The 72,089-nt window shown below is 37.9% G+C and overlaps 1 protein-coding gene across 2 annotated transcripts; it reads left to right on the forward strand.

The window, feature by feature from the left end:
* The first annotated feature begins 12,661 nt into the window (after positions 1-12,661).
* Positions 12,662-41,213, forward strand: gata6.S (GATA binding protein 6 S homeolog). Of its 2 annotated transcripts, none has more exon segments than NM_001087983.1 (7): positions 12,662-12,735; positions 13,664-14,552; positions 21,138-21,304; positions 33,510-33,635; positions 34,532-34,625; positions 36,512-36,618; positions 38,514-41,213. In NM_001087983.1, coding segments are annotated over 6 exon segments (1,509 nt in total). In that variant the 5' UTR covers positions 12,662-12,735; positions 13,664-13,708; the 3' UTR covers positions 38,685-41,213.
* Positions 41,214-72,089: the final 30,876 nt, after the last annotated feature.

Here is a 72,089-nt window from a genome sequence, read left to right on the forward strand (position 1 = left end):
AAGGTTGCGAAGTTGCGCTAGCGTTGATTCGCTAAGCAAAGCGAAGTTACGCTAGCGATGGTTAATTTGCATACGGCGCCAAATTAAAATTTCAATGGAGGAATACGTAGAATCACTACAAATGCCTGGGAAACTTTCAAAACATCAAATAAATTTTTTTTTTTGCCCTACACATGTGCCCACTGTATAGTTAAGTTGCCATGAGTTAGGAAATGTAGGGGGGAAGCCCAAAAAATTTTTTCAATCTTTTTCAGCCTTTCATCCATAATATAGAAAAAACGCCAGCGTTTTTTGGGACTTAGAAAAAATGTGAACTTTTTTTGAAGCAATCCCTATCTACTCTATTGCGTTTCGCCTGGTCTGAGGTGGCGAAGGAAGTCTAGCGTAAAAGGTAGCGTTCAGTACACTGCGCGCGTTAGTGAATTTGCATAGTTACGTCCGTAGCAAAAATTCGTCACGCGTAAGGGTGCAAAGTAACACTAGCGAATTTACACCAGCGTTCGTTAGTGAATTTGCAAAGTAACGAAAATGCCCAACGCTAGCGAATTGACGCTAGCGTTAGGCGCTTCAGCGCTTAGTGAATTTGCCCCATAAGGTGTCCTGACTCCCTACTATAAACTTTTAAAATTAGTTTAATACAGCTAATAGGCACTGGATTTACTGTATGAAACTAAGCAAACTACAAATTAATGTTTAGTAAATTCTGCACTATATATACAGTATATAAAAATATCTATCAAACAGAGCTACATATTTTAGCCCCTCCCTGCTATTCATCACATCTATTTTCCTGTCTCAGTACAGGATTTGTGTTGCTTTGCCTGGTGACAAATGTTTACAAATCAGTTAACCAAATTCCAGAGCAATAATGCGCACACACACACATATCAAAGGGCACTAAATGCAAATAAAGGATTCTTGCAATAGCTATAAATGCTACCATAGTTTGTTAATAAAAACAACTCATATAATAACTCATAATTCATATTATTTAACCACTCTATAGTTTTTTCAACTATTCCCCAGCAGCATATTATTGATGTGGTGACACTGGTAACACAAAAGAGTTAAACTGGCATAAATGTTTGAGCAGAGAGGAGTGGAATGTTTGTGCTGCTAGAAGGTTCCTCTAAAGATTTTCACTTCAAAGGATTTGTCCATCCAACTCTAGCACCACATCCTAAATAATCCTGCCAGTGTACAATGCATAAACGGACAAATATTTCTCTATTATTTGCTATGTTTGTTTGCTATGTTTGTTTGCCAGCTTTGTGCAATAGTTGACATATATCTCCACTGTACAAAAATGTATTTGTATATGTTTTAGGCACATCTCAACAATCATTGTCATAGCACAGACTTTATAAAATGTTATGTATGCAAGCAAAACTGTTAATCATATAAGGAGGCATTAAAGGATCAGTAAGCTTTACTATTCTGCTATAGTGTACTTAGTATGCTGCTATTGTTTGTAATATTTCTCTATATAGATTAGAGCACATTGGTAGCTATAAAGTTGTTAGACCTTGTTGTGACTGTAGGAAGTACCCAGGAGGTTCAGGGTCCTAGTGGGTTATTGAAGCAGTTTCAGCGTATTATACATAATGTATTATTCCTGGTATTTGAGCTCAATTGGAGCTAAAGAAAACTTTTACTGGTAATTAAAACCCAAACCCTCCTGTAGCAACAGCACATTATATGAGGAGACATTAAAAGATCAGTATGCTTTACTTTTCTGCTAGATTGTACTTTGTACAGTATATGTGCTTTTATTTAGACTTATTAAACCCTGATGCTGTTAAAAGTCCAAATAAAAAAGTACTCCATCTCAAACCTGCCAAGGTCATGTAGAAGTCAATGGCAGAGGTCCCTTTTACAATTGGAAGATATCATTATCTGCTCTGGGTTTCATACAATAATCCGATTAAAGAGTTTTTGGGCATCAAAAACGGAAAAAATCGCGCAATACAGTTTTATACACGATTTGCGTCTTTGAGGTCTAAGCGGATATTAAAAATTACCTCTAAGGAAAAAATTTGGCTCTCTGGTCGGAGGACATGTCAGGCAAATAAGACGTAAAAATATATTTTTTTCAAGTGACGCAAGCATGAAAAGGTTGTGAGCAGAGAGGACTCTTACTAGCCATTCTGATTGTGTATTGCCAATTAATTGCACCTCTACTCATCATTCCCATGAGGCAGTATGTGTTGCGTTACTTTACTTATGCGTAGTCTCGCGTGATTAGATTTGTGGCGTCGGGATTCTTTTTCAAAATATTAAGAGGGAGCTTGCAGTTCATAGATTTTTGTTGACAGGTGAAAGGTTGTTTTTGGCTTGCTGACATTGCCCAGACCCAAACTTAGAAAAATCAATTCTAGTGTCTTAAATGGAGGTTATGTATGTGGCATTGCCACACAGTTGCCCAAAAGGATCCTTGGCGACATAAGCACACAATGTGGCACCAATCAGACACCCTCTTTGTCACTTTTAGCTGATGCCTCCATGACTAGCAGTGTACAATGATCATACAAAAGCACCATAAAAATTGTGTTTCACCTCATTATTATTTTCTTGTTCATTAAAGCAAGGTTCTTTCCATGCCGGTGTCATATTGTATTGTATGTCAGCTTAGTAAAGTCAGTTAGTAAAGGTAGTTAGTAAAGTATAAACCCATTTATTTTACAACGCTGCAGAAAATGTTGGCGCTTATTTTATACATACATGTTAACAATATTTCCACACGCAAAACTTTTTATCAGTCAGACCCCCCACATGAACTCTTGATACTCCCACTACCGTAAGAGCATCTCAGGTGTCTCTGCACATACTTAATAGTTTAATTACTATGAAAATCTGAGCAAACATCCAGTAATTTTTTCTTAATATTTTAAATCTTGTTGATAGCTTGAGAGAGCAGGTAGTGGAGTGGCTTCAACTCATATTAATAAACAGGAATAATTATTCAAGTACAGAGTTCTGACTAACTATTCTATGCTTTATGGAACGTTACTAGGAAAATAAATTAAACCTTATTTAGATTATATACTGTGCTGCATTTTGTTATATAGCACATGGCAGTACAATGCTTGATAGAAGCATTATTAACATGGATTTAAAATTGTGGGTACCTGACCTGTTCTTGCAATACATTCAGATTTGAAAAAGTAGTCACACAACCCTTACTGATGATACCAAGCTGCTGAACTAGGACACCCCCCAGAATTAGAGTATACCAGCACCATCCCTTTACAACTATTACACAATTTTCAATATTTTAATAAATATTTCACCCATTGACTAAGGAATTGAAAGCGTAACAAGTTCTTAAAGCTGGCCGTATATGTAAAGATCCACTGGTTTGGCCTGCAGATGTGGTTCTCAATCTGACCTGTCCGATGAATATCTGGTCTGGAGGTGTCCTGTCAGCAGCTTTTATCGGCCCATATTAAACTTGTGATATGTGTTATTAGCACTGAAGATAAATTTTGCTATAAAAATTCCTACTGTTTATTAATGTAGAAGTTGACATTTCCACAATATTACATTTAAAGAAACAATAATATCAAATACGAGTGTGTATGAATCAAGTGTGTATAAAAGTAATTCAAATATAAATTGCTAATACTCTGCACTCGTAAAACTGGTGTGTTTGCTTCAGAAAAGCTACTATTGTTTATATATATTATATATATAACTGCTGTGTAGCCATGGAGGTGACCATTCAAGCTGAAACAGGGCTAAATGGCACAGGTTAAATAGCAGATAAATAAGCTCTATAGAATATAAAGGGTTTTGTTCTTACACAAGAATTATGGGGCACTGCTGCAATAAGGCAATTTGAGAAACTCATTGGTGGTCAGGGCCCCCCTACAAGTTAAAAAAAAATCATTGGTGGTCATGCCCCCCCTACAAGAAAATCATAGGTGGCCAGGGCCCCCCTATAAATTAAAAAAACACTGGTGCCAGGGTTTTTAAGAAAACATTGTTGGCCATGCCCCACCCCCTTTACATAGTTACATAGTTAAATTGGGTTGAAAAAAGACAAAGTCGATCAAGTTCAACCCCTCCAAATGAAAACCCAGCATCCACACACACACCCCTCTCTACTTTTAATTAAATTCTATATACCCCTTTAGAAGTTAAAAAGAAACATTGGTGGCCAGGGGCCCCATAGAGTATTTTTTTAAAAAAAACATTGGTGGCCAGGGGCCTACAGTATATAGTATTAACATAATACATAGGTTGCCAGGGGTTTAATAAAATAAAAAAACCCATTGGTGTTCAGTGGAACTTACTGTAGGCTCCTTTCTTGGCTTTGGGTCTTTTCGCGGCGGCGGGGTTTCAGTTTTGGCTCCTTTTGTGGCTTCAGGTCTTTTCGCGACTTCAGGTTTTTAACTTCAAGTCTTTTAACGACAGGTTTGCCGTTGTTGCCAAACGAGCGGATCTCTCCCCGATATGCACACATTGAGGTGGACAATAACAGGCTGATCCGATTGCGGCACCATATCTACGAACAGATGAGGCCGCTATCCGACGATTTGTAACCCTGCCAGATTGACATCTGCCAAACTTTCGGCCAGCAATCGATCTGGGAAGCCCGTCGTAGGGCCCCTTGCACGGGCCAATAAGCTGCTGTCTCGATCTATGGGCAGCTTTTATCGGCCCGTGCATGGCCATCTTTAGCGTGAAAACAATACACAGACTGAAAGCAGTGGGACCAACACTTGTCTGCCCTTGGCTTTAGTGACATGACTCATGGGCTGTTCTAACTGCCACTGCTAAGTTTGCCAGCCATATTATACTATTATAGTATTGAAAAGTAACAGATACATAGATACATATATATATACAGTATATGTAGAGATTATCGGCACTCACCATTCACATTATCATTTGCTGGTGCTAACCAAAAATAATTGTAGCAGTCCACGAAATCAGTCGCCATCAAGCGTGTATCAAAAAGTAATTTATTGGTGCATGGTATATCTTGATTGATTTATTTTTGGCGCCAATTTTTGGGGAAGTGGGGGTATAAATGCACCAAAATACTGTAAACACTTTAAACACTTATTCTTGAAAAAGGCCCTAATGTGGGGTGAAACTTCGAATATATATGATGTGTAAAATAAAAACAATGTGATTCACTACAAAGCTGGTCCATGAGAAAATGTTTGTATATTATTTGACCCTGCACCCGCATTTACAAAAATTTGATCCGGATCTGAGTGCAGCTGCTTACCACTGAATATATATATATATTTATTTATATATATCAATAATCCTTTATTATCCGCACTCTTCTCGGGCGATATCTATTATATATATACTTAAAGTCAAATAGAGAAATGAACGCTCCAGAGTCTCACCCCACCACAATATGCCCCTCCAGTCAGCTCCACACTGCTCCTGTGCTCAGCCACCAGCGTCCCCACTGTGCTATAGATCCAATAGGTAATAGATTCTATTTCTCTTGACTTTTATCTGGAGTGCTGCCTGAATCTATTACCTATTGGATATATATATATATATATATATATATATATATATATATACAGTCCAGGTGTGTATCCGCACTCTGACTTGTCCAAGTGGGTGCTATATCAAAATATGATAAATAGCGATAAGGAAGATAAGCACTCCAATGTTACTGGTCAATATTCTTTTATTCCACTGTGCATACCAACGTTTCGGTCCTCGATAATGGTCCAAACTTGGACCGAAACGTTGGTATGCACCGTGGAATGAAAGATTATTGACCAGTAACATTGGAGTGCTTATCTTCCTTATCGCTATATATATATATATATATATTTTTATATATATATATATATATATATATATATATATATATATCAGCGCTTAGTCGGTGCACCCAGATCACAAAATGGATGCCTAGGTGCTGGAACTGCAAAAACAATGGTAATAAAGTAACAAAAGAGTCCGCACACACAGGACTTATGTGAGAGAAAAAAATGGTAGTTTATTCAACGTTTCGGCTCAGCTTCCTGAGGACGGCTCATGTAGCTGAGCCGAAACGTTGAATAAACTACCATTTTTTTCTCTCACATAAGTCCAGTCCTGCAACCACACACTTCATAAAGCTTAAATTGCCAATGATACCAAATCAATTATGGAAGTTACATCACCTAAATAAAGTGACTAGCGCATTATATGTTATAACCAAATACATTCAAATATACTAAAATTCATATACATCATCACCAAATTTTGGCAATTAAGATACAGTGTAATTTTGTACTAAAATCTTTGTGAAGCACAGACCTACATACATAGCACAGTGGAATATGTTAGTGTATTATAATTGCTAATAATAACTATTGCATGTCTCACAGACACACACAAAGGACTTATATTAAGTGGTAATGAAAGCCTGATCTATTGTGTAATAGACTCTACACATACCATGGAAGGAGAGTATTAGATTAACTGAAGGCAGCAGATTAGATGATTGATCCTGGCGCATGTGACCTACTGTATATAGAAGTGAGAGGGGAGGGGGCAGCATGTAGGCGCTACCCTTATCAGCCTGACAGCAATAGATAAAGTACATTAAGTTACATCAACACAGCATGAAAAAGAATCCATTACCCCTGTGTCCTGCATAGGACTGGCAGGGTGACCTTATGGCTGGAAGATTCATTAGGCTTTCAGACACATGTCTGGCCACCTCTACAAAGTGCAGTTCTGACCTTATATACCCCTCCTGATAAAAGAAAAACTAACTATACAGTGGGTGACTTTGTAATATACACCAGTCTCAAAAATAAAGTCCCTGTACTGTAAAGCTTACAATCTGGAGTGTATTTTTATAATACACAAGAGCCATGATTAACCTACATATTCTTCTAAACTTTTCTAGTGATGTAATTGATGTTATAACTTATTGAAAGTAATATATTGCAAAAAAAAAAAAAAAAATGCAGCTCCTGTAAAGTATGAGGATTGAGTGTCTTCTCGGAGTTCCAAAACATATATAAAAACACTTTGTTTGCAATTGTGTGTATTGCTATGGTCATGGAGCTCCTTAGTGACTAATCCTTATATTTTATATTAGTACATTTGAAGCCTTATAGAGCGTTGTTTTTTTTTTAGATTGAGTCAGCGACCCCATTTGAAAACTGGAAAGAGTCAGAAGAAAAACGCAAATAATTAAAAAAACTATGATGAATTGAAAAAGTTGTTTAGAAATAGTCATTCCATTATATACTAAAAATTAACTTAAAGGTAAACCGGCCCTTGTGTCTCCGCCATTGGCACATAGAATAAGTTTGTCATCATAGATAGGCTGAAATTACCAGCTGACTTGGCTGGATGCTTGACCAATTTATGGGGATAAAATGTTCTCCATAACCAATATCTGCTCAAGCTTAGGCAGATATTGATTGGACTGGGTGGAAAACCCCCATTGGGCGAGTGCCATATTGGACTGTAGATATGGTCCTATCACACAAGTTTGCACATGTCTCTAGTGTAGTAATCCCATGGTTGGCCCTGAAGCCACACAATCAAATCACTCTGATTTGGCCCACTGTCTAGGTGTCCAAATTGGGAGCAGACCTAAGTGTAGGGTGGGTTTATTTTATGCCTTTGAAGGAAAAACAAAGACAGCTTCACATTTTTTTGATCTTCCTGCCAGTTAGAATCAATGTTGAATTAATATGAGCAAAAGTTTAAAAATTTCAAAATTTTAGGAATGTAAGGGATTCAAAAATGTTAAATGCATATGCTGTACCATGAGGACTACAGTAATGATGGAACCATGGACGTTTTATTGTTTGTATATTTGTTTATTGTTATAAAATGCTAAATAAAAACCATTAAAAAAAATAGTTTAAAAATAACAGATACAAATATTTCCAACTTATCTCCTATGTAACTTTGATGCACAGCAAAATGTAATGAATTACCCCAAGTGACATAAACTAAAGCTGGGCATAGACGCAAAGATCCGATCGTACGAATCAACATATGATCGGACTTTCCCATCTCCCGACCCTCCACTAACCATTCAGATCAAAGTCTTACCATTCCGATCAAATAAAGTAGTAAAAGAACAGATCAGCCAATGTTCTACCTCTGACAGCAATCGTCAGAGACGTATCTAGAGGGGGGCGGGCCCTGCCGCGGGACGTGCAGCCGGGCCCGCCCCCCTCCGTACAGCCGGAAACGGCCGAATTTCCCTTAGAACAGAGTGGCGCGCGAGCTGCCGGGGGGCCCTGAGGGGGTGCGGGCCCTGGCCCAATCGCACCCCCTGCTCCCCCGGTAGTTACGTCACTGGCAATCGTACGATTGTTATGTCTGACAAAGCTAGTGACAGTCTCCCACTGAAAATCATACGATCGGCAATACATGCAGAGATATTATCGGCAGGCGACAGAAATTTTCTAACCTGTCCGATTGACCAAACGACTAATCTCCGCCGGAAGAAAAATGTCAGGAATCTCCACACACGGCCCGAAAATCGTACGAATCCACGATTCGTACGATCGGATCGTTGCGTCTATGGCCAGCTTTAAGGCTACTGTGTTAACCCTGTATCTTGCATGTAATACAGTTTATTAATGCTTATAATAAGGAGATTATTGGTGTTCTTATTGTTATCATATAAAGGACTATGCACACTGGAGATGAATGTAAACCGATAAGCACACAGATAAAATAGGCAAATAGAGCGGCACATGCTGGTTCATTGGACAGTACTCAGATATGGGGATGGGAAAGTTGGCAGATGAATGAGGCAGCATTACGGGTGAGATCCATATGGCTGTCGCTGGAATTACACACACAGGGTTATTTTTTTTGTGCATTCACACAACGCATTGCAGAAACAACCTGCATGTACTTACAGTAAGTAAAGCAGCTAATAGGTATCAGGAAGCTCACAATCTATCTCGGTTATCATCCTGGTTGGTTCCTTCAAAAAAAATCCTTTAAAATCCTGAAAATATGCAGAAACCAACACATTTGTATGTACAGTAATTATTTTTTCCATGTTCTATTTATATTGTTCTATTTATGTAGTCACATCTTTATATAAGTCGGGAATGCCTGCCTATCATTACACATTATATCTGAGGGCACAAACTATAGGAAATAATCTTGTTTTATTCCAGTTATGTGAGTCACTCTTTGTACAGCTCCTGTGCTTGTCCTGTATGTTATTGGGGGGCTCCATACAGTGCAGGTAAGTGTATCTAGAGCCAGCCAGTCACACTCTCCTGATATACTGATTGTGTGTGTGTCAGACAAGCAGACATACAACTGAGATAAATGTGACAATGTCCCCACAGTCTGAAACAACAAAGTGCCAATCCAATTAGCGACGGCTCCTGCTGGGGTCGGATCTTCTTTATGGAAGGATTCCTAGCTTCCAGTCAGCTCTGCTCTGGAATGGAGAATGTAAGATGTCGAGATGGCATGTGTCTCTGCCCTTGCACTAAATAAGATCATCAGTGCCTTAATGTGGGAGCGAGGAGATAAAGTGCGGGTCATAAAATCACTTTGTACAGGGCAGTATGACTTTATCTGTTGCGCGGAGGGAGACAGAAAGGTACACGTCGCTATCACCTCAAGTTTTTCTACTCACCGACTGAAGCACTTTGTAGTTGCCTGTCACTGTAGGACGCAGAAGCGACTACCCACTGGCGCAAAACAACCGCACACAACCTTATCATCCATATTTTATTTGGCGTTCGTTTTACTTACAAGAAAGTCGTTCAAATAGGATCTGAAAATAATCCCGGGCGACACTTTTAGTTACAAATCCTTTTATGGGAAATTCGGGGGTTTGACCTTTATAAACGAATTTTAAATTTGTTGCGTCTCGGCTGTAATAAAGATTCAAATAATCCATTGAGGTGTTTCTTTGCAACCCGTCAATAACGAAAACCCTTGACTTCATTTGTATTTTTTGTGTTTTGAAAATAAAATCTTCGAAAGTGGCGTAATGATTTACTGTCAAAATTTCTATGAAACAATGTATTAAGCGGCGGTTGTGTTTATTACAAAGCAGACAATGAGGTGACAGCGATGTCGCGGCTTCTTTCTCGTTCGTATTCTTCCCCCTCCCCCCTTACACACACATACACAAACAAAGGTGGAAAGGCAACAATTAGGCACAATCGGTCCGACTTGTTCTTATTCCATTAAAGTTAAATAATTCGTTTTGTGTCTTTAATCAGTTCGGTGACAAGGTGTAAATGACTGCGAGGCTCCTGATAGAGATCTGCTCACGAGTCTGGCTTTTTAAACGGATTCATTTCTGAGGAGAAACTCACAAAGTATCTGACGCAACAGGCAGCACCGTGGGGCGCACAAGTGTCTATCAGGCGCAACTAGCGTTATCACTGGGGCCCTGTGTCCATTATGAGGAGAAAAAAAAAACAAATGTCCCACTGTGGGACGAGACAGCATCTATCGACTTGATTTACACAGGATTCAGGCTTAAAAAAAATACACAAAAATACATTATATAATGTCGTATCCCCACTTCCTACATAGAACTAGTTTACCCATCGCTTTAAGAAAAGTTTTCCATTTTTTCTCACAGAATTACCTGCATTAAGTCATCTTTGTATTGTTTATTCGATTCACAATAAGCAGAATAGACTGTCTTCCAAATTTACAAATGACACAGGTATATGTGACTGTGCCACTTACTCTGTATAACGACTGACTGTGTGTCTGCGACCCCTGCACCTTTGTCATGATCTTCCCTCACTCCCTCACTGCCTGATTCATAAATGCTTGTCATATCTTTATTTTATTTGTATATATATATATATATATATATATATATATATATATATATATATATATATATATATATATATATATATATATATATATAAAAAATACACAGAAGCCATGAATATCTTCGAAATTATACTCTGATGTTCTGATGTCATCAGTTATAAACGGTGAGTTCTGATGTCATTTCTGTCACATGACTCACTGAAACTTCTGTATTATAATGAATAAAGTACCCCCAGTTGCAAAATATGAGGATATTAGAAGTTACCTCGGAGTTCCATGACCTGTATAAAAACACTTGGCCTTTGGCCTGTTTTTATATGGTCATGAAACTCCTCTGTAATTTATAATATCCTTATATTTTACAAGAGGGCGTACTTTATTCACTATATATATATATATATATATATATATATATATATATATATATATATATATATATATATAATAACCAACTATATCTAACAAAATATACATATAAACAAATTAAATATATTTATTATAGGTTATAGAGAGACGGAGAGAAATGTCAGATATAACTGACTATGAAGAGTCTCCTTAGAATTAGAAATTCAGATTAGATCCAGAAATAATTCTAATTTGTATTCCTTCAGGCGAGAGTGCAGTAGTAGGAACCGACGGTGATTATATCGGAGTAGAGAACAGATAGTGCTGAGCAAACGAAAGCTCCTCTTAGGGCAGAGACACACGTAGAGATTCAGGGAGATTAGTCACCCGGCGAAAAAACGCCTCTTCTTCCCGAATCTCCCCGAACTGCCTACCTGCCGGCTAGAATCGAAATTACAGACGGGATGGCACTTCGTATAGTCGTGAGGCAATTTCAGGTGACTTCAGAAAACAAAGCAATCTGAGTGCCATCCAGCTGGATATTCTAGCCGGCGGGAAGGCAGTTTGCGGAGATTAGTCGCCTGAAGAAGAGGCGATTTGTCACCGGGAGACCAAATCTTCACGTGTCTCTGCCTAAGGGGGTTGTTCACCTTTGCATTAACTGTTAGTATGACTTAGAGAGGGATATTCTGAGACAATTTGCAGTTGGTTTCCATTTTTTATTATTGGTGGTTTTTGAGCTATTTCGTTTTTTTATTCAGCAGCTCTCCAGTTTGCAATTTCAGCAATCTGGTTACTAGGGTCCAATTTACCCTAGTAACCATTCATTGATTTGAATAAAAAAAACTGAAATATGAATAGGAGAGGCCTGAATAGAAAGATGAGTAATAAAAAGTAGCAATAACAATCAATGCGTAGCCTTACACAGCATTTGTTTTTTAGATGGGGTCAGTGACCCCCGTTTGAAAGCTGGAAAGAGAAGAATAACTCAAAAAGTATAAGATATAAATAAAGAAAACCAATTGCAAAGTTGCTAGGAACTGAACATTGTATAGCATACTAAAAGTTAGCTCAAAGTGAACTAGTATTGAGGCGCAGGCAGACTTTGCTCCTTCGGGTTCGCAGACATCAGCCCTTTACTATATGACAGATATCATTGTGCAGCTAAAATCGCTCCCATAAACTAGTGTTCCAGCAAGAGATTGTGTAGGCGCTACAGAGGGAAGAAGTGGCTGCTGATAGCGCGGCTGACCAAGTTGAGAGCCTGGATGGTATGTCCCTTATAGACAGGCATGGGGATACAGATGATGTATTGCGGAACATATTCCGGTACGTAGCTGTACTCCAGCATATACTAATGGCAGTGGGTGTGTAGCACAATCCCAGTCCCGCACCCACCCAGTCACAAAGGCCATATGTTTATTTAGCGCTGCTGGAGACCAATCAGGAGCTGCTGCAGTTTTCATGCAGAGCAGTGGGAGGCGCTTCCCCTGTACTTCTCCGTTTTACACTTTAGGAGAGAGGAGGCAGCAACACTAAAGTGCCCAACCCTGTAGCGTCTGGCCGGATCCGTGCATGGGCAGCCTGACACCCATGGGCAGGAGCAGGCAATAGGTAAGTCCCCTCTTCTTTGCGCCCGGACAGTCGCGCTGTGGATGGGATGGAGGCAATTCGGGCGCAGTGTTTGTCATTGTGTTATGGCTTGCGAGAGATACCCGCAGCAGGTAGGACGCTCGGGGCTGTCACAGTTCATTTAGTCGAGATCTGTAGACTGGCAGGGGGTGCCGAGTAGTGAAATATAACTCCGGGGGGACAGGTTGGACGATTTACATCAGATCATTTCATACAATTGTCAAGGAACATATTTATCAAGTTTTAGAATAGGACAGTGCTGTTTGTGTAGCCTTTTAACTACAGTTTGTCTGTTTGGGGCTCCCCTTTATCAATGTCTGCTAGCCAGTTTCTTGTTGCTGTGGACTACTTGGATCACTGTGTCTGGCAATAGATTATTTGGGGCTCTCCCTTTCCAGTGTCTCCTTGCTATAGACTAGTTGGGGTTTCCCTTTTCAATATTTGGCTATATGGATTCCTTGGAAGTGCTCTAGGGTAGTTACTTATCCCTGACAGACTGGATAGGTGCCATTTCCAATGGCTGTTTGGTTCAGACAGCTGAAGGCCCAGATTACCTGGTGCAGAAGAGCACTGGCCTTCACAGGCTCCCACTCCTCAGTAGCAGTGAGACCCAACTGTAAGGAAGAGGGGCACTTATAAAATATGGTAAAGCTACAGTACACTGGGCATGTTCGGGGGGGGGGGGCAGCAGGTAACGTATTGTAATGATGCTGTCCGAGGACAGACAGACAGCCTTTGGCTTTCTAGAGCTTGTTGTAGTACAGCTCCCAGTACCCCCAATGTCCAGTGAAGCTGGGAGTTGTAGATCAGCAGTACCAGGTGAGCCACTGGCAGTCTCTCTTTTTATGAATACTTAGCTCAATGTGGTTAAGAGACTAATGTTTTTATTCTTATATCTTCCATGGGGAAGGACTCCCGGCTCCGGACTCCCATCTCCCAGCGCCCCCACACCTGGATGGACCTGAATGAGGACTGCTGGTCCGGCGGCACAAGGCTGAGTCCCGCAAATTCTTTCTTCCCCTGTCCGATCAAACAGAGCCCGGGTGCTTCTCCGCCACCCTCCCCCTGCTCCCAGCTTGGTTCCTCTGAGTGCCTGCAGACTGAGCCCGACAGAAACCAGCAGAGCATTTCTTCGGAGGGGAGGCCACCTGCCTCCTATCACCCGCTCAGCCTCTCCCACCCGGAGGATCTCATCCTGTTCAGAGACTTGGATCACATTAACAAGCTTGTCATACCCAACCGGGAGCCCCGATACAGCAGCACCCTGCCTGAATCGGCAGCTGGGGACATGTACCAGACACTTACAATCACATCAGCGCAAGGACCGCTTAGCTATGACCCCTCTCCAGGCACTTTCATGCACTCCGCTGCCAGCTCTCCAGTCTATGTGCCCACGAGCAGGGTTGGCTCCATGCTGACAAGCATCTCCTACTTGCAGGGCACTGGGGCATCCCAAGGCGCCCATTCAGTGAACAGTCACTGGTCCCAGGCAACTTCAGAGAGCTCGTCATTCAACAACAGCAGCCCGCACACCTCCAGCCGCTACCACTACCCCCCCAGCCCTCCCATGCACAATGGATCTACCCGGGATACAGGCTACAGCAGCAGTCTCACTGTCAGCAGCAGAGACCAGTACACCCCTCTGGCCAGATCACTTAATGGATCCTATGGAAGCCATTATACACCTTACATGGCCCCCCAGCTCACCTCCGCCTGGCCTGCTGGACCCTTCGACAACACTATGCTTCACAGCCTGCAAAGCAGAGGAGCGCCAATCAGTGTCAGAGGGGCCCCTGGAGGTAAGGACCACTTTGTAATTAGCATGTCTCTCACCAGAAGGCTTATTTAAAAACCCCAAGTACATATGATATTTTAGGAATTCATCCTGTCACCCTTCAGCTGTTGAAGAACTACAACTCCCAACTTCTCAATCCTTTGGGCTTTCAGATGTATTTCAGAAACAGTTGGAGCTGAGCAGCTTGTAGATCCCTTGTTGTTAGTGTTATAATCTGTATATCATATATCTGCTATAATTCTCTATAAAGACAATGTGCTACTTCTTCATATTAGGGATCCCATTGCCATAATGTAGCAGCAACAGCAGGTGTAAAGCACACACTAATACTAATACATGAATAGGAACCGTGTATCAATATAAATAGCACATATGGGAGCTGTATATATATATATAAAATATATGTATCAGTCCAAGTACCCCTATCCTCCCATGTGATTTTATTTTTAATATGGTATTGCAATTGAATAAAGATTTAAAAAATGAAAACCTGAATAAATGACCACTCCTTGGTTTGTGTTTGGGGCCCTCTGCCAACCTCCAGCTGTATGGTCCCGTGCCTTTACATGTTGACACAATCTGTGTATGTGGCCAAATTGTGCAATTACCAACAAACCGGCCAGATAACTTGCTCAGGTATTGTGCCCCAGCAGCACCACTCTGCTCTCTTTGCCCATACTTTCAACTCTTACATAAATACCTGTTAGGGTGTGTAACCTAAATTATCCACATAATCCACTATTGATGCCTTAAAGGCTTATTTCTGAACGTAAATTGAAGTTAAATGTACTAAAATGGATTCAGAAATGCACACCTTTAAATGCTGTAAACAAAGGTGCTTGTACTTGTACATGTTCTGTAACACATTGAGTCATGTGCCAGTGGTCTCAGTTCTGCTGGTTTTGATAAATTGGGCACACAGCACAAAGTACAGCGTGTACAGACCCAAAGGGAACCTTCAAGCAGGTATTACTTCCAGGGTTCCTTTAGACTTTCACCCAGTGAATCCCACACTAATGGCATTATTAACTCTGTGAGCCTCAGTATTTTGATAAATAAGCCCCTTTAAGGCCATCATCTGCTACATATTCACTGCTGCAAGCATGGCTGCTTCATTGTAGCTAATGTAGCAGATTGCATTTACATGGATTTCACAGATGAGGAACCCACCCGTCAATAATTTAATATTCTAGTACATTCTGGGGCGTTGAAAGGTTACACAATATTCTGGTAAACCTTTCCAGTAATACATTATGCTTATTCATACTTATAAATTTTATTCCTACTCTATCCCATGATTGTTTCTTCCTGCCTGACCACCTACTTAATAATGGACCACAAAACGTATACATCCAGCTATGCAGGATAGAGGGTAAGGGGTGAAATATGAATGAGTAAAATTTGTGGAATGTTGTGTTTAGTTTTTTAGAATGTGTATAATAGCCCACTGGGTCATAGCTGCTCAATGTTGCTACAAGAATGACTATTTGTTATCCCAAGAGCCATGACCTAATTGAATAAGTAGCATTAACTGTATGTTTATGTTATACCTCAGATAAATGGTCTAAATCTTAATTATAACATAGGGTTAATGGCAGGTAGTCCCACAAAAAGGCTTCTGCCATGCTGGTATGCCCCAGGTCAAAAAGTGCAGATAGTTGGATTTCGAATGAGCTGTGTAATCACAGATGTATATCCATGTATTCTTATAGCTCTGACTTCTTAGCAATCTCATTCTGTACTAAACTGAATGTGTCTGGGTTCTTCCTATAAATCTAACCTGTATTTAGCAGTATGTGTCTAATTACTCATCCTGAATGAAGCTGTATTTATGCAAGGTATCTTACCCCATATTCAGCTATATGTATTCTGTTACTTTCCATAGATCTTACTCTGTATTTAAACGGGTTGTAAATGCAAAAATATAATTTTCCCTAATGAGACAATAGTAATTCTAAGCTACATACCAACATACATTTATTTAAAAAATGCAATGGTTTTAAATTTATTTTTAAATGTAATTGCTATTAAAAGCACAATTTGTCCCTTTTTATTTCTGTTGAATTGAAACAATGTAGCAGAAGCCAGCAGATTAAAAGACCTGTGTGCACCATCAGTGCAGAAAGTAACAAATGGTCTTTTTCTAAGGCTATTAATATTATAAATAAATAGAAACACTGACATTTTTTTTTAAATAACTGTATATTGAAATGTTTATTAGAATTCCATTTTTTTCTTTTATTAGACCGGTTATGTTTTTTGGATTTACATCCCCTTAAAATGTATGCATCCAAGTACATCCTGCAAATCGGACCCTGTAGTTAGCTGTATGTATTCGGGTACATCCCCTAAATCTGACCCTTTCCTGTATGTATCCAGATATCTCCACTAGATCTTACCCTATATTTAGTAATTTGAATCAGGCAGCTTCCTATAGATCTCATCCTGTATATTATACATTTTTCTAGATTTCATCTAATATTTTTCAGTACATAAACATATATAGAACATAAATCTCTTGCTTACTTAAAGGTGTATGTGTTTAGGTCCTGTAGCTAACCCTATATAAAATTCAAGTCCTGTAGATATCGCATATTATTTAACTATATATATCCTTGTATTATAGTTTCAACTTTTTTTCCAGCAGTATGTATCCAGCTCCTTTACATTTTATCATTTAGTGACAGCATGCACCCATATACTAAACTCTCCATCTGTTTAGCAGTATCCAGGTCATTTCTATAGCTTGCACCCAATATTTATCTGTCTATATCATGGACTTCTATTTGTAGATCTCTATCTGTTAGCAGTACATGTTCTGCATTGTAATTACTCTCCTTAGAATGAATATATTGCATTTACCAAGGAGCCATTGTGTATTGTGAGCTCCCAGGTGCTATATTGTGCAGCCTCAGATTATACTGATACGGCAGGCCAGAGTAAAGCCAATGTACTCGCCTTCCTACTGGGACATGTCAATAACACCATATGGCCTGCCTTCTCCTTGCTGTTCAGAAGTCTCCTTAACAGGGCAGGGTATATTATGCATTACTTTACTAGTCCCAAAAACCTAGAAGAGGGAATTATCTTGTGGCAATATATGTAGCTATGAATTCAATGGCAGAGGAGAAATATGGGAATTCAGAACTTGGGCATACAAAAGCTACCGTCATTATGTAAAACAGTAACCATTATGAAGGTATGCACACAGAGGTTCACAGCCCTCAATTCTTATTTTCTCCTTCTTCCTCTCAGGTGCTTGAAAGCTTAGACTGGAAAATAGGGAAGAAAATAAAAAGATTTTCTACTGGGGATTTCAATGTCACTTTTAGAGCAAGTGTTGTTCCCTTTTACTCTGCCCTTTGCCGCTTACCCAAAAACATGATCCCATTTCATTGTACTGTACTAAATTAAACATTTTGCCTTCTTAATTCACAGCCTTTACTAGAAAGTAATATTTAGTCATAAATATAATTTTGGGGATATATAAATGGACATTTACGGAAAAATTCCATAAATGTTCCGAAAATGTAATTACAATGTAATATTGTTTGTTAGATAATTAGCGATTATTAAAGGGGGGGGGGCATTTTGAAGGGGTTTTTATTGTTGCAAAATAATGGCTTTTGTTTTAAAAACTATTATATCTGCTGTGCACTGGAGCAAAGCTATAAATGCTCAATCGTTTTTGTGCTTGTAGTTCAGTGGCTAATATTTATCAAACGTCACATATATTAATTCACAATTGTACCCCCCAAGTGATCAACACAGTGGGACCTTTGTGCCACCCGTGCCAACATATTGCTTAGCCCACCCAGGAATGGGCTGGTCTTATATTCTGTATTAAAAAAAAAGAGGAAAGGGGAAAATATGTTTTGCTTCCTGGCTTCTTCCAGCTGAAAATATGGCAAGCGTCTTATATCAATCTATATAAACATTCTTATATCTGCTTGATTTCCATATATTTATGATATTTATTAAATCTATAGGATGTCATTCAGTGTAAAGATTTTAATAGCTAAACAAAACAAAAACATAATCTTGTACTAAAAAGAAAAAAAAAATACGTCCCGACCACATTAGTATTAGAGATGGGCCAGTCACTTTATTTAATATAAAAGTTTTATTTAATTTTACAGGTTATATTTGTCCAGAATCACAAATAAAATATATTTTGATAGCAATTGTCTTAATATGAAAAAGGGTTTTAATGCAATGGGTGTGAAAACAATGATATCTGACTCCTGTTGATCTCCTATTAGGCTAATGTTTTCTACTTATGGTACAGGTGGGTTTAGGGCAGAAAATGTACCTCATTAAACTATATGACAGATAGCATTTATGCATAAATGCGTTCTTTTATCAGCCTTCAAAATGTGGGTCTGCCCTATTTAGAGTGACTGCCCCGTGGCAGTGATTCCGAAGCAAACAGTTTAACTAGCGTTGTAAGGCTAATGTCTCATGCTGTATCTTTGCGTCAGTACAGCCAAATACCGTTCCCGGTAGAGCCCTAAATTTCTCCTGTGTGTATTTCCAGGACTATATTCATACTGTTTGCAGTGACAGAAATGGCATAGCCTATTTAAATGCCTGCCTACCAAAGTATCATATAATATTTACCAAATAATTTACCTTGGTTCCTTTTTTGTTTTTGCGAAATGAAAATAAAATTACCAATGAATCAGATGATATTTCCTATTTGTTAATCAGTTATTTATTACTGTGAATAGAGTGAACCAGGTCAGTAATGCTTATTAGCACAGAGTAACTTTTTAAATATAAAAGCCCTTGATGTAACTGGCCCTTTAAATGTTCCAGTGACTGATAATGTTCTATGTAGTCAAAGTCTATTAAGGGACACAAAATATCAGTTATTTAAAAGCATTAAATCATATTCAGTTCCTAAACAACAATCCTTTCAAGCAGAGAACGCTCGCTGTTTAATATGCCTTTTGCTAATTAACGATTAAATAGTGGTAAAAAGCGTTGCATTATGCTTAGATTTATCTGTTATCTCTGATATAAATATTCCCAAGCCCCATAACTTGTTGGTGCTTTATGATTTGAGGAAGACAAATCAGAGAAAATTATATTACCACGCTATTCATTAAACGAAAAGGGGTTGTTCACTTTCCAAACACTTTTTTTCAGTTCAATTGTTTTCAGATTGTTCACTAGAAATATATATTCTTTGCTTTGGAATTTCTTTCCATTTTTTAATTTCTACCATTTTTCCATGATTTAATTTTAAAGTCTAGTGTTCCTGTCTCTGGTGTTTCAGTCTGGCAGCTCAGTAATCCAGGAGTAGATTCTACACTGTTACAATTTGCTACATTTAGTTGATATATATTTCACACATAATTAGTATTGCTGTTATTATTATTATTAGCCAAAGTTTAATTAAACTATTTTAACTGTAGTTAGTACCAAAGTTGCTTATGATTCTTTAGTGAATCAATCGATCGGCAATAGCAACTTTTCCTGCATCTACTCAAACTATTTTTTAATTTTAACCTGGTTAATTTTTCTACGACAATGCCGTATTGGTCTTGTGAAATGTTAAACACAGTTATCTGTCCCATTAGTCACTGTGCTGTTCTGGTTACTAGGGATAGGGGGACCCTTATAATCCAATGTCCTTGAAGTGTTGCTGTGAGCGTTGTTAGTGATAAAATAAACTCAAGAAAAGCCAACAGGTGTTGGTTATTTTGCAAAAGCCTCCCCCTCCAGCTATGGTATAACTAGCTTTAATTCATGGTGAATTGCATAAACTCCTGGAGCTCTACACCTATCGCCAGGCACCCGCTCACCAATTAGAGGTTAAAGAGCTGCACTTTCTATTACAGTTAAAAACAAGTTATATATATCATACATATGTGCAAACACATTTTCTGACTCCAAATCAATATTTAAATTATAAGAAAAGATTCCCTTTAGCTTAAACTCAATTCTAACACATATACAGCCACATACAAACCTGGTTATGATAAATATATAAAAATACCCATGCAAAATGTCTATTTAAAAGAAGCAAAGTATATCTGAAAGAAAGAGCAATACATGTAATACAGAGCCTGGTACAATGCTGTACATGGTACATTCCTTCTATCTAGTCACGTGTCCTTTCCATGCAGTTTACTGATTCCTGTTCCAAATGAATGTATTTATACATCTCCTGATGAAGTAACAAAATAGTCTAATTATAGTATATTGTACTGGCATTCATCAGATTTATTGTATTTGTTCACATTGACAGACAGAATAAATCAGTATTGGTCCTGCATTTTACGTTTAAAAATTAAAATTTCCTTTATCAATCAAAATAAAAAAAGATGCGTATTGCGGTTCCATGTATAATGCTTGTCATCCAGTTGCTGTATGACAGGACAGGCACCTATTTCATATGAATGTACGTACATGGGACCAAATTAATATTTGTATGTAGAGGTGTAGGACAAGGGTCACGTTCATATCTTTGGAGTGAGGCTACACAGGTTTGAAACAGAGCTGAGGTAGTAACTCTGAATGTTGATATAGGTAGGTGTGGGTGATGTGTCACTAACGGTAACAGCCTCTCTTTTTCCCTCAGATGTGTTGGACGAGCTGCCAGAAAGCCGAGAGTGTGTTAACTGTGGCTCAGTGCAGACCCCCCTGTGGAGAAGAGATGGCACCGGTCATTTTTTGTGCAACGCCTGCGGACTGTACAGCAAGATGAATGGACTGAGCCGGCCGCTCATCAAACCACAGAAACGAGTGGTGAGTAAGCACAGGTCCTGTTTGAACTGGCCAATTAGCTAGGGGGGAGGTATATATAAGGTTTGGATACCTATAGTTACTTGTTTTTAGCAAATCAATTATACTCTCAACCACATGAATTTTCACAGAGAACTAGCACAAGAACATATGAGAATTTCATTGTGAGTGAAAGTAATATGCCAGAATTCTTTTGTAGCCTCAATTATTTGATATAGAAACTGGTTTGTGTATGTTGAGGAATTTGATACAGTATATATCCTAAGGTTATGTACTATACATGCTTGAGATCCATTACCTGTTATCCAGACATCTCTGAATTAGAGAAAAGCTGTCTCCTATAGACTTTTTTAAAACATTTTAAACAAGGATTTCCTTTTTCTCTGTAATAATAAAACAGTACCTTGTACTTGATTCCAAATGAATCCTATTAGGTTTATTTAAAGTTTAAATGATTTTTAACAGATTTAAGGGGGCAAATTTACCTAGGGTCGAATATCGAGGGTTAATTAACCCTCGATATTCGACTGCTGAATTAAAATCCTTCGACTTCGAATATCGAAGTCGAAGGATTTAGTGCAATTCGAATGATCGCAGGAATAATCGTTCGATCGAATGTTTAAATCCTTCGAATCGAACGATTTGAAGGATTTTAATCCATCGATCGAAGGATTATACTTCGATCAGAAAATTGATAGGAAGCCTATGGGGACCTTCCCCATAGACTAACATTGGTTTTAGTTGGCGAACTAGGGGGTCGAAGTTTTTTTTAAAGAGACAGTACTTTCGAATGGTCGAATAGTCGAACTATTTTCAGTTCGAAACGTTCGTTTCGAATTCGAAGGTCGAAGTCAAAGTGCGAAGTAGACCATTTGATGGTTGAAGTAGCCAAAAAAACACTTCGAAATTCAAAGTATTTTTCCTCTATTCCTAGTGAATGGGCCCCAAGGTGTTCAAATTACCGAAATATCCCTTCTCCAGAAAACCACAGTCCCGAACATTCTCTCTCTCTCTCTCTCTCTCTCTCTCTCTCTCTCTCTCTCTATAATTACAATTATTATTATATTCCCCAGTAGTACTGACCCACAAGAAGCAGCACAAAACATAACTACATTATACTGTGTATATATATAGATATGGGATGACTTTGACATAGTTGGCCACCTTAAATATATTTAAAAACAATCCCTCTTTTGTTTAAAGGCATTTTTTAGTAGCAGTATGCATAAAATGTCTCTGTCTTATATATATATATTGATAATGGGTTGAGTGCAGAGGACCTCTTGTGTGTGTATATATATATATATATATATATATATATATATATATATATATATATATATATATATATATATATATATATAATGTAGTAAGGTTTTGTGCTGCTTCTTGGGGGTCAGTACTACTGGGGAATATAATAATAATTGTAAAGGAAAAAAAAATATGCACTGCATATTGCTTCTTCCACTAATGAAGAATAGATTTTGTCCCAGTGCGTAGTGTATGTAATAAAAAGAAAATGTCCTTATGGACGTGTTAAGTTTGCAATCTATTAAACATTCTCATAAACTGCACTGCATAAACTCTGCCCTATATCTGCCAAGAACTGTAATTTCTAACTTTTCACACTGGGTTGCATGCTGGGATTTACGAGGTTATATACTACACTTCCTGTGGTCATATGTTGTAATTTCTGAGGTTTTATACCATACTGTACTTCCTTTGGTTATATACATAATCCTTAACTTTCTGAGGTTATGTAACATACTACTCAGGGTTATATACCCTTGATTACTATTTGAGGTTATATATTCTATATTTTCAGAGGTTGTATATTAAATTATAGTCTGTCTAGGTATGTTCCTTCTTCCATATTAGATAACAATATACATATACAGAGTATGAGAAATGTGTTTGACTTTGTTGATTAACTAAAGCCCATTTGACCTGAAGCACAATCACACTAACAGCCACAAATATTCTTTATCAAGTCAAATTGCTACTAAATAAAAGGATTCACTACATAAAATCTCAGAAATGGTGTTTTGTCAAGTTGCACTCAAAGACTTGAAGGTTTTTGGAGTGAGCATAACTAGAGATACTAGGTAGGTAAATGCTTGGGATATTTCTGTAAATCTTTTTTTTTTTTTTGTAAATCAGATTGAACTATTCCCATTGTTGCTGAATGTTAAGTTAAAATAGCTTATTTTTAATATGAAAGAGAAAACATTTTGGTAATTGTGCAGTTAGTGAAATATTTCTAGCCTGATAATCCCTGACAACATGCACTGAACTTTTTTAATGTAATTTTGTCCTAACCATGCTAGGTATGCTTTCACTTTTCTACTGCTGATATCAGTATATTGTCTGCATGGTAGTGCTAATGAGCCATTGATTAGAATGCTAGAGTTAGTCAGTTGCGATTAAAGGAACAGTAACGTCAAAAAATTAAAGTGTTTTTATAGAATAGATAATGTACTTTTGCCCTGCACTGGTCAAACTGGTGTATTTGCTTCAGAAACACTACTATAGTTTATATAAACAAGCTGCTGTGTAGCCACGGGGGCAGCCTATCAAGCACAGGATGTACAGTAGATAACACATACGTTCTGAAGAATCCCATTGTATACTACAGAGTTTATATGTTATCTGCTGTGTATCCTGCGCCTTTTCGCCTTTTTCAGTTTTGAATGGCTGCCCCTATGGCTACACAGCAGCTTGATTATACACCATATGGAGTTTCTGAATCAAAAACACCAGTTTTGTCAGTGCAGGGTAGCAGTACATTATATTTTAATTTCTTTTAAAAACTTTCATTTTTTGATGTTACTGTTACTTTAAAGAGAGGTCACTGTGCCGTTCTGGGTAACATACATTTTTAGGAAAACGACATACATCTCTGATTTTAAAAATCCACTCAGGTTGTATGGTGAGGGGCAAATTTTTTTTTTTTTTAAAAAAAATCCCAATTAATATACATGATTTAATTATTAAAGGGGCTGTTCACCTTTAGTTAACTTTTAGTACGGTGTAGAGAGTGATATTCTGAGGCAATTAGTAATTGTTTTTCATTTTCTATTATTTGTGGTTTTTGAGTTATTTAGTATTTTATTCAGCCGCTCTGCAGTTTGCAGTTTTTCAGCAAATTATCCTAGCAACCATTCACTGATTTGAATAAGAGATATATGAATAGGAGAGGGACTGGCTAGAACGATGAGTAATAAAAAGTAGCAATAACAATAAATGTGTAGCCTTGCAGAGCATTTGTTTTTTAGATGGTCAGTGACCCCTGTTTGAAAGCTGGAAAGTGTAAGAAGAAGAAGGCAAATAATTCAAAAACTATAAAAAAAAATGATAAAGCTTTAAAGTGTTTCTGTTAGGGTAAGGTCACACCGGGAGATTCGGGGAGATTTAGTCGCCCAAACTACTTCCCCAGTCTTCCGCCTGCTAGAATAAAATAATGGCTTGCGGCATGGCACTCACGGCGCTTCTTTTTCAGAAGTCGCCCGAAGTTGCCTCACAAGGAAAGTTGGGGCGACCTCAGAAAATGAAGCGCCGCGAGTGCCATATCGTAGGCAATTTTTCATTGTTGCAGGCGGAAGACAGGGGGAAGCAGTTTGGGGAGATTATTCGCCCCAAAGATGTAGCAAATTTTATATTAAAAAAATTACTCAAATACATTATTTAAATAGCATTTCAATGACAACATTGATGGCTAACAAAAACCCTTTAATTAGAAACTGTGGGATTTTCCATGTCTACTATTGTATTCCTGTTAAAGTAAATGGTACATTTCTTTACATTTAAATATGGTGTAGTTAGAAAAAATGTTTAAAGTTGAAGACATGACAATGAATCGTTTTCAACAAAGATTTATAATTAGGTAAGCTTGAAAAAATTGAAATCTGCAAACTTCAAGTGAAAGATTTTATCTACTTCAAAATTCTCTGGGCACTATGAATTTAAATGCATATTTTTGTGCTGGTTGCTGAAAATGTAATGCAGTACATGTCGGGGGTTATTTATTAAAGTCCGAATTTATTTCAATATTTTCTGCTACAAACTTCGATCAAATCCGCTCATGTTTTTTATGCTTATTTATTATTACAGTTTCCCAAAAATTAGCTTTGCGGGTAAAAAAAATCTGATTTTCAAGATTTTTTCTGATATTTCCATCCGATTTTCAAGATTTTTTCGGAATTTTCACTCGAAAACTTTGGGGTATTGCACGAAACCCAAAGCACATCAAAAAAATCATTGGGACTTCTGCCATTGACTTATATGCAACCCTGACAGGTCTAAGATGCTGGATTTTCAGATTCTGACTTTTCCTTGGGGTTTAATAAATTCCAAAAAAGTCAGATTTTATAAAAAAAAAATATCACAAATTTTTTGTGATTTTTGCATTCAGAGTACAGTATATATATGTGCTCCCCACACATATATGCATATATGCATATATGTACAGTTACAGCATACATTAATTGAAAAATGTTTGCATTTTGTAATTGCATGAAAACTTAGTAGTTCTCTATCCCTTTCTGAAGTGCTGGCTCGTCTATTAAAACTTCTGCTACATAGTCGCAAAAGCCAGAACTACCAGGGCAAAGAATAGGCAGGGTCAGACAAACAAACTACTCAAAATGTGCAGTTAATGTCAACTAGAAATTTATTATTTTATATAATATAATTTATTATATTATTTTCATTAGAGTGTACATCATAATGGTATAAAAATGTACATATTGTCCCTTTGCCTCTAATAAAGCTATCCTATAATATAAATAGAGAAAAAAAACGTCATTGTTATAATGTACTTTTTTTTATTATTATTATTTTTTTTATCAAAAAACTTGACTCGGTATACACAAATGGAAACCTAAAAAGCCAAGCAAAATGGTATAAATAAAAATGGCCCGAGAACAAAAAAAATAATGTGCTATTTCACTGTTTTTTTTTCTACTGCCATTTTTATACAAATGAATGTGTCTTAAGGAAATAGGTTTGATTTTTATATTTGATTTGTATTCTATATCCAGATAATTGATATAGCAAGAAATAAAAAATATAGCAAGAAATAAAAGCAAAAAAACAAATCTATTTAAAGGGTTTAAAACGGTGTTAACACATGACAAACAATAGGTGAATTATCTATTTTAAATCTTTATCCTTTCAGTTTTGTTTTAAGCATCAGCAGTGTGTAGCAAATATCAATACAGATATTTCTTGCCTATATTTTCAACAGAAGCATAGTTGTAGCTGCTACTGTACTGTCACAGGGAGAGTCAAATGAAATGAACAGGTATTTAATTGTAGGAGGGAATATGTGCTGGGAATCTTTTAAACCAGACCTCAAAAACGTATTTTGTGTGTGCAATGAGGTTGCATAAAATGCAGCCCCGGACACCTTACGGCTGCTGCTAGCCTACAACCTTTCCCCTGCACTATTCACTTGTCTCTGGCAAAACAATACTCTACCTTTGTACACTGCAGGCCAACCCTCTGCGTACCTGTTACTGAAAAACTAGCCTCTTGCGGGTGTTTTCCTCATCAAACAGGGCCACACCTGGAAACTTAGTTCCCCATTCTCCATGTGTTCAGGCAAATACACTAAAGGGACATTTGCTTTTTTTCCCTTTGATTTCAATTTAAAGTAAAACATCCATAGCCCCAAATTTGTACAATAAATGACTCCAAGGGGCAGATTTATCAAGTGTCGAATTGAAAATTCGAAATTCAAATTTTTTTTTTGTGTTATGGTTAAAACAGTCAAATTCGACTAGGGAGTTATTAAAATTAGATTCGAGTTTTTTTTTTTAAAAACTTTGCATTTGATTTTCGAGATTTATCGTACTCTGGCCCTTTAAGAACTCGAATGCCACTATTTGCCACCCAATTTTTTTAAAATCCTAATCGATTCTATTCATCCAAGTTTGGAAAAATTTATTTTATTAATAAATTTCGATTGGTAAAATTTCGAGTTTATGGGAGTTTTTAAAAACTCACATGAACTCAAAATTTTACCCTTGATAAATCTGCCCCTAAGTGAATAATTTGCAACCTTAAGCTTGGCAACTGATTCTGAACTACAACGACGTCCCCTAACAATGCATTATAATTATGAAATAATTGTTTTACTGTTATATAATAACTATAACAACGTATTTCTTCATTAGGAAGAGAGAAAACATTATTATTTTTTCTGGTTTGTAACATTAATAGCCTCATAATTGTATTATCTTCTGGGCTTTTTCCCCCCCTATCCCCTCCTTCTTGGTAAGATAGTAACTCTCAAAAGATTATTTTGGCCTTGATTCACTAAACTACAGAAAGGATTTTTCGCTCTCTGTTTTCTGAAATGTTGTTTATTATCACTGAGATAAAAACTCAAAATTCACTGCAACATTTTACCAGTGTTTGGTGTTTCTGTTTTTAACAGAAAACATTTAGTATTCATGTTATTACGTTCAAGGCAATTTTATTTTTAAATTTTATTGAAATATTATTATGTTATACATTAACATTTGTTGAGCCAGAAGGGCACCATGGTAATAAAGGTATGTGACCTATTATCCAGAATGCTTGGGACTTTCTAGATAACAGATCTTTCCATAATTTGGATCTTCATACCTAAAGTTTACTAAAAATTAAATAAACCCAATAGGCTGGTTTTTGCTTCCAATAAGGATTAATTATATATTAGTTAGGATTGTGTACAAGGCACTGTTTTATTATTACAGTTTAAAAGGAAATGCTTTTTAAAAATTTTGATTATTTGGATAAAATAGAGCCTATGGGAGATCGCCTTTCTGTAATTCTGACCTTTCTGGATAATGGATTTCAGGATAACAGATCCCATACCTGTACCTCCTGGCATGCTTTACCCACACTGTCCTGGAGATGTCATTTATTAGCTGTATGTGAATACTTAGCACTTGCTTTATCAACCCTTAACATTGTTCTAGTCAGTAAACTGATATTTAGTTATCTAAAGAACTAGTAAAATATGAAAATATAACATACTGTCCTTTATCAAATCAGGTTTATGATTTTTTTATAAAGACAGATAAGGCATTAAAAGTACCAGCGGTGCAATTTCACTAGGGTTATTTCATTATATACATACAATTTTATTTTTTTTCCATGCAGCTGGTAAAAATGTTACTTATAATGTACTGCCCCAGCAATATTTTACCACTGGCAATGACTGTATGTTTAGTGATGGCGGTATTTACTAATATTTAAAAAGCCTGTAAAACATTATCCCTTATATCAATAAATAACATAATTTAGAGAATTATGCCACACAATAATTCTTTAGCTTTCGTTCTTATCAGTACTGTTAGTCCTACTTAGAATAAAAGGACAGCTGTTTACTTGCAGAATACACTGTGTAACACAAGAATTGCATAGATTACTTCTGATTCCTATTCTGCAATGATTTACACTGATTAGAATAAAATATGGGAAAGCAGTGGCAGTTGTTACGGATAAGAATGTTTAGTGAATAGCAAGAAATTGCACATGTGCAGGATAACAGGAATCCAACAGTGTGGATAAAATCATTTGTAGCATAGCAAAGATAGATGCTGGATTCAGTTGTTTGATCTTAGCCTATGTTTTTTATTTAGTTTTATTGTGTAAAACATTCCATTCATATTTGTTTGTTATTGCATCTGGTATCTTAAAAAGGCAGACACTCATAAATTTCGATTTAGCTTGTTATATGGCTGAGGTTTTTGTACCTTGGCTTCAAACTCTGTACAATATGCAGTCATAAACAGCTTATTTGGAGCCTAGATCCTGCTGCCAAGATTAGGAAAGGGCTTTGCACTGTCCATATGCCATTTATTATGCTCTTATTATGTCTTAATAGATAAACTGGATAATTTTGAGTGGGGACAAAAAAAAAATCTTCAATTTGTAACATGTACTCCGCATGGATGGTGAGAAAATGAAAAGGGCATATATATATATATATATATATATATATATATATATATATATATACACACACACACACTTGGGGCCTTATTTATCAAAATCCGAATTTTTCTGAGTATTTGAATTAAAGTCAGACCAAACTAAAGTCCACGATTTGAACTTATTTATTATTAAAAATGCATGATTTATTCAGATCGGTAAAAAATTAGATAAAACCGAGTGAAAATCTGAATCGTACGATTTCTTCGGATTTTGTTCAGTCTTTTTGTTGCCAAAAAGCCTGAAATAATTGGATTTCCTGCTAATTCCTGTGCAGACCACAGAAACTTCCAAATAGGACAGGGACCTCTCCCACTGACTTCTATTCAACCTCGGCAGGTATTTTCTGATTCTTCTTTTTATAATAAATCACGAAAAATTTGAGTTTTATTTTTCCACTAAAAATTTGGGTTTTAAAGTTAAAAAAACTTGAATTTTTTTTTCAGAATTTAATAAGTAACCCCCTTGGTATTTAATAGATATTAAATAATAATACATATTTAGTAGACTGCCAGAGGCAACAATGATTTTTATCTGCATATATGTATTGTAGAAGCTACCATATCACCATCACCAACTAACTTTTTTTATTTGGCTACAATAGAGATGGTACTGTCACTAGATGTCAGCCACATGACAGCCCCAAAATATGTAAAAATAAAAAGAATGTCCTGTGCATGAAATACAACATGCTCTTATATTATATTATAATTATAAAATAATATAGTAAAAACAAAACTTTAAGGTATAATGTTTATGTAAAATTGAAAACAGCAAACAACAGGCAGGCAGTTCCTATCAGCCAACATCAACAGTTCTAATAATGCATATTTTAATACGTTATTCACTTTTGAATTTAGTGACAGAAATCAGCATTGCATTGTGGGTAGCCAAAGTAGCGATTTTTACTAATGAATCTGAGTTTGTGTCCCATGCTGAATGGAAAGACACAGCAAACATAATGACATGATGAATTCATATTCCATATATGGAATACAGATAAGATATAGTGATTAATAATCCTGTATCCATCAACACAATATGTAGTAAGTTCAGTTTAAACAGATACTATTGATATATTTAAATAGGTAACTATTACAGTAATCAGGCACTTATCTTGACATAAATAAATGTAAACATTTCACATCTTTGTGGCATTTCTGTGCTTTGTCAACAGTGTTTATTTAATGAGACTGAGAGTGATATGGGATATGCAAGGGAAGTGATTTTTGGGGTGGGGGCATAGACTCAATATAATGTGGGTGCAGATGAATTAAATGGATAATTTAATTTAATCTAAAGGTCAATTAGGATAATCAAATACTGGCTTTCAAACAGATAACCAGCAAATGCTGCCTGTTGATTACTAGACCAGAAGCAAACCTTTCACCCATTATTATATTATCCCCAAAGAATATAAACATGAAATAAAAGAGAGAGGTGATGGTAGGAAACAGAATACACATAGTAGGAACAAAATAGTAAGGGAAATATATATAAAAAAAAATACCAGATGACAATGTTTAAAAATAATACATTTAGGATATCATTATTAAAAGATCTAACTAATTAATCCATGGGTGGTTCACCTTTAAGTTAAGATTTAGTATATGATACAATGGCTAATTCTAAGCAACTTTTTAATTGGCCTTAATATTTTTTTTATTTTTTATAGTTTTTAATTATTTCCTTTCTTCAGATTCTTTCCAACTTTCAAATGCGGGTCACTGACCCCATCTAAAAAAAATGCTCTGCAAGGCTACACAGCTAGGGATTTTTTTCCCAAAACTTGAAATTTTCTCATTATTTTATTAAAACAAAATCGACCAAACTCCCATCCACAATTTTACTTATTTATCGATAAAATAAGTAGAAAAATTTGGTGTGGGAAAAGACTAGATAAAATGGTGAAAAAAATCGAATCGTACAGATTTTTTCGGATTTGACGCCTGAAAAATCGGAATTTTTCGGATTAATTTGGATTATCGTACAAAACCCAGCACAGATCATGATATGTTCCAGTTGTAAAAGGGGCATCTGCCATTGACTTCTACAGGACCTCGACAGGTTTGAGATGGAATATTTTTAGCAGCCTCAGGGCATAATAACTTTTAAATAATAAAATTTGTGGGTTTTTTTCCATTTCTGGTTTTAGTAAATAACCCCCTTATTGTAACGACTACTTTTTATTACTCATCATCTATTCAGGCCCTCACCTATTCATATTCCAGTATCTCATTCAAATCAGTGCCTGGTTGCTAGGGTAAATTGGACCCTAGGAACAAGATTGCTGAAATTGAAGAGCTGCTGAATAAAAAGCTAACTAACACAAACAATTAAAAATGAAAACCAATTGCAAATTGTCTCAGAATATCACTCTCTACAACAACTGCTTTAATATTTGTTTGTAAACCTAAAATATATATGATATGATAAAATATGATGAAGTTTACTTTGTGCTGGTTAGATATTTTGAAACAATTATTCCTGTAGAACATTCCAGGAATTAAAGTGGACAAACAGTGTAGGAAGCAACCAGACAGACAAGAGGGATAATAGTAATGTCAGCAGAACCCAAGATTACCAGCTAACACATTATAAATTCTTTTTTCCATACACGGTATCTTTATGCTCTTTAGCTATAATTGCACCTGTAAGTTTGACAGACTGAATCTTGATCTTGAACCATGGTAAAGGTTTAAGATTTCATTCATTAGTTTTTGTGTCTGTTGCATACATAGTTTTTGGCTGTTAATTTCCCTGAAAGAAATCTGCTCAAGTAGAGACAGCTTTTACATAGCACATTTTGCAGTACTGAAAAGTAATATCATATATTAGTGCCACTTATTCGGCAACAAGAGCAATTCAGGGCCAAATGATTGGATTACAATGACCGGAATAGGGACTGTCGGGGCATGAAAACAAACCTGCTTGACCAATTGGCCAGATATCAGTCGGGTAGCCCTGTCGGAGGGCCCCATACAGATAAACTGCTGACTCAGTCTAAAGGACTCAAATTGGCAGCTTAAATCTGCCCATGTGGTTCAGCATTCGATCAATATATATGTAATGTAAATAACATGCTATTATCATAATTTATTTATATAGCTCAAGCAAGTTACTCAGTGATTTACATTATTATAAAAAAACAGGGGTCTTACAATAATTTAACAAACAAGGGTTGCAGAGTAAAACTGTAGTATTAGAGGGCCCTACTCGCAAGAGCTTACAATCTAAAGGGATCCATTCAGCCATAGTTAATATTTACAGGTATGGGATCCGTTATCCAAAAACCCTTTATTCAGAAAGCTCAGAATTATGGGAAGGTAGTCTCCCAAAGACTTCTTTTTATGCAAATCCTAATTTGCATCGACCCTTGATAAATGTTCCTCTAAGGGGCATATTTATCAAGGGTTGAATTTCGAATTGAAAAAACTTAAGTCAAATTTTTTTTTGGTCGAAAAGGTCCATTTTCAATCGAATAGGTCCATATTAGGCCTAATTCAAATTGTGCGAATCAAAGGAATAGTGCATTCAAGCGAATTCGATTCAAAGTTTTTCCTCCCAAAAAAACTTTGATTTTGCAAAGTCTGCCAATTGACTCCAAATGGGTTCTAGGAGGTCCCCCATAGGCTAAAACAGCAATTCAGCAGGTTTTAGATGGCAATTGAATCAAATTTGGACTATTCCCTAATCGAAGTACACAAAAAATAGCTCGAAATTATAATTTTTTTAATTTGAAAATTCACCTCGACCTTTGATAAATCTGCCCCTTAAGTGTTCAACACAAATCAAGCCCTAAATGACATTTGTGCTGGGCTTGCAGGGTATCTAGCCACCCTCACGCTCATAAAGCCTCCTAAAATATAAATGAATTTTAGTCCTATTCGACAATATTTTCGAATTTTAGTCCTATTCAGCAATATTGGTTTTGGTACAGTTGCTCTTTTCGTTAAAACATTCTTTCTCACACATTAATGACAGGAAATATATAATGGGAGTCTACATTTGTTTACCTTTATACACCTCCCTGAATAGAAAGTCATGCATGTATAGCATATGTATATATGTGTGTGTGTGTGATAAATTAAAAGTTTGTTTGTTTTCACTTGGATTTAAACTTGTAAATTTGTAAAACGATAAAGTAAATGTATGTAGTAAAATGTATAAAATAAATGTACATGTACAGCACACATATAACCAGAGCCATTTGTGTATTGTTTAGCCTTCATCAAGACGAATTGGACTGGCATGTGCAAACTGCCACACATCAACAACAACATTATGGCGCAGAAATACAGAAGGAGAACCCGTATGCAATGCCTGCGGCCTGTATATGAAACTCCATGGGGTATGTATAGAAACTTCATTTTTGTAAATTAAGGGCATTCGGATTTGGGAGTTTGGATTTCTTTTAAAAACAGAGTGAGAAAATTTTGAGTTTTCAGGGTCGGAACTAGGGGTGGTAGGCAGAAGAGGCAAGTGCCTAGAGCGCAAAGCTTGGGGGGCTCCAGGCATTTACTTTCCTGTTGCCTACCCCTAATCCAGCTGAGCGAGTTGTACTCTCTAGTGTCAAGACTCAAGGATGTGCACCTGTTTGTGCACACCAAACTCACTAAAATATTCACTATAAATACCTGCATTAAAAATAAAAAATACCCCATTTTATATATCAGTAAATAAGCATTTGTTCTCAGCCTAAATGATTTTCAGAAAGACCCTTCTTGGGGCCTTCCTAGGAGGGCTAGCCAATAGAGTCTCTACAGACTATACTAACGCTGGTTCCCCTAGTGGTTATATGAAATCTTAACTGAGGTAGACATTATGGCAGCTACAAGGTCAGGGTGACCTTGTTCAGTTCATGTTATTCTGAAAAGGTAAATAAATGAAGCTGTGTTATTTGTATGGACTCCCAGTGTCAAGAGCAAGGGTTGTTCTGTGACTGTGCAGTTCTGCTCCTTAGTTGACTTTCAAATGAAAACATGGTTACAGATGAGTATATTTTATGTTGCTTGTTGGAAAATAAAGAGTTTCTTTTTTTTAGAAATGTGACTTTTTCATCATAAACATTGTATTTTATTTCATGTATCAGAAAACAATATTTGATACATCCTTTTAACCCCACCCACTGACACCATAGCCATTATGGGCATGCTGGCATTTGTAGTTTTGTCCCAGCGGGTACATTGAAAGGTAAATATAATTTGCCTACATATATTTATGGCACTTATTTGTGTATTGCTTTAGGTGCCGCGGCCACTTGCTATGAAGAAGGAAGGTATTCAAACCAGAAAGAGAAAGCCAAAAACCCTAAACAAATCCAAATCCTCATCTAGTAATGGTAAGACATATTTTCTTCTTTCAAATACTGAAGTATTTTTGAAATGACTGTGATGGGCAAACAAGTATGCATTAGGGAATACATTAGTTGTAATACTATGATTGCCACCGGTCCGGTTCTAAACAGGACAGCACAGTTTTTGAAGGGGTGCCCTGGACAAAACTGCCTGCCCGGTTTTCCAAATTAGGAAATGATTGGCGCGACAATTGGCTAATTGCTGATCGCCACATCATAGCCCTGCCCCATGATGACCCACCCACCACGCAACATCACAGTCTGGAGTTTAACCGGAAGAAAGGTGGCAACCCTATGTAATACTTCTACAGTTATTCATTTAATAACATGTCTTAAGTGTCAAAAACAATATGTAGTGTGTACAAATAGACAATTGAAAGAGTGGATCAGAGAGTATTTGAGGCAGATTTAAAAACCTGCAAACTGTTAAAAAAAAAAAAAGAGTAATGTATCAAGACTTTTTGCTCAGTTCAGTAGCAGGGACATAAAGTTCTTTTCAGTGGAGGGGATTGAAAAAGTGAGATTGGGGAGAAGAGGGTTGTGATTTAGTGGACCTCTTAGCCAAGAGAGAAGTTTTTTGGATGTATTATGTTTGCCTTTGGGAATTAATTATTATTATAATGTCATGTTTTGCATAAAATATTTTACTGATGATTTCTACTGTATCTACAGGACATTATGTAAGTGCAATATATTTATAGGACTCAGATTATTTGGGCTTGTTTACTATTATTATTATTATTAATAATAATAATAATCTGTTACTTTAGAGGATTTTATTTATTAAAATTATAATTGTTTAGTAATTTGAAAAATGCAAGTTTTTTTTACTTAAAATCCGAATTTTTAGCTGGAAAAAACACTTACATTTTTCCGGGTTTATTATTCCCTGAGGATGTAAAATCCAAAAATACTCCATCTTCAACCTGTCGAGGTCCTGTAGAAGTCAATGGCAGAGGTCCTATTTGCAATTTGAGGATAGTATGGTCTGCGCTGGGTTTTGTACGATATTCTAAACATTTTAGGCTTTTCTGCCGAGTTCACAAAAAACTTAAGGTGCCAAGTTGTGTTTTTTCCTGATTTTTTTGGTGATAAATAAGGGTAAATCATGGATTCTAGTTTGGTCAGACTTTTTTTTATTTAAACATGAGAAACATTTGCATAAATAACCCCATTGGATTAAAAAACTATATTTTGAGAGATTATACAATGGCTTTTTACTGGTTATAATAATATTATTCAATATAATTTACAGTATATGTCACATGTAGGTTAACAACTGAGCCCCTGAAATGTGTATGACTATTTACTGACATCATGGTGCATCACTGCCTAGTGCCGGAGGGTATAAAACATGTAAGGCATATTACCATGGGGTCTGTATGTATTTTTTATCTTTAATATGGATTTTTTAATACATTTTGTGACAGAAAATTGCATTATGGGATATCCTTTTTGAGGTTAAATCCAAATCCTCATGTAGCAATTGTGAGACATCTTCTTTTCTTTAAAATACTGGTGTTATTTTAAATGAACGTTGTTATCTATTACGTAATACATGCTCTTACCCATATATAATGGTGCAGTGTAGCTGTGATTTAAAGGAGAAGGAAACCCTGTAGAAAAAACCCCATACCACCCTGAAGATGGAAGGCATTTCCCCAGGGGGGCAGTTGGCCTGGGGGGAGGAGGGAGGGAGGTCTACGCGGGGTGGGGGGTACGGGTTTTTTTTCTACAGGGTTTCCTTCTTCTTTAAGCCTAATGTACAATGCATTTGGCATTTCTACAGAACAACCCACAGTTATCTTACTCTACCAGTGACCACACTTGCCCCAAAATAGTAATATATTATTTTATGCCTTGTGTTTTAGGTAACAGCAGTCACCAAATTTCCATGACTCCAACTTCAACAACATCCTCCACGAATTCTGATGACTGCATAAAGAATGGTTCACCCAGTCAAAACACAACACCTGTAGTGAGTATTTTATAATAACTCCAGGAGGAACAATGTGCTCTACCTTATCTCTCCTCTTATCTTATCAAACGTTGTTATCTAAATAAATGTAGCAAAGCTGATGGTTCATGTCCATAAGTATATTGCTTGTCTATGTAAACCAACCAGTGTGGTTGTTTTTCCGCATCATTGAGGAAACTGAAAGCTGTCATGTATCAACTGGGCATGGTCTGCCCAACTGGACCTGCGCAGGACTTTGTTTTAAGGAATTATAGAGATTACCTCCTGCCCATACTGTATTTTAAGCCGTAGGTTCTGCATAGCAGTACTCTAAATGAGTTAAAACACAATAAGTATAAGAGAAATTTGTGGAATTGAGGCTATGTGTATGACAGTACTTGTTTATAGATTTCCGGAAAGAGTTCAACGTTTGTGGCATAGAATGGATATGTTGCAAAACATTTCCCAGTAGTGCAAGAGTTTGGCATAAATCTATTCAACAGAAACTAAAGTCAGCATTTTTATGCACATACTGCAAATATTTTATCTACACACCCAAAAACCCTGTTCTTCATGCAGGATGATGAACTGCTACTGTCACCACTTTATGTTTTTGTTATCTATTAAAAAAACATAAAATGAAACCATGAAAGTAAAAAGGTATGAACCACCACCTGCTGGTGTATAAGAAATTGATTTCCCCCTGTTGATTTTACCATTTTTTTTAATGATTTTACAAACTGGGAAATAATGTAATCTATGCAGTTGGCTATCTTTACCTTTTACCATAATAATAGCATCATGAAATATTTTCTTTCAGTGTAAACCTGCATTCATAGTGCCAATATAGCCATTTGTTGAATGCATTAGCCCTATTTCAACAACAAGCTAAAAAGTATCCAAAAAGCATTTAAACAGATTATCTGTGAAATTGCAGCTTTAACATTTTAGTCATGCTTTAGTGGCTAGTCTTGAATGCAGAGCACACACACATATCAGTTGCAAAAGCCCCCGCCCTCCTTCCCTGATGGAGCAGTGCAGGCAAGTAGACATAGTGGCAGCTTCTGAGCAGGCATTAGATCTGTGTTTTTCATAGAGTATTTCTGAGTGTTGGATTATAAAATATTAAAGTTAAAAATGTCATCTGTATGGGAGTGTAAGTTCTTTCGCTTGAAAGCATTGTTGCTTATAATATTTATCTCTTTAAACTAATAAGAGAGCTCCCTGTAGACCTATAGAACTTCATACTGAATTGGCCTGATACTTCAATTCGGAGTTCTTAGAACCTTCATACAAATCTTTAAATAATAATTCATGTTGACAACTTAAGTACAACTGCATGGAATTCCTGCTGGAGCTCTCATGGTGTCTGGCTCAAGGAATTCCTCAGAGGAGTGGTATGGTGTGTTGCTGCTTTGAATATGAGGACTGATTCACAAACGTAGGAAATTTGTTGAGAAACTGTGTAAATAACAATTTTACTTCAACATAAATTCCAGGAAAATGTAAATCCCTGGAAAGTTAAGCTCAGTTGTTCTATAAATCTTTTAATCTCTTCTTGCCTAACTCATAGGTTAAGTGACTGGTTTACAGCATGATACAAAGACCATACACTGGAGCGCTTTGAATTGACATTTAAATAGGTGCCTGTTCACCTTCATCTATTGGGTAGAACACTGGCATTCCACACGTGTGCCTGCATCTACCCTCCTTCCAGTGTCATACAGTGCTGGCCAGTAGAAGATTCACTATTTCCTCAGTTACTTAACTATGAGCTTGAGAGTTAGACAGTAAGACAACATGAAATAGAGCACACAACATAGAAAAACAGTTATGCTATTGTATGGTCATTTTTTTTTCTCATCAATGTTATGTATTGAATAATATTAATGTGTTATTAATCATTTTTATTACAGGTGGCTTCATCGCTGATGTCTACTCAACAAACTGAGAGTACCAGTCCGAACAGCAACACACTAAAGTACACAGGTCAAGATGGGCTATACTCTGCAGTCAGCCTGAGCTCAGCTTCTGAAGTCGCAGCCTCTGTTAGACAGGATTCATGGTGCGCTTTGGCCTTGGCTTGACAGACCTTAATAAAATAAAGCTGTGCTGGCACAAGCCCTAGCCTTTCTGACTTTTGCACAGTTAATGCCTTTTGTTTCTCCAAATCAAACCTAGGCTGGACAGTTCTGGACTTTCCCTTTTTGGTTTTTAGACGAGGTTCTGTGGACAACATTTAACTGAGGTCCTCATCTATGCAAGACGAATGAGACTGAGAGAATAAAACTTCCATAATACAAACAGAAAAGGGACACCATACAGCAGACTTTGCCTTAATAGCTTTAATTACATTCAGGATATGCCTTATTCTCCAGCATGCATTGTAGTATGCTGTCCTTTGGAAGGAAATGTGACCCTCATACTGTTACTTCCTTTGAAGGTTCCCAGATGACATGCTGGCTCTCAACTGCCTATACATAGAGCTACAATCTCAATCACAATTTTAACTTTTAACTGTACTCTTCTCTGAAAGTGTCACATCCATCTTCGTGGGGTTAGGATCACAGGTTCAAGTTTCTGTAAAATGTGTTGCATTGAATGCGATTCTTATGTGATGGAGCAATTCCTTGTTGGCTTCAGTTACTATATACTGTTGCTTTGTGCCTTGGCTGAGAGGCCAAATCCAAAAGATTTTTGGGATATATCTATAAGTCCACAGTTTTCATCAACAGGGGCTGGCTGGTAGATTTCCAACAGAAGGGGACGCAAATATATGACATACACACTCCTACCCGATGGATTCACATTATTTCCATATGAGTGCTCTCAGCAATATCAGCGAGAATTATAAATTTTTATTTTTTAACTAGAAAACGATCCCACCTAAGATCTTGCACTAACTAGTGGCTCTTTCAAAGCTGGGTGCCATTTGGGTTTTAAATCAAGCTCTTCTAGCATAAAGTTTGTCCACTATACACCATCACTGATTCTGGAACCACACATTCTAGATTTAAAGGAAAAAAAACCCTTACTTATAAAAACACCTACCACCCCAACCCTACATAGACACCCCTCCCTGCTCCCCCAGCCTAGCTGTTCCCTTCGGTAAATGCCCCTAACTCTTTACTTACCTCTCTTTGCAGATTCAGTACAGTGGAGCTCATAGGCGCCATCTTCCTCTCTTTGGTTTTCTTCGGGAAATAAGTGCCGTATCGATGCATGCGCAGTTGGAGCAGTCATGGGGGTTTTTGACAACTGTGCATGCGCCGAAATTGACGGAAATTGCTGAAGTGCAAGAAGAAGACCTGAAGATTACCGAAGAGCCGGAAGATGGCGCCCGTGAGCTCCGCTGCATTGAATTTGCAAAGAGAGGTAAGTAGAGCGTTAAGGGCATTTAATGAAGGGAACAACTAGGCTGGGGGAGGGAGCAGGGAGGCGAGTTTATGTAGGGTAGGGGGGTACAGGTTTTTATAATTAAGGGTTTGGTTCTCCTTTATAAACCCCATATATTATATTGCCTTTTTTTATATCTTAAACCTATAGAATAGGTTGCACCAGTAGGTTAGCACTGTGTGAAACACTGGTCAGCCATTGGAATCAAATTTAGGTACCACAAGCCCAGTTATTTAAAGACTAGTATTTCCAGTGTTTTGGGCAAATAAGGATTACAACCAAATTCAGTATTTCAAGAAGTATTTGACAATCAAGGACAGAAGAAAAATATTGACATGCGAATTGCGATTATATGCATCATGGCTGCAGTTGCACTTGGGTGAATCAAAACCTTAAATATTGCCACATCAGGTCTTTGCAACAGCAAGATATTGTGATTAAATGCAGGCTGTATTTCTTGCTGCTTACAATAACATTAATATAGGCCCATGGGACACATATCCAAAACCAGCCAGTCCCTGTGAATCAATAAACTAAATGCTGGAAACTTGCAGAAGTCTGGAATCATGAAGTCCACTCATGTGTCACTCTCTCTGTGGAACATTGTCTGCTGCGTTAGATTCACAATACATGGCTATGCCCAGCCCAAAGAAATACCAGCAAATAGGCAAAGGTTATTGGTTAATGGAGTTGATACAATTTGACTGTTATGTTCAGTCTCACTTTGCATACAGGGTAGCGAACGATACTTTTTCTTCCACATAAACGATATTTTTATAACGAGAAAAAGTGCAATTTTCATTGCGGCAATCAGTGTTAAATCATTTACATACGATTTAACAACTTTTTGTAAAGAATGTATACATTTTAACTTAATGGTACTTTTGTTAATTTAATAATAATGTTAAGATGGCATTCTTAGAAATTACCACTTTGTGACAAGGCATATTCCATATGTGATTGCATCCCCACTCCTTCCAAGAACAAATATTCTCAGGAAAAGTGGTTTAATACATAAATCAAGAGACCCACTACCTATCATGTTGTCAGCTTTAGAAAGAACACCTTTGAGAAGTTTCCAAATTCTGTATATAGTTAGTGAGACGAAACCCCACTGTTGTGTGACTGACATTGCTAAGTTGGTTTTACATTTTATAATGGGATGTTGTTTGGAACGTTGCCATAACAGAGCTTTATAAATAAAAATGTTATTGTTTTTACTGTAGGTTGTCACTTTCTCTTTAAACAATGGTTTTATATGATGTGCTCTATATATCAAGGACTGTTTTGCTTTTACTCATTTAGTAATGCTTTGTGACATTTCATAAGAATAATGTTGGTGGGCATGTCCATTTAGAACAAGTGGAATGGTGCATACTGTAATGCGATGAGTGGTGGTTATAGGTGCTTAATTGCATTGGTTCGTACTGGAGCTCTCATGGGGGCAAATTCCGTAACCAGCGAAAATTCGTCATCGAAGGCTTCGCTTCGTAAATGAGCCGGGTCAACCCGGCCAGGCGCCCTAGGCAACCTGGCCGGCCAAGGTGCCGGCTTAGTGTGTGTTCAATCGCACATACGTGAAAGTACGCGCCAGCGCGCATGCGTGAAACTACATGCATGCGCAAAATTACGCGCATGCGCGCAAGCACATTTAAACGCAAATTACCAGCGGTAACAAATTATTTGCTTTAAATATACAATTAGTGAAAAATGTCAGTCTCTTAGGTTATTTCTTGCCGATCACCTCACAGGAGGATCTAATAAACACGCTTGACTATGGGAGTGGTTTGTAAGTAGGCATTTTTTCCAAACGGTGGAGGTGTTCCAAATTTGTTATACGGACCCACTGCTGCACTGAAGAACATTTCTTATTCTGCACCCCTCTAACGCTTGTTCCCCCCCAACTAGATGTATATCAGAGAAAGGGGAGCACTTACAAAATAAGTCAATTAGAAGCACTTGGTGATACTCATCATCTAGACTAGAGTTAGCAAATTACCAGCACCAGCAAGGGAGAAACAGGACCGGACATGGGGTAGGCGAAAGAGCAGGTACGTGCCTGGCGCCCCCTCAGCTTTGTGTCCTGGGCACGTGCCTACTCTGCCTACCCCTAGTTCCAGCCCTGGTTCAATGTACAAAATTGAGCCTACACCTGAGATTTGCAAATGGGGTGCCTTTAACTGAAGGTGCAAGAAAACAAATTGTAGATATCACTCTGGAGAACCGATTTCTCTAGTCAGTTATCACTTTATTTTGAAAAATGCACTTTATTAATGAGATAAATGGGATTATCACATAACCTCTATACATCCACTAGGTATTTCATGTAGAACTCAAATGATGAAGAAACACAATCTTCTGCATCCTTCTCTTAAGGTATATTAGTGCCCAGAATAAATAAACATATTACAAGAACTAAGTATAGTTGAAAGACTCATGCAGACTTTTGGGGGAGTTTCCAGCCTCTAAATCTAGTAGGTCTCCCTTTGTAACAATTTGATCTCAAAATTCATTGCTTCTGCCTGAATCTCTTCTGATATTGGCTGACTTGACTGAGCAACTGAATGATTACTCTCAATCCAGTGTCTACTGATAGAGGTGGTTTTTGTCTTGGGTTTACAGATGGCACTGTAATGTTCAGTCAGTCTCAGCCTTATTGGACCACAGGCCTAATTAGTCTCAACCATGTTACTGGCTACTGTCTGTACAAAGCCATGCCTGGGTAACTGTGGTTTCTGGAAAAAATACAAGCCTTCCAACCATTCTTAATAACATTGACATCAATGCAAATTGTATTGGTCAGGCCATTAAAATACTGCCCACCACAAGCCTATTATTATTATTATTATTAACATGTATTTATATAGCGCCAACATATTGCGTAGCCTATACACTCTGATCACAAGTTGGAGCTTTTTCAACAATGGAAAGTTGGAGGTACAATAAACTGCTTCCAGCTACTAGAATGAAACATGGAAAAATAAATAGGAACATAGAGGGTGGGTGTTTCAATGGGACAGAATTAGTGGTAGTGCTTAGGGTAGCCATGCTATTGCTTTCATTCTGTCTTAGAACATGTAAAATCCATGCGTGCGATTTAAAGAGAAGTGGTGGTCATCAAGAATCCTCCCAAGGTAGCAATGTGTAACTGCACTCTATTTTGCTTTGTATGGGCCTTTGTATGAATCTTGTGGAGTGATTCTATTTTTGTTCTGCAGACATGCTGTCAAAAAATAAAGAGCTCATTCAGGACCACAACTGCCATTGCCATGCTAAAATGACAAAGGTACTAGCATCCAAACATGCAGTGCCTAAAATAAGGCCATTGGATCGTAGAACATTTTCAGTGCAGTTGCAACTGATTTAACTTTTTACAGATTAGATTCCCCTTCTGGGTGAAAAAAAAAACTTACTGAATTGCATCTGAAATGACACATGCACTCTGCACTGCACAGTGGTAAATTACTCTTTAATCCTAACCTGAAAACATTCAGGTGCAAAATGGGTAAGATGGAGTACCCAAACATTTTTTGCATAATGAAAGAAAATGTAACTAACAATTTGTGTAACAATTTTCAAAATGTTTTTTCATAAAGGCGGCCATACACTATAAGATCCAATCTTTTGGTGACATTGCTGTTTATCCCAATATGTCCACCAAAGGCAGGGCAACAATCGCGCCGATGGGATGAGGACTGTATCAACTAGCCAATGTGGTCTTTGATCGCAGGGGAAAACTAACCTGACCGATCGATATGTGAACGATTTTTGGCCAGATATTAGTCGAGGAGACCTGCCAGAAGGCCCCATACACGGGCAGATAAGCTGCCAAATCAGTCTAAAGTGTACTTGCCAAATCAGTCTAAAGTGTACTTGCCAAATCAGTCTAAAGTGTACTTGCCAAATCAGTCTAAAGTGTACTTGCAGTCAAAAGCAACATCTCTGTTAACCATCCAAACACTTTTCCCAGTCCAGTTGTTTTCAGATTTTTCACCATAAACAAAGACTTTTTTCAATTGCTTTCCATTTTTTATTTTTTACCCTTTCGCTGAATTTGAAGTTTAATGTTCATGTCTTTCAGTGTGGCAGCTCAGTGATCCAGGAGCACATTTTCAACAAAGGGTCAAAGTGGTGGAGGTGGTGGGGGGGCAGGGTGGTGATTGGTGATGTTTTGAGGGTGGGTTGTCATGGTGGGGGATGACATTTCAGTAGAGGGTGTTGTCATCGGTGGGATGGGGCTATTTTATGTTTTTTTTTGTTGAAAGTGTATTAGTTTTTCACATGCAAATTATGAACATGTATGTGAACTCAGATAACAATTATGATAACACGGATTGGCAAATCAGGTCTATATGTCATGTTGCTCTATAACATCTTTTTGCTGCCATTATTGCAGGAAACTACCATAATACCTGCCTTTTTTAATTTATGGGGGGACTTGTGCAGTGAAGTATTATTGCTCTATGGAATCTGAAGTGGGGAACAGTTGGGGGGAAAGTGGTTGTAGTAGGGTGCATCTCATGATGACTCAAGGTCAGCTGAATTGAGCTTTTGTAAATTCTGCCCAGGGGAACCACAGCAGTTCATTGTCAAATTCCTTGCCTTGTAGGTGTGCCCTTATAGTTTCCATGGATCTGATCCATTTGACTTCGATGGCAAGGGCCTGCTGAGATCGGAAGGGACATACTTTTCCAATTGGATGCACAAAGTGTTTGCGCTGGTGTCATTATGTGGGTGGCCAGTTTGTTGGTCTCTGGAGCTTTCAGTTGATAAGCCCACAATGAAGGACAGGGGGTTGGGCTCTATAGTGTGTCTAAAGATAGCTGATAGCATGCGGGCCACCATTTCCCAAAATTCACAGACCACCCTGCAAGTCTACCACATATAGTAAAAAGTGCCCCTTTCTTCACATCCCCCAAAACACTGTGAGGAATGGAGTTGTCAGAAAGATGAGATGGGTGTAGTACCATCAGTAAAGCAGTTTGTAGGCCTTTCCCATTACTGAGGCTTTGCTCGCCCTGTCCCAGGCAATCTGCCATTTGGAGTGGGTAATTTCCACCTTTCCTGGAGCTATTTACCTCAGAGTACTGTTTCCTTATTTCCTAATTTACCCCCATGTGTCATTATTATTATTATTATTATCAAGTATTTTTAGAGCGCCAATATATTGCGCAGTGCTGAATGACCCTAAAAGCCAACAGAATGTAGCAGCAGCTGAATGAATTCTACTCAGGGTGAGAAAAAAACTTTTTATTGCTACTTCCCACTTTTGTAAAAAAAAAAAAGACACTTAGCAGTGGGAAGAATGACTTCACTACAGCTTGTGTGTACAGTTTAGCATAGAAATCATTAACTAGGCCTTATATAAATTAATGACATTGTCCTTGTAACTTGAGAAGTACCCAGAGTCCAGAGATAAGCAAGGAAAACTTCCAACACAGCAGACATGTGTGTCCTCTATAGAAATTTAAGGTACTTTCCTGGAAATCCAGTCCAAGGCAGGACTATGAAGGAGTCGCTATTATTCCCTGAATAGTTTTTATTCCTGGTGCAAGGCTACATGCAAAACAAATCTAACCAAAGAAACAAAATTAGAATTCAAACATAGAAAGCATGGGTGGGCTCTACCATCCTCATGCCTTATGGACACAGCTCTATACTGGTACAGATGAAGTCATGGGAAAAAGCAGGTTTAAATTCATATCACCAAGCCTGTTCTGCAGCCAGACTAGAAGACGCATCACTAAACCGAGACACCAGGGAGTTCCCCAGCCAATTTCCAACCTTATTTGTCAGCCTTTCAAGCAGCTAAATACCATTCTTTACACAGCGAGGCCTTCCTGCTACACAAAAGTTATACAGTATATCACAGGAAAAAAGTGCAAAAACATGAGGACTCTGCTGTACCAAAGAGACATTTTAAATCCATTCTTCCACCAAAACATATTAGGGAAACCTGAGGGGCCAATTTATCAAACATTAGAATGATTTACTGTTTTGGAACCATAGTTGGATTTCAAATCAAATATACTATAGATACTAAACAAGCTGTAATTTCTAATTATTGAAGCTCTTTGGTATATTCTATTGAAAATATTGGAATATTCACACATTTTAAATGTCTGTTTTTTACTTTCCCATAACAGAGTTCTTAGTTAATTGAAACGTTATTTTCCTTGGGGCATTCTTACCCTAATCTGGCACCGCCTGATAAGAGTAATCAGTCACTTAGGCTGTGATCTGACCAGATTGGTCTTCAATTTCCAGTTTCTGCCTTTCTATCCGATAGTACAATTTGGAAACGTGTACTCTGGAAATGCCCAGAGTCTTGTGTACTTGCTATTTATCAGGAGTAACTTCATTAATGTATCTTTTAGTGGCACTCACTTAACTCAATTTGCTTTTTATTGGGTGCTTTGGAACTTCATTGCTAGTGCAGTTTACAGCATTTGCTAGATATGGAAATTAACATATTTCTAAGGTTTTCCTGCTTTGGTTCTGACTGCTGAGCAAAATTTAGGGATTACAGAATTGTTGAATTCCTAGAACGTGGAATTAAACTGTTGTCTGGGTCACTAATTTGGGCATTAATGCAGGGTCCCCTTTCCTTATTTTATCAATTTTAAGAATATGGAATTGCCAGTGCACATTATTTATTTTAGAGTGCTGGCAACTTTATCCATTTCCTACACTTTCATCTGTTAGATGTCCTGTTATATGTCCAAACAGCAAATATCTAAAGGAAGCAAGATCAAAAGTCCCCCACATACACCCACTATAAAGATTGCATTGAATCTGGTCTCTTTTGAACTAAACTCTAACTTGGCTCCAAAAACAATGACCTAATATTTTCAATATCTGTGGGTTGTCTTTTAAATTGTGCAACTTTACATTATTGTGCTACAAGTGATGCTAGGCGACACTGCATGTATAGTACCATCTAATGTTCAGCTATACTGTAAAGGATTCATTTTGTTTGAGGGACCCATGTATGGAACAGGAATGTGTACGGAGTCTTTCTAGGGGTTAAATGACGAGGTCATATATTAACCTTTGCAATTGTTTAGCCCAGTCTTATTTTGTTATCTTTGGCTCCTGTCCTAGAATCCGAAATGACATGATTAGAAGTACCTGATCCTTTTGGGAACTGGAATAAAACGTATCATTCCTCACTCGTAGTATCTACAGGAGCTTATTTTCCTAAAATGTAGCTAAATATGAATACAGATAGAAAATAAAAGTTTTATTTTGTAGGCACCAAAACACAATATCCCCACATAGTTTCATGGCAGAAATGGCACTTAATTAACATGGAAGATCTGTTCAACATTTGAAATAAGATGATAAAATAAGATGAATTAAGAAATAAGCTGATGTAGTCTGTGGTCTACAGGAGGGAGATTAGGACTGTAGGGCAAAGAAGCATAAATTAGGAAATTAATGCTAAATGTTAAATTAGAAATTCAGGGTTTATGTGTTAAGCAGCTCACATTGTTTTCAGCATGAGAGCATATAGAAGAGGGGGTATTGTAGGGAGGCTGGTTAAATTAAGGCATGGAAAATAATATTTGTACTTGGATAGAGAACTGACTGAAGGATAGATTACAAAGAGTGGTGGTTAATGGAATAAATTCTAATTAGACCAGTGTTGTTAGTGGAGTACAGCAGGGCTCTGTACTTGGTCTTTAGTTTTTTTAACTTGTTTATTAATGACCTGGAGGTGGGCATTGTAAGTACAATAGATGAAGTTCCTATTAGATTGGAAACCTGGACAGCAAACTAACAAATGAAGTTCAATGTTAAGTGCCAGTTTATTCACATTGGTCAAAATAATATTAATGCAAGTTATACAGTAAATGGTAGTATGTTAGGGGCATCTTTAATTGAGAAGGCGCATAACAAGCTGTTTAAGTTTAAGCAGTGTTATTCAGGGGCTACTAAAGCCTATACTGTCTTGCATTAAAAGGCATTAACTTGAGGAGGGGGGATATAATTATGCATCTTAATAGGTCCCTGGTAAGGCCTCATCTTAAAGGAACAGCAACACCAAAAGATGAAAGCATATTAAAGGAATGACAATATTATGTAGTGCTGCAAAACTGGGCTGTTTGCTGTAGAAACTCTACAATAGTTTATATAAACAAGCTGCTGTGTAGCCATGGAGGCAGCCATTCAAGCACTGTATACACTGTAGATAACAGAGAAGTCCTGAAGATCCCATTGTATCCTACAGAGCTTATCTGTTATCTGGTGTGTATCCTGTGCCTTTTCTCCTTTCTCAGCTTTGAATGTCTACATATCTACACAGAAGCTTGTTTATATAAAATATAGTACAGTTTCTGAACCAAACACATCAGTTATACCAGTGCAGCACAGCAGTACATTATAATTTCATAATTCTAATGCACCTTCATTTTTAGTGTTACTGTTCCTTTAAATATGCAGTGTAGTTTTGGGCTCCAGTCCTTAAAGCAATACAGGTAATTGGATGATTTCTCGGACAAGCATAATCATCATCATCATCATCATTTATTTATATAGCGCTGTCAAGATACGCAGTGCTTTACTGCAGTTATAGCAAACAGGGAATAAATGGTGGATAACAGACAAGGATTACAGAGTACAATAGGGTTTACAAACAAAGTTAGGGTACAATTGAGACATTAGGATTGTATAAACACTTTGTCATTTTTGATACAGCAATGATTAGTTAAGGTACATCGAATAGGCCTCTTTAAACAGATGGGTCTTTAAGGAGCGCTTGAAAGTTTGGAAAGAAGGAGAAAGTCTGACAGCTTGTGGCAGAGAGTTCCAGAGAAAAGCAGAAGCCCGAGAGAAGTCTTGTAGACGAGAATGGGCAGAAGTGACCAGAGGAGAAGTGAGGCGAAGATCAGAAGTAGAGCGTAGGTTTCGTGAAGGAGTGTATTTGGAGATTAGAGATGAAATATAGGGAGGTGTTTCATTATTAAGGGCCTTGAAAGTGAGTGTAAGTAATTTGAATTTGATTCTAGAAGAGATTGGGAGCCAGTGAAGGGACATACATATGGGAGCAGCTGATGTTGAGTGGCGAGCTAGATAAATGAGTCTAGCGGCCGCATTTAGAACAGATTGGAGTTGTGAAAGGTGACTTGTTGGAATACCTGTGAGGAGTAAGTTGCAGTAATCAAGGCGGGAGATGATGAGAGACTGAATCAGTGTTTTAGTTGATTCTGAACTGAGATATGGTCGTATTTGAGCAATGTTGCGCAGTTGAATACGGCAAGATTTTGCAAGTGTTTGAATGTGTGGTGAAAAAGACAGATGAGAGTCTAAGATGACTCCTAGGCAGCGTGCCTGTGTGGTGGAATGAAAGGTGGTGTTGTTTACGGTGAGTGATATCTGAGGGACAGGGGAAGATCTTGGAGGAAATATGATGAGTTCTGTTTTAGAAAGGTTCAGTTTCAGGTGGCGCTGTGACATCCAGGAGGAGACAGCAGAGAGACAGTCTGTGACTTGGGAAAGGACAGAATTAGAAAGATCAGGAGTAGACAAGTAGAGTTGGGTGTCATCAGGATAAAGGTGATACTGAAGTCCAAATGACTGAATGAGTTTTCCTAGTGAAGTTGTATAGAGCGAGAACAGCAGGGGGCCAAGAACAGAGCCTTGAGGAACTCCAACAGAGAGTGGGAAAGTAGTAGAAGTAGAGTTAGAGAAGGAAACTTTAAAGGAACGGTCAGACAGATAAGATGTAAACCATGAAAGAGCAGTGTCCCGAATGCCAGATGAGTGTAGAATGTCAAGGAGGAGTGTGTGGTCAACTGTGTCAAAGGCTGCAGAGAGATCTAGAAGGATTAGAATGGAATAATGACCTTTAGACTTTGCCAATAGAAGATCATTGGTTACTTTGGTGAGTGCAGTTTCAGTCGAGTGTGATGGGCGGAAGCCAGATTGCAATGGGTCGAGAAGGGAGTTGTGAGTGAGATGCTGGATCAGGCGTTTGTAAACAAGCCTTTCTAGTAATTTGGATGCGAATGGAAGAAGGGAGACCAGTCGATAGTTAGTGGGAGAGCTGGGATCAAGGGAAGGTTTTTTGAGGATAGGAGTGATTAGTGCTTGTTTGTATAATGATGGAAAGGTACCAGTAGAGAGTGAAAGATTGAATAGGTGGGTAAGTGCAGGAGAGAGTGTATCAGAGATTGGGTGGAGAAGGCGAGAGGGTATGGGGTCAAGGGAGCAGGTGGTGGGTTTTGAGCTGGCTAGAAGTTTGCTAACTTCATCTAGAGTTGCAGGGGTGAAGGAGTGCAAAGTAGATGTGAGTGGACTGCACGTTGGTCTGAGATTGTTGTCGGACGGTATGCTCAGCCTAATGAGATCGATTTTTTCATTAAAGAAATGAGCAAGGTCTTGGGCGGTAACATTAATAGGTGGAGGAGGTGGAGGGGGGCATAGGAGTGAGTTAAATGTGGCAAACAGCTGCTGTAGTTTGGAGGACATAGTAGATATTAGATGAGAGAAGTATTGTTCTTTGGCTAATGATAGAGCTCGGTTATAGCAGGAGAGCATGAATTTGAAGTGGATGAAGTCAGGATCAGTTCGTGACTTTCTCCACTGTCGCTCAGCTGATCTACTATATCTTCTGAGGTACCGTGTTACACTAGTGTGCCAGGGTTGGGGTTTAGCTGGCCGGCTGTGACGGGTGGTAGAAGGTGCAAGGGAGTCAAGTGCTGTTGAAAGGGCATCGTTGTAGAGAGAAGCTGCCATATTGGGACAGGAGAGAGTATTAATATGAGATATGGATTGTGCTGATACTGTTGATAATTGTTGTGGTTCAAAGGCATTAAGGTTTCTATACGTGTGGGTAGAGAGAGATGGTTGTGAAGGTGCAGGTGAAAGCAGTATCTGAAAGGAGAGTAGATGATGGTCAGACAGAGGGCAGGGAGAGTTAATTAAGTTGGATGGGCAGCATGAGTGGCAGAATATAAGGTCAAGAGCATGACCCTCGGTGTGGGTAGTTGAGTCGGTCCACTGAGAGAGACCAAAAGAAGCTGTTAGAGAGAGAAGTTTAGAGGTGGCAGCAGAAGCAGAGTTGTCAATTGGGATGTTGAAGTCCCCTAAAATGAGAGCAGGTGTCTCACTGGAGAGAAAGTATGGAAGCCAGGCAGCAAAGTGATCCAAGAAGGTGGAGTAGGGTCCTGGGGGGCGATATATGAGATTGGAGAAAACAAACGTATGCTGTGGACTTCAAAAGAAGCGAAGGAGAGAGAAGTCGGTGTAGTTAGATTTTAAAACCTACATTTGGGGGAGAGAAGAAATCCCACCCCACCACCATGATGGCCATCCGGTCTAGGAGTGTGAGTAAGTGAGAAGCCTCCATAGCAGAGGGCAGCAGGTGAAGCAGTGTCTGAGGGGGAGAGCCATGTTTCAGTGATTGCAAGAAGGTGAAGGGATTTAGCTATAAAGAGGTCATGGACTGCTGTGAGTTTATTGCAGATTGACCGTGCGTTCCAGAGGGCACATGAGAAAGGCAGGGAGGGTGCTGGTTTTATGTGAATTAGGTTTGCAAGATTAGAAGTGCGTAAAGACAGAGACTGGAAAAGACCTTGTTGAATGCCTGAGAGTAGGAATAAGTGAGGGTACAAATGAGTGAGTTGGACCAGGGTTTGGGGAGATATCCCCAGCTGCAAGTAACAGTAATAATGAGAGTGAGACAAGGTGTGACCTAGATTTGACAGTGCGAGCAGTGTATTGTTTGATGGGATGAGAGGGGATAATAGATTTAACAATACAAGATAGTGTGCTTAGATTGAGAGAGGGTGATGGGAGCAGTGAAGAGGAGATTTCAATTTCAGGATAGTTTGATGGATGTTGGAGTGCAGAGGATATATGCAGAAGTATAGAGGAGAGAGAGAAAAAGAAGGCAATCAGATTAAACATAGTTAGACAGTATAATCCGGCTTGTCTTGTTGATATAAGAATTGTTGAGCAGTGATGTCCAGTGTTTGCTTGGAGATTCCAGTCCAACTCTGATCCAACTGCTGTTCAACTCCGTCTAACTCTACTGTATATGTTGTACTTAAACTTTCTGTACTTTCACTTGATGGACTTAAGTTGTTAAATCTGCCATGGCTCTCCTGCCATGCTCACCCCTGCTATGCTTCCCCTAGAATGAATGTCCTGATATACAGCAAGAGGGTCACATGGGTGAGGGCCAGCAATTGATTAATTAAGACAAGTTAAAGACAGAAGAATCTCTGAGTCTGGTCATCTAACAGACATCAATAGCAATAAAATGGACATACCAAACTATTCACTAAAGCAAGCAACAAATTGCTAGATAAACGTAAACTGATGCATTTTAACACCTACCCCACAATTGAATAATTGGCAATGGTAATACAAAGATTTGCAGCAGAGTTGGATGGTGAGATGCAGAAAGCTAGGAGCAGTAAGTTCAATTAGCAGGAATTAGACATACCTGGAAGAGATGAGAAGGAGAGATGCAGTTCAGCAGGTATCCATATATATATATGTAAGTTCTTAACTCTGTCTAACTCTACTGTATATGTTGTACTTAAACTTTCTGTACTTTAACTTGATGGACTTAAGTTGTTAAATCTGCCATGGCTCTCCTGCCATGCTCACCCCTGCTATGCTTCCCCTAGAAGCATAAAGGCTATAGTTATCCTAAGATCAACAGTTAGTTTAGTATAGTTATATGTGTGTATAAATATATATATATACAGTGGAGAAAACCGGCACTCATGATAATGGAGTCAAGTATGCCTGGGTGCAGTCCTCGATGAAAATTAATGTAAAAGAGATGATAGAGATCGCACTTGCAGGTCTTAGAAGAAATAAATGTATTTTTATTAGTGGACAATCGCTAATATATATATATATATATATATATCTCTATCTATCTATCTATCTATATATATATTTATATATATATATAGAGATAGGTAAAGATAGGTCTGTTTACGTCTGTGATACATGTGCACTGGGATTCATTTGGTTGAATATGATGGGCTCTTTTTTCAATCTAAATTAACTATGTAGCTACAGTATATAAGCAATACGGTAGCTCTCAAAGCAAATATATACATGCAAATATGCAAAATGTCATGTTCTATCATTGGGGGCTATGTGAGGTCCTCTTAGTTTACTACCTAACAAATAATTGGATGGTAAAAAAAGTGGCATGCGTTCCCTTTATATTGTATTAGGACATGAAGTATTGATTACATTATTGACTAGTTCCTGTGCTTTTGAACCTTTAACTTTAGCTTTAAATGTAAAATGTGTTTTCTCAGAAAATATATAAAGGATATAAAATAGATATTCTGAGCCAATTTAGAGTGACTAAGTATAATTAATATTGCTTTCTCAAAAATGTATTTCCCAGCGCTGCTCTTCCCAAGCACACCCACACAAAGCATGATTTCCAGCCAGTCTGTTGATATATCCTCATTTCAAAGACTTAAATTCCCAAAAGGAATGTGTGAAGTGTAGGATTCTCAGTGTCAGCATTCCTGGGAGGAGACTGGCTTGTGCTCAGATTCCTTTTACTCCTACCTATCGAGCGCCTCACCAGGTCTGAGTTTAAAGGGGTACTAACATTCTGCACTCAGCCCCGACCAAATCTAGAGTATCACCAGTTTAGCTGTGTTAGTTTAGTTCTGTGTGATACTCCTAAATTCCTTCACCTGTATTTAACACATTACCACTAAACAAGCAAAGCTGTTACCAGAGACCAGAGAAACAATGTTTTGATGAGACTTAGTTATTAGGGAAACTGAACATTACCAAAAATTGTACTTATTGAGAGCTACGCTTGCAGTCACATGACTAAAGCTGGCAATACACAGGCTGATAAAAGCTTCCCACTCCACCCCTCCAAATTGAGTTGGCAGCATATTGGCCCATGAATGAAGCCTGCCAAACTCACATTTAGCCAAAAATTGGGCAGGTTTGACAATCCAGCCTGTTGTGGTCCATACTGGACAAGTCTCCACAGGACTGCTGTATGATTTGATCAATAACTTCTTTGCCAGCCAATGGATCAACAGGGGAATTTGCTGCAGGTGGAAGCAAGTTGTACACACCAGGCTTCTCCGAAGATTTTTTTGTGGGGGTCAGGTCTTGCTTTTTACACCACCGGATCCTACTTTGTCTTGTGCACTGATCCACTAGTCCGGACCTTGATAGAATATTTAGAATTACTGCCGTAAAATAAACATAAACAATAACATATTTCAGATGTAAAGGAAATCAATTTCCCCCAAAATCGCACTACTTTTATAAACAATTGCATGACACCGAACTATTCACTTTTTTATTCTATTGACATAATCCCTTTGACACGGTGGTTTCATGCCCCATTTGAGGACCAACATTTGGTCATGGTGCCCCTTAACTCCAAGGGTAAATACCTGGTGTGTAGCTGGCCTTGAAGCAGCATGTAGGAGACAAAAGAGGGGTTCTCCTGCTGTCTCCCTTTAACTGGCATTCACTCTCTGATCAGTTTCACTTGTAACAGATAATGTACAGTATTTATATCCAGTGCACATCACAAAATGGCAACTCTTAAAATGTTAAAAGCCTCCCTGATTTAATGTGAAATTAAAGTAGTTGCCCAAAGCCTTGATTGCTGCAGTATTCCTGATTTCACCAAGTGCAACACTGAAGCCTGAGCTTCACATAGAATAAAAAGAAAGACCCAAAAAATCCCTGCATCCCTTTTGTATTGGTAAATATTTTTATGTAATCTATATGTTTGATATATAAAGTACACCCATCTATTGTACTGCACTGCAGATTATGTTGATGGATTATGATTATTATCATTTATAACATGCCAACATATTCCACAATAAATGGGTTTATATAATGAACATACAGAATAACATACATAGAAACCAATCATAGATGAAGAAGAAGGCCCTGCCCAAAAGAGCCTACAATCTAAAAGTTCACGTTAATAATAATAATAATAATAATAATAACAACAATAGTATGTGTGTGCAATGAACTACCTGTAGCAGTATCTTCAACTTATCCAGTGCTCTTGGCTGTTATCCTGCAATGCAAGGCATGAAGAAGTGCAGGTAGAAGGCAAATAATATTATAATGAATTCTGCCAAAAAAGATTTATAATATCAAAAAGTATAGATTAATGTATCATATTCACTGGAGGAAAGGCCTTTTCTTCATCTGCTTAAGATCAAGTGTTGCTATAAAAGGGGATGCTGACAGTATTTAGTCATATCTTATTTATGCATGGCTACAATTTGACCTCAACATTGAAGAACAGCCAGAGAAAAAACGGAAAGAAAAACAATGTACAGAGAGCACTTTGTATTGTGGGAGCCAAAGAAACACATATACTTTATCAATTCTCTTTTCAGAACATGTCAAAGGATTTTTTATTAATCATACATTCTCCTCTTCCCACAGTGTATTGTTTTACAGAATGAAGCACAACAGTGTGCCCCTTTGCATCCCGTTGACTAATTAGTCTTGGCTCCAGTTGGGCAGAGATCCAGTTAAAATTGTACAATGCAGGTCAGGCCTCTAAGGAAGAAGGGGGGTGTTCAAATAAGGGTAACAGAATTTGGTGATATAGTCCTCGGGCTGCAGTATTTCATACAGGCCGCAGAAAAGTGCAGTTTGACACGTAACGGATGGAGTGTAAGTGCAAGATTTTTGGCAGTTCTTCTGGACACTGAATTTATCTCAACTAGACACTTTTCCATGACTCTTAAAAGCTTGATAGAAAGGGGTTAAATAAATGTTTGTGATGTGATAAGGTGCTTGTTTAGGTAAAGAATGACAAATTATTGGCTCCAGAAACAGCACATGGAAGCTGGCACTCCTCTGTAATGTTATTTTCTTCCAAAGACGCACACTAAGTAGGAATAGAAATGCTCTGGGAATTTATTCAGTTGATTTTTTTTAAATGGGGGACTGACAGCTTACAAGATGATTTCTCAAGTGCTGGAGCCACGTAAGTGGGAGTTCAGATTCCATTAATGTTAGTCCAGCCTTTCATATCAGTAGTGTGCTGGAGTAACCATGGCTGCTGGCAAAGATACACACAACACTTACATTTTATGGCTAAATGGTAAAGCAGCATCTACACAATAAGTGAGTCATTATAAAATATGTAAGTGTAGCCCTATTGTGCTACTGTAGGTAATCTAGCACTGATTTGTTTCTTTGTGGCGCTACAGGAGTCCTGTGTCTCTACTACATGGGAAAGCAGATACACTATGTTTTAGAGTGCTTCCACCAGGGTCAAGACACACTGGGCTGTAATACCTCTACCTGGGAACTTCCCTGATCTGCAATCACACGCATATAGAGAAAAGGTTGATGGGTTTATTTGAAGGATACTGTATGTTTAAATAACATACAGCTTGATATATACAGCCTGCCAGCCAGGAGCAACTTTACATAATATGTCTAATAGTTTTATCTCTGAGCTGTTGAGGGGAATCCCCACTTACGTGGAAGTAACTTTAGAGTCCTGAGAAGGACTCCCTTTGGCTTTCTGTGACCTGAGAAGGGCACACTTTGCTCATCAGAGCCCTAACTCCCTTTCCTTCCGCACCCTAAATATAGTGTGCTTTTCTGTCACTGGCTTTCCATACTGACTTTACATACACCGTTCTCTCTGGATTTTGCAGCACCTTGCTTGCAGAACAACGAAGAGGGGGTGACAAATATACCCCCTACATTATCATTAATATGACCTAAAACACATATAATTAGGGCAGGGCCGCCATCATGGGGGGCAGAGTCATACCGGGCCCATGCATAAAGGCGGGCCCAGCTGCGCTGCCCTTTAAGAGCTGAACCTTTTATACATTTTTCTCTGTAATAATAATACAGCACCTTGTGCTTGATCCAAACTAAGATATAATTAATTTTCATTGGAGATACAACCAGCCTATTGGATTTATTTCATATTTAAATCATTTTCTAGTAGAAATGAGGTATGAATATACAAATCACGGAAAGATCCCCTGTCCAGAAAACCCCAGGATAACAGGTCCCAAACCTGTATATAAACACATAGCTGATTGTTTTTTCCTCTATATTTAATAGATATAAGTCTAAGCTCAGTCATTGAAATCTCTATGTATTTTGCATTTTTAATGCAAACAGTGTACAGTTTCATTTGTAAAGCACAATGAATCCCAATTGCAAACACTGAAATCAAATGCTTTGGCGGTGAGTCATTGAATGGTGGTGTCTTGCCTAAGATCACAAACAGCTGCCAACAGGTCTCAGAAAGTATCTCACACTTCACAATGGAACACGGCATGTCCTGGTACATAAATTGTTGCTGTCTTGAACCCAAGCACACTCTGTCTAGTTGTGTGAGGGGAAAAACATTTTTTTGTCCCGAAAATGTAATAGCATAATGTTTGGCAACCTTTTTGTATAAAATGTAATATATGCAAACGCAACAATAAACAGACTAAGAATAATCTGCTAATATTGGTTACATTTTCTTTCCAAAATGCATCAATATGGATTATATGGATAATATGGATTATATGCAATTGCAGGATACAATGCTCTGTTGACTTATTATAATAATATAATAATCATGGAAGCTAAAAGATGGTCCAACATTCACATATGTTTGTTTGTGTAGATGCTTTGCCCATACAATGGAGAAGTAGATCTTTTTCCAAGTACTGAACCGAGCTCCTCTAGCACGATATACATAACCTAAGATAGCCATACATTTCCCAATATTGCTGGAAAAATTGTTCTCTCTTGAGGGTTTTTTACAGACTTCACAATTGCAGACTTCACAATTGGACCCAACCACTCAGAACAGTCCAATATGGCCTCCACCTAGCTGACCGGTCAAATATCTGCATGTTCTGTGGCTTCACCAAATGAATAGGTCATAACTTGTATATGTTAACTCAGTGTGCTACTTTAGTAAGGTAATGGAAAATTTGCTATTTGATACTATTTTATATTACACTTCAGTTACACTATCAATCAGAATGTAACTGCTACAGATCAAGGTGTGAGGATATAAACTGGTACATTAGATCTGGGGCCAAAGGACCCAAATGACCTTGGCATAGAGAGCACTAGATCAAACATAGTGGACATGTTATTGGAAAGGTAGTCTTTGAAAGAAATTGGAAAGAAGATGGTTGTTTAGCAATGTGCTCAGACATTTTTTGTGCTGTTTTTTAACCAACACTTGAATATATATGGGTGTTTGGTGAGTTAAAGTGCTTTTAGAAGTGTACTGTTCATATATTTTCCAGTGTCTCAAACTTGGAAATATAATTATATAATTTCATAATACAAACTCTGTTTCTGATGGAGGTTCTTTTGGGTCATGCCATACAAACATAGTAGAGACAAACAAGGGATAATCTTTATAACATTGCTATATTTGGTATAGTCTATGAACACCAAATTTATATAAGCAACCAAGAAATTAAATTTCAGAAAGTGTATGTTACCGCCAGGCTACACACCACACCACACCTCTTGCACAGAGCCCTGCCTCACATAGGCAAAGCTTGATTCAAAGAGCTAGTCGCAGGTCTCTGTGCCCATTCAGCAAAAGCAGAACATAGTGTGCACATTGCAAAACAATTCTGCTGTCTTTTTTGTACAGGTATGGGACCTATTATACAGAATACTCAGGACCTGGGGCTTTCCGTATAATGGATCTTTCTGTAATTTGGATCTTCATTCCTTAAACCTACTAGAAAACAATTGAAACATAAAATAAACCAAATAGGCTGGTTTTGCCTCCAATAAGGATTAATTATATCTTAGTTTGGATCAAGTACAAGCTACTGTTCTATTATTACAGAGAAAAAGGAAATCATTTTAAAAATTTTTAGATTATTTGCATAAAAAGGAGTCTATGGGGCAAATTTAGTAAAGGGCGAAGTGACTAACGCGGGTGAAAATTCCAGTGTGACATCATTTTGGTATTTCACCGATTTACTAACAATCGCTGGCGTAACTTCGCTAAGGAAGGAGATAGACTCTATCGGTACTTCGCTCCCTAACTCCTGGCAAATTTGCGAATGGATGTAATGGACGTAACTACGCAAATTCACTAAGATTCACTAAGAACGTTACCTCTTGCTCCAGACTTGCCTTCACCACCTCAGACCAGGAGAAGTGCAATAGAGTAGATAGGAGTTACTCAAAAAATAATTTAAAAGTCCCAAAAAATGCCTTTTCCTATTTCAGGGTGATAGGCTGAAATTTTTTTTAGGGTAACCGTCTTCCCCCCTACATTTACTAACATAAGGCACATAAACTATACACTGGGCTCATGTGTAGGGCAATATAACAACTTTATTTTATTTTTATTATATTAAGGTTCCCTGGGCATGTGTAGTGTAACGTCCATTCAACTTTAACTTCCCGCCGTATGCAAATTAGCCAACGCTAGCGCAACTTTGGTTCGCTTGGCGCAGTAAAGCTGGCCATAGACGCAAAGATCCGATCATACGAATCAACGTACGATCGGACTTTCCCATCTCCCGACCCTCCACTAACCATTCAGATCAAAGTCTTTACCATTCCGATCAAATAAGAACAGATCACCCAATGTTCTGCCCCTGACAGCAATCGTACGATACTTATGTCTGACAACACTAGTGACAGTCTCCCTCTGAAAATCGTACGATCGGCAATACACGCAGAGATATTATCGGCAGCCGACAGAAATTTTCTAACCTGTCCGATCGACCAAACGACCGATCTCCGACGGACGACAAATGTCGGGACTCTCCACACATGGTCCGAAAATCGTACGAATCCACGATTCATACGATCGGATCTTTGCGTCTATGGCCAGCTTAACGCTAGCGCAACTTCGCCAGCGTTCGCTGCCCTGGACGCAACTTTGGATTTTAGCGAATTAGCGTTGTCCTGGCGAATCTACGCCTGCCAAAGTGTTGTGCTGTGAGTGAAGCCGTCGCTGGCGAATTTTCAGAGGTTAGTAAATTTGCCCCTATGTGAGATGACTTTTCTGTAATTCGGAGCTTTCTAGATAACAGTTCTCAGGATAATGGGTTCTATACCTGTACTTTGAACACTGCTTTCTTAAATGTAACTGACCCCTTTTGTTGGGATAACAGGCAAAAGTCACAATATTGCTTGCATGGGTTTTACACTGCCTGACTTAGGTCTTGTAGTAAAGGCCTGCGCCAAAAGGCTGAAGCACCTAATTCATGAGATGATGGGATATAGTTATAGATATACAATATATAGTGAATAAAGTACCCCCTCTTGTAAAATATAAGGATATTATAAGTTACTGAGGAGTTTCATGACCATATAAAAACACGAGGCCGAAGGCGGAGTGTTTTTTTACAGGTCATGGAACTCTGAGGTAACTTCTAATATCCTCATATTTTACAATTGGGGGTACTTTATTAATTATAATACACAAATTTTAGTGAGTCATGTGACAGAAATTACATCACTACTCACCGTTTATAAGGATATAATTTACAAGATATTCATGGCTTTTGTGTATTATATTGATATATTAACTGCCCCTTCCTATGCAAGTCTTTATCCAAATGTGTATAAGCTGCATCCTGAAGCATGGTTCCCAGTAAACTGAATGCCATAACAACAATATGGATGGCAACAATATAATCCAGGCCTCCAACTGGGAAGAAAAGTTAACATGTAGATTTCATCCCCATAACCGACACACTCTACACACACAAATGGATTTTGCAATATATCATAATCATAGTCTTTTGTCATTTAGGGAAGGGTGGGAACAGTTTTTTTTTTACTATTTCTGTGTGGCCCCTGTTAATGCAAGATGGGTGAGGCCCCCCATCTGAAAAACATCAGGAATCTTAAGCATTTGAACTGCCGGATCCCTTTAAAGCAGGGTTCCCCAACCTTTTGAACCCGTGAGCAATATTCAGAAGTAAAAGAAGTTGAAGAGCAACAAATGCATGAAAAATGTTCTTGGGGTGCCAAATAAGTGCCTAAAAATAAGCCTGCTTTGAGGCCACTGGGAGCAACATCCAAGGGATTGGAGAGCAACATGTTGCTCATGAGTTACTGGTTGGGGATCACTTCTTTAAAGCAACTGCCAGGACTTGTGCTGGAAACAGTACAGATTCGTTATGTCTTAAGCGGTTGTTGAACGACAATTCCCATAATCCTCCTGAAAGCATTTGGTTGTTGCTTTGTGATACTGAAAGTTGTAGATCAAAATGAAATTGCAATTATTGCATAGTATATTTTGTCCTTGTATTTCTTTACTTTTCCCCCACCCCACCCCAAGCAAAAGCTAGAGATCTATGGCAGATCCCTTACTGCAACTCATCCTGGAAAGAAGGACAAAAATAGATCAATTGGTTAAAATGAAACAGTCCAGCTATACACCACACATTCTATTTTAGAGGAAACTTTTTTCCAGATAACACAGAACTGCTTTAAAAAGGAAAGATACTCACCCATGACCCCATGTCAAGGAGTTAAGCAGTGTTTGGGAGAAACTTCAGCAGCAGGCCAGAGGAGATAACATAATGATAATTTAAGGAGTGCTGGAAAGATTTATTTTATGGAAGAGATGCTTGAAAAAGGTACTTAGATTAAGCACATTTTAAACACTTGGTTCAATAGTTATCAATATGAGTCATTCACATGTCCACCTACCCATATTCTCCTACTTCAAAATGTTTCATGGGTGACCTCACAGCAACTTCCTTCCTTTGAACTACTCTTGGAAAGAAATACAGTAATCTGGAGAAAATCTCATGGTAACTTACATTCACATGACCAACAACTCTTTTAAAATTAGAGTTATAGAAGAAAATATGTGTTTAAATCCATGAGACCACCGATACAGATATTGGCATAATGCAAAATGGTGGGGTTAAAAAGGAGCCGAAACCCTTCATGCTGTACAGTAAGGAACAGGTCAAGTGTGAGATTGTGTACAAAATTGCGGCCCAGTGTCCAGAACTACTGTCTTAAAGGAGAATTCAACCCAAATATATAAAAAGCCCCTACCTAGTAAGCGAGATAGTCCTCCCTCCTTGCTTCCCCTTGCAGAGTTCAATAGTCTAAAAATATCCGTAAATTTTTCCCCCAACTAACAGTGCAGAGTAAGCACAGCAGAACTTGTGGGCGCCTTCTTCCGAATCTTCAATTTTTTCGGGTCCTCTTCGCATTTCTTCGTGTTTCTCTCCGTAACCCCTCGGGACACGCCGGTGTATCTGCACAGAAGATCACTTCTGCAGGGGGTTGGGGGATCCAAGGCCAGACGCCACTTACTGTATTTATATTAGTGCTTTTTTATGATGCTGCCTGCTCAAACCAACAGCCAGTTTTTAAAAAAAATTTAACATTGATTGTGAATCCAGTGCAGTTTGTAGCTAACATTTTGGAGGTAAGTATTGCATCACTTCTGACTCACCAATGTCTGCAGCAGCAAAAATGCCATAAGCATACAATTTACTTGCCACAAGTTTTAGGGACTACCTCCCACCTATGGTGTACTCTTGGAGGTACTACTCAGTTGTGTACAAGTCTTCTCCAATCCTAACCCACTGAAAAGGGGTCCCAGGTTTGCCTCACTTGCCAACATTTAGTGGAAATAAGATTCTTGGAGTGTGATCCTGCCTTGAGCTAGCCACATCGGTAGATTTAAGTTTCAATTTTGCCCCTTTAGACAAAGTTGGTAGTTTATATGTCCATGTATGGGACCGCCCAGATTTCCTACATCACAGATATCTGGCCAAAAATTGGGCAGATGCCTACTAGGCAGGTTAAAATTTCTGCCCGTAGAAGGTCCACATCTTCTCCAGACAGCCTGCATCGGCTATATATGGAAAGATACACTTGTCTGGTACCCTCCTAAAATGAGCAGATCTTCAGGAGTATGGGCACCTTTATAAGATAGCACCAGTTTACAGTGACCTTTTCAGGTCAAAAATCATATAGAAAGGTTAAGGACATATAAAACTGTCAACACAACAGTAGGGGTGACTTACCTTCATAATATTCAGTTCAGATTGTAATGGGTTTTAATAAATAGAAGTCCAAACAGAACATACTGTTGAACAAAGACAGAGATAGTACAACTCTCTGCACTGGATCTCCCAGTGATAGAATTGTATCATTCTCTCACTTCCCACTTGCCTGGTAAAAAAGAAAATATTGCAAGGAATAAACAAGAATTTAAAAAAAATACATACAGTTACCCATCTCCTACATTTCTAAGAATCCTTTAAGACAAAAATTACCATTAACTAATAAGGCTTTACACAATGCTTGCATTCATCCATAAACTCTCTTAGAGAGAGAGAGAGAGAGAGAGATCCAAGGAATGCAATGAGTGGTATTGCCAGCCCCCAAAACCAATTACATCATGTAATTTATAGTGAATTTCAGCAGCTCAGCGTCTATATAAATTCTGAAATAATAACAATGGTTATGAGATGGGAGCCAGAAGAACTATTCATCAGTATGTCTTTAAGTGAGATAACTCTCCTACTTCTACCAAAACAATATCATAAATTTTAATAACATTTCTGTCCCGGTCTTGCCAAACATCATCCAACAAGCAATTCCTACACCTTGTTATTTCTAAGACCTTATTATGCTACAACCTCCACTGTAAATACACTGAAGCAGTGTTGGACTGGGACACCAGGGGCCCACCAAAAAAACTTTAGACTAGGGGCCCAATCAGTACTATTTTCTTCTTCTCCTCACTCAATCTCTATTCTGCTAGTCTCTTTTATTAACATACTATAATCTATTATTCCATCTATTTAGCCTCTTTGTTCTCATAGAAATAAGGAATGGCCATGTAATAGGCCAAATGTTTAGAAGCAGGAGGGTCCACTAACACCTGGGACCACCGGGAGTTTTCCTGGTATCACTGTGGGCCAGTCTGACAATGCACTGAACCAAAAATTTGTCTACATTTTATTCAAGGTGTGGAGAGTTCCAGCAATATCATTGCATTTTATTTTGCTTTTGTTGTCCTGGCCAAACCCATTTATTGTTCCTTTCTTGCCTTGCTCTGAACTCTTAAAGGACAATCCAGATATGCTCACATTAAGGAGGGAGTTATAGAAACTCAGCACCACAGTCCAGCCTGATACCACTGCATTAAAGCCAGATATTCACTCTCTTCACTCACTTACAAAGCAGGAGTCACTACAGGGGCTAGAAAAGTTGCTTGAGGTATAATTCACTTTAGTATTATGTAGAAAGAAATATTCAAAATCAAATTACAATTATTCTACTTGTTTTGTTGTTGCTAGCAACAGGCAAAATCTAGGGGTTGTGGAAGCACTCTTAAGGCTAAATCAAAGTATGTTTAAGTATAAGGGAAGTGCTACTTACAATGCACTTCCCTGGGCCCCTGTCTCATAAGCAATTCAGTATAAATGCAAGTGCATGTGTTTACAAAACAGGGGTTTTTAGTTACAAAGTTATGATCATAAAGTTGAAAAGCCACCATACCACGTCAAGGTAAACCCCATATGGTGGTCCCTAACTTACTTAACTCAGGTCACAGTATAAAAAGACTTGGTTCTCTGCATAATAGCATTACCTGTATTCACTGTGTGTTGAACATTGGTTTCAGTCTGAAAGCTAAATCCTCCCCCGCCCATAAGGGCTTTTAAGAGAGAGAGATTGCCCAAACCAACGCCCATATTTAAAAGCATAGGACCACCATTAGTATAAGGGGGTGGGTATGGGGTGCTATTAAAAACCACGGGAAGCTAAGCCACAGCTTCAGGGCTAATACAATATACAAAATCTAGGGGTTGTGGAAGCACTCTTAAGGCTAAATTAAAGTATGTTTAAGTATAAGGGAAGTGCTACTTACAATGCACTTCCCTGGGCCCCTGTCTCATAAGCAATTCAGTATAAATGCAAGTGCATGTGTTTACAAAACAGGGGTTTTTAGTTACAAAGTTATGATCATAAAGTTGAAAGCTGAAATGTTCAACACACAGTGAATACAGGTAATGCTATTATGCAGAGAACCAATTCTTTTTATACTATGACCTGAGATAAATAAGTTAGGGACCGCCATATGGGGTTTACCTTGACGTGGTATGGTGGCTTTTCAACTTTATGATCATAACTTTGTAACTAAAAACCCCTGTTTTGTAAACACATGCACTTGCATTTATACTGAATTGCTTATGAGACAGGGGCCCAGGGAAGTGCATTGTAAGTAGCACTTCCATTATACTTAAACATACTTTGATTTAGCCTTAAGAGTGCTTCCACAACCCCTAGATTTTGTTGCTAGCAACAGGGCCTCAGTTAGGGAGTTGGAATGGCATATAAATATGAGATGGCCTGAATAAAAATCGCAATGAAAAAAAATAAAAAAGATTATAAATTAATAACCATAGAGAAAAAATAATGAAGACCAACTGAAATTTCTATTTTAGAAAAGTTCCCTGAAAAGTTGAATTCTGCTTTCAATCAGCAGCAGCCCTTTCCAACTGACAGCTTATGGGCCAGGCCTGGAGCATCCTTTGGGACCTTCGGTCATGTGTAGGGATGCCACCTGGCCAGTATTTTTCGGCCTGGCCGGTAAAAATGTTACTTGATGCCAATGTTATTTATAGGGAAAACCCATTGAAACATAGGAAGGCTGGTATTTTTTTCCACAAAAGGTGGCAACCCTAGTCATGTGCTGCATTTTCCATTTAAGTTGCTGTGGCTATGTATAAGCACATTAACTAGCTTCATATAACTTTCTCCTGCCCATTTATATAGCAGGCAGGGGCATTTCTGTCATGAGACAAGGTAAGTACCTACCGGTTACCAGGGGCAGCAAAAAAAAGGGTGGAAATTTGGCTCTTCTAGGGCAGAGAGAGCGAAATTGTGCTCACTGTGATAGTGATACACTCCCTGGATTTAAGGTTAAAATTGCCCCTGATAACTAGTTCCTGCTCATTGCAAACATAGGAGGACAAGCAGTGGGAGATTGTAAGGTTCATTTACAAATGCAAGTGCAAGAATTACTTGTTGAAATAGATGCAAACATGTTTGCATATCAGCACTATTTATAAAAAGATATTTGTGACCCAAAATGCTCTAGGCACTTGTAGAAGCTTCAATGAGCCAAGAACCATGGGATGGCAGACATTCCTGGGTTCCCCTAGTAGATTGCATCAATAGCTACAACTGACTAGCACAAAGCGAATGTACTTACAGGATGGCAGTATTATACATAAATTTGGCACTGCATTTATCATGCCATTTGTTCTGGAGTTATACATGAAACTGGGCCTGTATTTATCCTGCCATGCTTTCCAAGAGGCAGTGGCACGACTAGGAGGCCTAGGTCTGCTTCCTCTATAAAGGGGACCCTCAGACGAGGATGACTTGTGACATGTGCAATTAACCCACACTTTTTGCATGTGGGGAGGGGGCAGGGGACCCTAAATATTTTTGGCGGGGGGGATGGCAAGGCTATCAAAGGTATGCCACTGCCAAGAGGGATTATACAGGGAACTACATTTAGAATGTTTATTGCTGTTTTTTTTTTTAAAACTCATCTTAAATTTGATTCCACACTCTTAAATTGACTTTGAACCATTCTAGCACGGCTACCAGCTCTTCATTACTGCTAATACAAAATGTTAAAACCAAAGTTGTTCTGAAGGAACATGAGCTGGTGAAAGTAAGTGGTACATTAATATTCCATAAATCAAGCAGAGTTGAAAAGTTGAAGTTAGCATCAGGCTTTTCAGTTACAAACTGTCAAAGAACTTTTTCAGTCTGGAATTTTTGAGATTTTGAACTTCAGGGTTTGTGTAATATTGGTTGTATAGCTCTAAATATTTTCCCCTAGAAGTACAGTGCAGTCGTTTCTGCTATTAGGCCGAAGGAAATATAAATTGTAATGAGTTGTGATTTATTAATGCAAATGGTTATATTTTATGCTGTGTTAGAAAGTAACATTAGTGCACATCTGACCCGTGGCAGATATCATTTATTTTAGCTGATAAGAGCTCTCATGAAGGATCATTTTTTAAATAGCCTCCATTAGAGATACATCATTATTTAGCTCTAAAGAAGCAATGAGAAAACAGTGCTCCAGCCTTATTTCATTTTTTCTCCTGACTTGTTGAGAGACATCCGAAAATACAGTGGAAATCTATGAGTTTATAGTAAAATACATAAGAGAGTAATGCCCATAAATAATCTTCCCTAATCTAAATTCTGATTAAGGTAGACTTTCAGAAAAGATGTCCAGCATCATGTGTGGTTCTATGCAAAGAATGTGCAGGGACAGACTAGAGGTGGGCATCGGAGAAACCTGCCTTGGGTGCAATAGTTTTGAAATACAAATACTTGGTATTACTTGCCGCTTTGTAGTTTTATTGCATTATTTCTAAACAGAGACAATTTGCATGCAAAACTGTACTCTTAGCTTTTCTCTGAACCAGTTTGTTGGAAATTTTGGGAAAAATTAACTCGATGGATTTTTCGTTTTATTGTAAACTTAAATGAATGTTCAAACACTGGAGGAATCCTGGGAACATGTCAGTGACCTGTAGGTCCCATACACTCTTTTTCATCTGCAGTGACTCACTAAATCCTAGGTTTTGTGCACTATTTTACACCCAAACATTCTACTATGCTGATTTCATTGTTGTGTCTGGAGCAAAGAATGTAAGTTCCATGGGGCTCTTCCTGCGACGTCGCCCCCAGCAATTAGCTGACCTGCCAGATTTCCTTCCTTTTTATGGTTCTGAAATACATCCTAAATTTTTACACAAAGGCCTCCATGTTACCATGGCTGAATGCACCCCATGAAGCAAATAAGCAGAACATATTGTCACTCTGACTATAAGAATATTGGACAGACTATTTCCTCTATATATTTTGCCTGCAAGCGGCTCATGCTGGAGTTGTGCAGACTGAGGCAAAATCCATGCAAAATTAATTTCACTGAAGAGCGAATGCCTTTTGCGATTGCTGTTGTTTTTTTGGGCATATGGAAATACCAGGCTGGAACAATAAGGACCTTACGATATTTTTATTTCAATATTGGCTGCCATTTTGAAAAGTGAAAAAAATATGAAAAACTTGGGTTGATTTACTAATATACTGTAGGCTCTAAGTTGACAGTGCAGTTATGCATAGAAACCAGTCATCAATTAGTAGCTGATTTATTCGCTATTGGTATTTTTTTTTGTTACAGATGTAGGATTCGTTATCCAGAAACCCATTATCCAGAAACCTCCGAATTATGGAAAGGCTGTCTCCCATAGACTCCATTTTATCCAAATAATCCCAATTTTTAAAAATGATTTCCTCTGTAATAATAAAACAGTACCTTGCACTTGATCCAACTAAGATATAATTAATCCTTATTGGAGGCAAAACCAGCCTATTGGGGCTATTTAATATTTAAATGATTTTCTAGTAGACTTAAGGTATGAATAATATGAAAGATCTGTTATCCAGAAAACCCCAGGTCCCAAGAATTTTTGATAACAGGTCCCAAACCTGTATAGCTATTTTTTTATATAGTGTTTAAATGCTGCTTAAATTTGAATTATTGAAGAAAAAAAACTTAACTCTATGATCTCTGGCACTTTAGTCCCTTTATTGGCAGATATTAGATTCTACATCCTGTTGCACTTAAACGGACAATAAATATCACAATTTGTTAAAGCCCTTTAATGTCAGTAAAATGTTGCTCTCAACCAGAAATATTTTAATAACATTAAAATTTAAATTGCTGGGAATCCTTCAGGTATCATTAGTTCATATTACAATAATTCTGTCTCTTAGTTTTGAACTATTAGAAGTTGTTATTATTACATATCAGAGGAAAGGGAAAAGTAAGCGGATACTTATAATTGGCAATGTGAATGGCTTCTATTCCACTTTACTGTGCAGCTTTCTGGACTGATGATAGTAAATGATCACACTATCATAATACTACTCCTCCCAAGCTTGATGGACAGCACCACGGTTTCTCATATCTACTGCGTCCCTTTGCCCAGGACGAGAGCATGCGCAGGGGAGGCATTTCAAGTACCCAGTGCTAGTTCTGAAGTCCTTAGTTTCCTTTAAGAATGAATAAAGAAGCAGCACTAAAAAATATCACATATGTCCACAATAGTAGAGCACTGGGGGAAGTAGGACCACAATTAACCAAAATGGCGCTGAATAACTATTCCTTGCAGGGAAGTATTTGGTGTCTGGTGCAGAGGTAAATAAATAAAATAGCAGTTAGTCTATGAAGGACTGTATTTAGGGATAATATCTATTTCTGCCTTTCCTTCTCTTTTAATAAAGCATCAGCATATTCAATAACACTGTACACAAGTACACTGTATACTATGCAGGAAGCAAAGAGGGCCCTGGTCAATAGAACTTAGAATCTAAAAGGGGAAAATAAAATAGATAGCTCACTACAGTTAGGGTCAGGGCACACAGGCAGATTCAGGGAGATTAGTCGACCGGTGACAAATCTCCTCATCTTCGGGGCAACTAATCTCCCCCGAACTGCCTCCCCTGCCTTCCCGCCGGCTAAAATGTAAGTACAGGTATGGGATCCCTTATCTGGAAACCCGTTATCCAGAAAGCTCTGAATTACGGAATGGTTGTCTCCCATAGACTCAATTTTATCCAAATAATCCAAAGTTTTAAAAAATATTTACTTTTTCTCTGTAATAATAAAACAGTAGCTTGTACTTGATCCCAACTAATATATATTGAATCCTTATTCAAAGCAAAACCAGCCTATTGGTTTATTTAATGTTTAAAGGATTTTCTAGTAGACCAGCTATAAAGATCCAAATTACAGAAAGATCCGTTATCCGGAAGACCCCAGGTCCCGAGCATTTTGGATAACAGGTTCCATACCTGTATCAGTAAGTATAATAGTCTTTCCATATTAAAAGTAAAGAAAAGCTAACTTTACATGTCAGCGTGATGGTGGCTTTTGCATTATTTTAATTGATCCAATGAGCTCCTTCACGTTAGATCCCATCAGCAGCAGGGGGACAGTGTGAGCCAAGCAATGAAAAATAGTTTGATTGACAAGCCTTGAAAGCAGACTGTGCTGTGCATGGTACGAACTGCATGTCACTTACACTTGTGTGTGCCCCTTTGGCATCCCAGGAGAAATGTTCTCTCTCTCATTGAGCCACACTGGAGACAATGCTGACATTTCACAGATAAGGAACTCTTTGACAGTTCCAAGGTTTTCTTTCCCTGCCAAACACAAATGTATGCGTTATACCATGCTTGCCTCCGCTCTTCAAGTATTTTAAGCAACACTCTTAGGATTATCAGGGCATTCTTCAACTTTAAATGAACTCTTCAACTGAAATGTAAGTTACTATTATGTGAAAGAACATTAAATATTTCACAATATCATTACAACTATATGTATCTTACTGCAGGTGCTGCTTTTTGACAATTCAGATTTGTTTTTATAGAATTCCAGTATTAGGAGAATGTTGTGTACAATATTTTTAGGACTAAGGAGTCTTTTTATACTCTTGCATACAAAGGAAAAATCACAGAAGAACCAAGTTTTCAGCATTAAAGATGTTTATGAGATGGAACTAGGGGCTTTAGATTTTTTTGGGCTCATTTTCTACCTTCATTTCTTCTTCTGGGTTTTTTTGGGGATGGGGTTTGTGATCATCAGACTAATGATGGTGGCTTTGTGGATTCCTGATTTCCACTCCTTAGTAGCAACAGATGTTCATCTCCTGTAATGGACCATCTAAAATCTAATGTCTACTGTACACTGAAATATTATTTCCTACCCACAGCAGCATGGCTGCCAAATGTATAAAACCTATAAAAAAATGTGATTATGCTTAAAATACCTATTCATAAAATAATATGGTTGACTCAGGGTATGTCTTGATTTCTTCGGAGATACATAGAAAAGAAGGAAGACTGTGGCCAGAGGGAAAAAAATATTAGGATAGAAAATCAGAGAAGCTTGGGAAAACATAAAAAGAGGGGAGTCATCCTCAAAAACTGTTTTTTGTTTTTGCAATTGTGATTTAAAGCAACTTTGCAATATACAGTATACATTACATACATAATTTTAAATATTTTTTATAGTTTTATAATAAATGTAATTGCAATGGAAAGCAGTATTCGTTTAGTCAGGTCTCCAACAAGTCTGTTACTTAGTCGGCTTCTGTTCCAGGAGCCAAACAGATACTGTTTTTAATAGCAATTGCATTTACGAATTACTTTAAAAGCACTGAACATTTTTTAATTATGAATATTAAAATATATTTAAACATAAAAACATCAATCTGCAGGATGGTTCATCCCTTTTAAGAGTTTCCTTTTTAATATTTCCATTACACAAGTACCTGGGATAAAGAAAGAAGGAAGTTTAAATAGTGGGCTATGCATCATCACACTTTTTTTTCATAGGTGCTTTGTATTTTTAGCACTCCAGCCAGTACAGGAATTGATTGATATTTGGGTCTTCTTTCAGATCAAAAAATACATAATTCTTACAACTCTAAAGCTACTAGTTTCTAAAATATACACATGGCAAACAAGAATACTCGGAGCTCTGGATACATTCAGTGGTATATGTGTGAATGTTTACAAAATGTATGGGGGCATATGCAAATAAAGAAGAGTTGGAATCTATACTATTCCCCTGTGGTACTGGCTGCTCAAATCAAGAAGGGTAATGTTTGCTTTTGGCCTGACATCAAGATACATGTATGGCATATATATCTCCCTGACCACTCATTCGCAATATGTTCAATTTGTTTTGGAAGAGAGTAACAAGTCACAGGTTAGAGTTAAAATACACTGCTTTCTCTAAAGCTGCTTTGACCACAATACTTTAACTCTTTTAAATGCTCTCTTGCTCTATTGTAGTTTTGCTTCTTGGGGATTTGCATATGTTGGACATGAACTTTTGAAACAAATATATGTTTCACTGTGTTTTTTTTCAATAAATCTTGATTTTTTCACAAGTATTCCCATTGAGTGCAAAAATGTAAAATTGTAAAATTTAAATAAAAAATATTACTGCAGACCGCATTTCTTAACATTTTCTTAACTTGTTTGTCCATTAT

This window comes from Xenopus laevis, chromosome 6S (genome assembly GCF_017654675.1).
Source record: "Xenopus laevis strain J_2021 chromosome 6S, Xenopus_laevis_v10.1, whole genome shotgun sequence".
NCBI lineage: Eukaryota > Metazoa > Chordata > Amphibia > Anura > Pipidae > Xenopus > Xenopus laevis.

Excerpts from the sequence above, each read along its gene's own strand:
- gata6.S (XM_018268614.2), top strand. The coding sequence starts at position 12,777 with ATGGGATGGAGGCAATTCGGGCGCAGTGTTTGTCATTGTGTTATGGCT. Across the intron at positions 34,626-36,511 it reads CAAATCCTCATCTAGTAATG|GTAACAGCAGTCACCAAATT; the intron begins GTAAGACATATT and ends CTTGTGTTTTAG. Across the intron at positions 36,619-38,513 it reads GTCAAAACACAACACCTGTA|GTGGCTTCATCGCTGATGTC; the intron begins GTGAGTATTTTA and ends TTTTTATTACAG.